The sequence below is a fragment of the Phoenix dactylifera genome, chromosome 14 (assembly GCF_009389715.1).
Source record: "Phoenix dactylifera cultivar Barhee BC4 chromosome 14, palm_55x_up_171113_PBpolish2nd_filt_p, whole genome shotgun sequence".
NCBI classification, from domain to species: Eukaryota; Viridiplantae; Streptophyta; class Magnoliopsida; order Arecales; family Arecaceae; genus Phoenix; species Phoenix dactylifera.
In genome coordinates this window covers 12581091-12642037 of record NC_052405.1, presented here as the reverse complement: position 1 = coordinate 12642037, position 60947 = coordinate 12581091, and the positions used below count along the sequence as shown (strand labels likewise).

At 40.8% G+C, this 60947-nt stretch overlaps 3 protein-coding genes and 1 long non-coding RNA gene across 4 annotated transcripts; 3 read left to right on the top strand and 1 right to left on the bottom strand.

Moving 5' to 3' along the window:
- Window positions 1–8482: 8482 nt before the first annotated feature.
- LOC103702931 (probable inactive leucine-rich repeat receptor-like protein kinase At3g03770) lies at window positions 8483–24528 on the top strand. The gene is made up of 7 exons (XM_008785572.4): window positions 8483–10459; window positions 12950–13083; window positions 21110–21350; window positions 21439–21650; window positions 21783–21829; window positions 22236–22347; window positions 24026–24528. The coding sequence occupies exons 1-7, from the start codon at window positions 9109–9111 to the stop codon at window positions 24257–24259; spliced, it is 2331 nt and encodes a 776-aa protein (XP_008783794.1). The 5' UTR covers window positions 8483–9108; the 3' UTR covers window positions 24260–24528.
- Window positions 24529–27748: 3220 nt separating this feature from the next.
- LOC103702930 lies at window positions 27749–36891 on the top strand. Its single transcript, XM_008785571.4, has 9 exons — window positions 27749–27903; window positions 28658–29445; window positions 29808–31165; window positions 31405–31696; window positions 31820–32035; window positions 34718–34891; window positions 35229–35423; window positions 35541–35654; window positions 36294–36891. The coding sequence occupies exons 2-9, from the start codon at window positions 28723–28725 to the stop codon at window positions 36606–36608; spliced, it is 3387 nt and encodes a 1128-aa protein (XP_008783793.2). The 5' UTR covers window positions 27749–27903; window positions 28658–28722; the 3' UTR covers window positions 36609–36891.
- A 9182-nt stretch (window positions 36892–46073) lies between these two features.
- Window positions 46074–57479, bottom strand: LOC103702929 (argininosuccinate synthase, chloroplastic-like). Its single transcript, XM_008785570.4, has 10 exons — window positions 57185–57479; window positions 56532–56590; window positions 56355–56436; window positions 55573–55738; window positions 55272–55320; window positions 54662–54844; window positions 50275–50349; window positions 50010–50195; window positions 49260–49348; window positions 46074–47309 (listed from the first exon to the last, which is right to left on the bottom strand). The coding sequence occupies exons 1-10, from the start codon at window positions 57252–57254 to the stop codon at window positions 46757–46759; spliced, it is 1512 nt and encodes a 503-aa protein (XP_008783792.1). The 5' UTR covers window positions 57255–57479; the 3' UTR covers window positions 46074–46756.
- LOC103702928 lies at window positions 46857–52003 on the top strand. Its single transcript, XR_001879198.3, has 4 exons — window positions 46857–47277; window positions 49625–49751; window positions 49916–50178; window positions 51498–52003. It is a non-coding gene; the product is annotated as an uncharacterized LOC103702928 (long non-coding RNA).
- Window positions 57480–60947: the final 3468 nt, after the last annotated feature.

The window sequence follows — 60947 nt, the reverse complement described above, 5'->3', positions numbered from 1 at the left end:
AAAAAAAAGAAGAAGAGAGGCAGAGAAAGCAACAAGCATCGCACTCAATTTGTGCTCAACTTCCATTTGTGAGCACCTACTTCGTAATCCTCAATCGGACCAAGTAGATTCCCCTAAAACAAGGAAGGTGCAACATAGTACACATTAGCAGCAAATTATAACTACAAGTAACATATAAACACGTTCAGACTTACAGAAAGTTCCAACTAAATCATAGATAATCCATGATTCATAAAATTCATAAACAATTGTATAGATTGAGAGATAATATGAGAACAACTCATGGAATACTTCATCCATTGGATTAAATATCATGAAGTGTTTGGAAAAAAAAAAGAAATCAAAACATATTGTTGCTATGTTCCTGGATTCTTGTGTTAGATTTTTTATTAAATAATAATTAAAAGTTTTCATACTTAAAACATATATATTATGTATATATATGTTAAGAAGGGAGTGTGGTGTGGATGGTTGGTGTGCCCGCTTGAGGTGCTTGAGGTAGGTGGTTTGAATCTCTATTCCCTCCTTTTTTAAATCTCTCATATGGAGGATTTATTTACGTGAAGGCTCGGTTCTGTGCCTGTGCTCGTCCGACCCGACGGTCTTTGCGCTCGAGCCTGTGCTCGCTCGGCCCTGCTCGTCCGAGGTTACTTGCGCCTCACAGGCCCTGCTCGTCCAAGGTTCCTTGTGCCTGTGCGACCAGAGGTTCTTTGCGCATGTGCCCTGCTCGTCCGAGTTTCCTTGCGCTCGTGCCTCTGCTCGTCCGAGGTTCCTTGCACCTGTGCGACCCAGAGCTGAGGTCGTCCAAGAGACTGAGGCCCTGCTCGTCCGAGGTTCCTTGTGCCTATGCTCGTCCGAGGTGCCGAGGCTGAGGTCGGACCACAGGTGCAATGAGCCCAGAGGAGCCGAGGTCGGACAACAGGTGCGATGAGCCAAGAGGCGCATGAGTCGTGCTTCGCACCCTTAGCACGAGGAGCCACGTCGTGCTTCGCACCCTTAGCACGAGGAGCCACGTCGCTTCCTCGATAGCACCTCTTCGCAACCGACCTCGCATCCGCTGGCCATACTCTCAGTGTTTTTTCAAACTTTCTTACCGGTTTTGACCGTTGGATCGGTTTTGGGTCGCGTCTGTCCCGAAGAAGTCTATAAATAGACCTCTTCGGATTAGACAGGAGACATATATAGTTTGAAAGCAGAAAACTACTATTCTCCCTGTTTGCTATTTTTCTTTCAATCAACGGGCTTGCTGCATACTGATTCTGGGTTCGAAAGCTTCTTTGATTCGTGCAAATCATTGAGGCAGAAGGAACAGTGCGAGAGGTTGTTGTATCTCAGGAGTAGAACGCCATCCAAGCCTAGTGCACTGTAAGGCGGCGAAATCTACTTCAAGAAAAGTGACCAACATACCACGCCTCAGCATCTCGGGTTCCATTTTTTCACTTTCTTTATTTATTTTCTGTAAGCCTATTTCTGCCTATTATTTGTTGAAGTAGAGTATTATAGATTTAAAATTTGTGGGAAAGTATATTCCCAACATCTTGTTGCCTTGCGGGCAGACTCGGTGCTTATCCTTAACATCAACAATGTGGGTCAGCCACTCATTGTTGGTACTGGTTGGTGGGGCCTGATGCAAGCTGAGTCCACCTGCAGTCCTAGAAGTTTTTTTTGAGGCAGAGCAGATCCATCATTCAGGGGCATATTTAATTTGATTTTATTATGAATCATATCGGAAGGATTACAAGCAACACCCAGGAAATGTAAAAATCAGCTGCACTTGTTGACAAATAAAATGATCATTGTCATCAGAGACCACGACGCTAAACTAGTGGCGGCCAGAGGCTAGCGGATCTTCGATGCTTCTATTATCAGTGCCGAACTTAGAGCTCCATGGAGGGCATCACTTACGTGAGACTTGTTCTGGGTACGAACCGCATCCTCTTCGAAAGGGACTCAGCTACGGTGCTTGAGTGGATTCGAAATCAATGCTGCATTGCTGGCGAGATGTCACTGTTCCACGACATGTGCAGACTATTGGAAGAGTTTAATTCCTTCCGGACTACTCATGTCTACTTGAAGGCGAACAGTGCAGCTGACTGAGTTGCCTTCTTATCACTCCAGAAGTCCATCTCGGAGAATCAAATGTCTGTTCCTTCTTCTTTTTGCCAACTCTTTTTTTCTGATTTTGTTGGCTACCCCACACCCATTGTACATGAGGCGGCGTTGTACCCAAAAAAAAATTATTATTCATAATTTAGGAAGAATAAAGAAAAGGGCACAATAGATTCCCCTAAAAGTTAAAGAAGGGTCAAATCTTGCACTGCCAAAGATCAAATGGAACATTTTCTCCAAAACAAGCTGCATTGCCCTGAGAGTTGGATCATGTCCCAAACTTTGTAACTCCTGGTGGAGCCTATCATGAGTTGGCAAAGCAGTGTCAAGTTAAAAAGGCAAGGAGATGAAGCAATCATGTGGCATGACCCACACCTGACAGTCTTTTTCATCAAAAATTCATATAAATTTCCAGCCTAACATCAAGTCCCACCACCAATTAGACCTCACAGATTGCAGACCTGTCTTGGCTCTAGAAATCTGTACAATTCCAGCTCATTTCCCCACTTGAAGCCAAAAGTTTAAGATTAAATAACTTAAATCCAGCTTATCATGTGCCTCGGTTGCTATTTTTTTTTAACTTGGATATAAGGATACGTTCAATCCTGCAGTGTTGGATAAACCTTTCACCTTCCCCATGTTCCCTGGATACTCTCATAAAATGGTCCAATATGTAGTTATTTAACTACACCATCATGTTTTTATATTTCCATTTTGGCTGGTTCACCATGAAACAATGTAGATATTGGAGGAAATAAAAGATGGCATATGCATCCATGAACCTGAATCTGGTTATCTCTCTTTCTCTTTGGCAGGACACAAAGTTAAGGAGTCCAAGATAGGACTTTGGGAACTCCATAAAGGGAATCATCCATTTGAATATTAGGGACTGCTTGGCTTTGCTTGTTTAGAGTTTGTCTCGAGTCTTAGCCCATGGCATCTGGTTTGGTAAAGTAAAGCCTCAACTTAGGACTTGTTTTCCTTACCTACCCACTGGATTTTAATTATATGATTAAATTCATAGGTTTAGTTTACTCACGAAGTGTCCTTGTGTTAGGATGACTTTTCCATAGATTAATTTAATTATTATGGCTTTTATTTAAATGCAAGTTTGGTTATAAAAATAAGTTAGCATAGGCTAGCTGGATGCCTTTCTTTTAAAACATAAATGGTTTTTATTTTGGGGGCCGCTTTCTTGCATTTTGGAAGCATAGTGAAATTTCAGTCGTTTTTTTTTTGTCCAATATCAGGTCAATGATCCTACAATTCAAAAGCAAAAGAAGAAATAGGAGAATGCATGCGTGGGATTTCTCTTTGAATTATCCAAGCAAAAAATGCTCCATATTTATGATGGCACTTCAAATTCAAACTTGCATTATCCAATGGATGCAAGGTCCCCACCTCCTGTTGTCCTCCATTGTCTCGAGATTTTTATTTTAGCAAGGGGCCAAGTGGAGGTCACCATCCACCCATCTGTATTCTTCAAGTTAGCATTTATAATTTGCTAATTAATGAGCAGCAATAACAGTACAAAATAAAAAGTGGATGATACATCATATATTTCTGTTCAAGCCTCTCAAATGTCAGGATAAAAACCTTTGCTATTCAGTCATCATTATAAAACTGAACGAAGAGGAAAAAAATAAATAAAGAAGCAGGGCAAGAAAAAGGGCATCCATGTCACCGCTGCTCCATCCTCCGATCTTTCTCGCCTTCACTACCCCCACCATCCAAATACTCATATCCTTCTCCTTCTCTTCTAGCACCATTGTCGCCACCATCAGACTAGGTTCTTGCGAAATCTAATGCCCTTCCCTTTTAATCCAACAACTCCTCTTTAAAAGTAGTGATCATAGCGAGATTTAACACAGACAATCCAATCCAATCAAATCCACCTCCGGGCTTGCCCGACAAAAATATGAAGGAATCTCTACCCTTTCATTTGCATCAACATGCAAGCTAGTGGATTAGAGGGAGAGCATGATGCTTAGGCTCTGCCAAAGTAAGGATGCTCTAGCATTGATGTCCTAATCGGTGATCGATCCAATGGCGACCTAATAATTTATTGATACGTACATACCATATTGTTGATACCTATTTTATTAATACACATCTCAAATAAAGATAATACACTATTTAAATTATTATTTTTCTAATATACAGTACAAATCCAACTAATACATAACTAAGCTTTCTTAGTATATTGATATAAACGCGAGATCTCATAAATATATATTTGTTATTTTGTCCATTCTATCTCTAACTTTGTGTACCATCTCAAAGTCTCCAGCGATGATGAGGATGATGATGATGAGAGACAAAAGCCATTAGGGGCGACACTTGAGTTGAAGTAGATTTGAGGTCTTGAGAATCGGTAGGAAGAGAAGAAAAATGATGGAGAAGAGAGATGATGACAAGGAGTTAGAATAATGGGTTATGGCTAGTTGATGGAGTTCTCAATATTGTTGGAAGTATGCCGGTGCGTCGGAAAAAGAGAGAGAAGTGGAAAGAGAGAAGGGGAGGAGCTAATCAACTTGGCTTTCTATATTTAAGTAGGTTTCTTAGAGAAAAGAGAAGGTGCTTTAAAAATTATGAGATGAGAAATATGGCATGCGAGGGGACTCTCCTTTGATCATATACTCTTACCTCGCGAGAGGATAATTCTCTCCCTAAACTGCAAGAGTTGAAAAAGATACACCTTCATCCATCGTGGCACGCATATCCATGTACTCGTTATCATGTCATGTGCATATCAGCAGTATCCATGCCTTTTGAAAGATATGGGTTTTTTCCCAAAAAGAAAAGGGTATGGACCTACGCCTTGTGAAAATGACGCATTATAGTAAGCAGTTTGCGATTATTTTTTTGTACTTATTGCTTACATCAAAATTTATAAGATATTAAATTAGGGATATCTAAGAGTTTATCATATTATTATAATTAATTTGATTATCTTAGATTCAACAAAAAAAAACAAGTTGACAAAAAATGCATGTATGAATGAGCATATAATGTACAAAAATTCACGATAACGTAGATACATAACATGAAATATGGAAGATCTATGGTTTCTTATATTAACTTTTCTTTGATTACAAGGTCATACTCAAAAATTTTCTATTTTTGTATGAAAAATTGAAATATCTCTTCCCTCACATCTCTACTCCTTTATACAATACATTTATGTCTATCATTTATTGCGGAAGCTGCCATTGCAGTAAGTTGCTGATGTATTCCCCATGGTTGCATTATAGAATTTAATTCTTTTATTTTTTACCATCTTATCTTTGATATACCCAAGACAAGTGCTAATATTAAGGCTCATAGAATCCTCATCCCTGCACTGCTCCAACTGCCCATATGGTATTGATAAATTACAATTGGAACTGCTTTTCTATATTAACAAAGTAATCTTCTAATTTCTTTAGTAAACATATCTAGTATTCTCTTCCTCTCATGTTGAAAAATGATAATATCACGGGATCCTTGTCATGCATATATGAACAATTTTTTTTATCATTTGGTCAGAAGAGATCGGTAAAACTTGTGGCATTTATTGTCAATTATCAAAAATAGAATTGGTCCATTACGAAGTTATCAATTTTTTTTTTTATGGAAGAGCCTCAAAATATAGTTTTTTTAAAAAGGAATATAGAAAAAAGAAAAAAAAAAAAGGGAAGAAGAAGAAGAAGAAGAAGAAGAAAACATAAGAGCCTGCAAATAAACATTCATGAGCTTTAGACATCACAGCCCTCCATCGATTTCCCCACCTCAGGGACATCGAAAGGAGTCCCCCCACCTACTCCGATCTGCATGGCGGGGTTGGTACTAGGGGTGGCAAAATATGACCCGACCCGCCAATCCGACCCGTGTTCGACCCGCCATAAACAGGTTTGGGTTTGGCCTAAACAGGTTCGGGTCGTAAACAGGTCGACCCGTTTAACCTGTTTATTAATTGGGTCGGATACGGGTTTTAGATGTCTGACCCGTTTAAACCGTTTAACCCGTTTAACTGTTGGGCAGGTTAAACAGGTCTAAACAGGTTAAATGGGTTAAACAGGTCTAAACAGGTTAAACAGGTCTAAACAGGTTAAACGGGTCTAAACAGGTCTAAACAGGTCGGGTTGGGCAGGTTAAACAGGTCGGGTTGGACAGATTAAACAGGTCTAAACAGGTTAAACGGGTCAGGTTGGGCAAACAGGTTAAACAGGTCGGGTCGGGTTGGGTAAACAGGTTACCTATTTATTAAACAGGTTAAACGGGTCGGGTCGGGTTACCTGTTTAATAAACAGGTCAGATTCAGGTTTGTAATTCCTGACCCGTTTAATAAACAGGTCGGGTTCAGATTTATAGTTTTCTGATCCGACCTGTATTTGATCCGATCTGTTTATGCCTGATCCGACCCGATTGCCACCCCTAGTTGGTACGAATAAAGAAGACTCCATCCCCCACTCCACGGCAACAAAGCTCCAAATGCCATGACTCAAAAGGCAAAGCCATGAATGCGCCTCGAAAACGAAGCTGAATCCCTTCATTGTGCCACGCTCCCAAAGGTAAAGTCCACCGCTTTCAATGGTGGAGGGCTCGTGGTCTTCTCCCATCCTTTTCTCTCCAGTTGACAGCATCCTTATTTATATGCATGCCCACAAACACATGCAGACAAGGACAGTCAGAAAGGACCCCACCTTGAACTAGTTAGTAATTGAGCTCTTGATAGCTAATCTACAATGTGATGAATGGTTCCCATTGGATGACACTATTAGCCTCCACACCTTGGCCTCTTGTGGATTTCAGAAGAAAATATATTATACACTTAAAGCACCCACTTTCTGAAATGATCTCTGCCTCTCCAAGGAGTGGATACAAAAGAGCATAGTTTAATCTTGTCATCACACCAGTATTCACTTGGGTTTTCACTTCTCCAAGTATTCAAAGGAACAAACATCACTGTTCTAACCATGTTTTTGATGTTGGCAATGTCTGTAGAATTGTGTTGGCCACATGCTCATGACTCCATTTGTTTCCAAGCTATTAATTTTTGTATGTGTTCTAAGACCTTGCAGTGATGGTGAGTGCAGTCGTCTTGATACTATACTCTCCACTAAGCAAGCCAACCAGTGTATAGACACAGGATTGCCCCATGATCATGGGTATAGGGAATATATGTATTTGTCAGCATGAACTAAAACTTATTTTTCCTATTATTCACTATAAACACTTCGATGCCAATGATGTGTTGGCATTTAAGGATTGATATTGATAGCATCAAAGCATCACTTAACCTCATAGGACACAAGTTCTAGTGCATTTATCATGTTAGTCTAAGTTGGAAATGACACATCTGTGATTATATATAATACATGTATTGGCTTGGATAGGTGCTAAGTTTAGGACTCCAGTTATTTTGTTTTGTTACATTTTATTACAAAAATTCTAAAAGCAATTCAATAAATTTATGCTTTAATTTGTCTTGAGTTAGGACTAAATATTATAAGCTATATTTTTTTTTTCTTCTAAATTTAGAGCTGAAAAATTAAAATTTACTAAATACATTTGTTGGTAAAAAAGAATTAATGTAAAATCAAATTAAGAACGACATATATGTTGCCATGTGTGCAATTCATAACCATGTCAGGATACTTGGCTGCTACTCTTTTGTTCATTATCTTAATCAATTAGATTGGACTCTGCCCTTTTCCAAAAAAGAAATACTAGGCTTGCCACTTTTGAGCTTCATTTCATTGAATTTTCTGGTAATATTAAACTACACAATATATAAACCAAATTAACAATGCAACTACAAAAAAAAGTAAGTACAACTTTATACATGGCTCGCTCTACACACACTACTTGAAAAATAGTTACTGATCTAACATGCACAAGAATTGAAATACCCATGCTTAATCATCTATTATAAACAAATATACACTGCTTTCAAAGGCAAATAAAAAATTAGATTAGGTACCAAACGACAATTAAAAACTTATCTGTCATAATTAACTTATTCAAAAATTGTTAAACAAATGCAAGAAACTCTCCCAGCCACATCCAAATCATCCACCACATTCCAGAGAAACACAGACTTCTGAAGTTTTTAAATCAGGGTGCCTTGCTACCTTTGCCTCCAAAAGGACAAGCGTATCAAATTAGGTGCGTTTGTTTTCTAAATCCCTAGCTGTCATAAAGTTTAGTTAAATAACGGCTAGCTTGAACTAGTCATTTTCCAAGTGGGGCCCAACGGTCATCTCCGAAGGAGCAAGGGCCAAGAGAGAGAACATCAGTGGCTTTTCCGAAAATACAAAGGAAAGCAGAGGGCACTTCGAAACCAACATGAATCCAATTCCCCCCTGCTCAGCGCTCTGGGCGTCGCCATTAATGGAAGACGGTTGCCGGTGGGTAATAGGAAAAGCCATGTGGCCACTTTAAATACGCTTGCACGGTCACCGCCTGCCCTTTCGTCCTCTTCCGCATCTTTATCGACGCCCTCTTCCCCGAATTCAAGGTTTCCTACCATGGAACGGTCCTTCGGCCTTTAAGAGGGTCCGTCGTCTGCTACCTTTCTCCTCTCCGCCATTGCTGTGATCTCGTGGAAGAACCTCGGTTTCGGGAGAAATTTGCAGTTTTTTATTGATTCCATTGTTTTTTCTTGGTGCGTGCTCGCCAGCTTCGTCGGAAAGTCGAGATTTTGATATAAAATCTCTTTTTTTGATCGCTTGGGGTGGAGTTTTAGGGTTTTGTGTTCCCTAGGCTTCGTGGGTTTCCTCCACGTGGGTTGGGAACAGAGGAGAGCTCAAGTTTGCTAAAAAGTTGAAGTCTTTCCGTGAAAAAGAAGCTCGTCGTGGCATTTGAGGCTGAAATTTGAGCGATTTTTTTGGGTTTTCTTTTGGTCGACCGTGCTTTGTTCAAAGCATTTCTTGCCTTCCAACCTTTTCCTTCTATGCTACTATTTTATTGTCAATGAATCCTCCGAGCAAACCCAGGGGAACTTCTTAGAGTTCAATGGCGCGTGCTCTCGTGTATCTTGTTGTCATATTGTCTTGTTTGTTCTTGATCCGGAGAACTGAGCAAATACAATCATCATATACTCAGCAGCTTCTGCAACTAAGGAAACAGTTGCAGTACCCCAAACAGTTGGATGCTTGGAACAACACGGATGACCTATGCTATGCCCCTTCTTCGCCGGTAGTCCATGTCGCTTGCGAAGGGCACTCGGTCACTATGCTCAAAATTGTGGGTGACAAGCTTGCCAAGCCAGGTGAGTTCGAAGGCTACTCGATCCCAGATCAAACACTATCCGAAAGCTTCTCTGTTGATTCCTTTGTCACAACTCTGACTAGGCTGACTAGCCTGAAAGTATTGATCCTGGTTTCTTTGGGGATATGGGGTCCTCTTCCTGACAAAATCCACCGTCTGAATTCACTTGAAGTGCTCGATCTGAGTTCCAACTTTCTATATGGTTCAATTCCTCCAAAGATATCAGCCATGACAAGGCTTCAAACACTGACTCTGGATGGAAATTTTTTCAATGACACAGTTCCTGATTGGTTCGACTCGTTTTCGAACCTTACAGTTTTAAGCTTGCAGGGCAATCGCTTGCAGGGGCCATTGCCAGCAACAATTGGCAGAGTCAGCACTCTCACTGAACTTGCTTTGTCAGGCAATATTATTTCAGGGAAAATCCCTGACCTAAGTGGCTTAACCAGTCTCGAGCTGTTGGATTTGAGGGATAATAAATTAGATTCTGAACTACCAGCAATGCCCAAAGGGTTGGTCACTGCTTTACTTAGCAAGAACTCATTGACCGGCAAGATCCCAGAGCAGTTTGGGGAATTGAGTAGGCTGCAGCATTTTGACCTATCATACAACTTGCTTAAAGGGACGCCGCCGGCAGAACTTTTTTCACTGCCAAACATCAGTTATTTGAACCTGGCATCTAATATGCTCACTGGATCCATTTCCAGCAGTATAACTTGTGGCAGCCAACTTGGGTATGTTGATATATCAGCAAATAGACTAACCGGTGGGTTACCTTCTTGCTTGAGCTCGAATTCAAACAGAAGAGTTGTTAAGTTCAATTGGAATTGTTTGTCTGTTGACCCTCAGCATCAGCGTAAAGATAAACATTGCCAAGAAAACCAAATCAAGGGGAAAGATACGAAGAGTAGAGACATGGGGTTGATGGTTGCGGTCATAGGAGGAATTACTCTAGTTGTGCTAGTGCTTTTGCTTGCGTTTTTGGTTTTCTGCAGAAGAAACTGCCAGCGCGCAATAGCAGAGCAACGCTTATTGCCAAAGCCAGTGCAAGAAAATTCAGCCACAGGATTGTCCTCTGAGCTTCTTGCAAATGCGAGTAAGTGTTCTAATTTTCTGAAAACTTCTCTATATTCCTTGACGGAGAACAACACTCTATACTGATATGTCTGTTATTGCTTAGAAGTTAGAAGACTCGTCCTATTAATTTTGGTATGCATCTTGACTGTTAATGCAGGGGAAAAAAATGTTATAGATGTTCGATGCATTAATTATTTCTAGTAAAATTCGTCTTCTCGGTACCAGACTTCATACCGGTGCCGCACTAACACAGTGTTGGTACAGTATGGTACGGAGTTTTTTTTGTGTACCGAGTGTTGGTACGCCACTCGGTATGCCATCCATATAGGGTACTTGCGCCGAACCGGTACAATATGCCCTGTACCGCCCAATTCGGGCCGGTACAGCATACCATGATTTCTAGTGATGATGGCATGCCGACTCTGGCTTAACATCAATTTAATATGCAGACCCTGTTTGCTGTTTCCTAGGTCTTGAGTTTGCCTCATTTCTAGAAGGTATTTGCTGCAACAAGAGCACACCTCCGATTTGACGTGAGCTATATGACTCTTCTTAATAGTTGAACTCGTAAGGAAGATGGACATCTAAAGCTCCCTTCCATTGAAAGCCTCTCCATAATTCTGACATTGTCATTTGTTGGGTGGTCTAATTTTCATAACCATTTCTTCACTCGGACACTGCATTACGCTTGTTTGGCGAATCAATTTATTATTGCTCCACTTTCTGATTTATATGTCTTTCTATTGTTTATTTTGAAAAAAACTTTATAGCATTATCATTTTCTTGTTCCTTTTTCTTCTCCTTGCTCAAGATCCATGCTTTTCTTATCATTGTTTCTCCTAGTGAACTTTCTGTTTGAGATTTTACTTTTGGCTGTTTGTGTTCCTTTGGAGACTCTGTTTCCTAAGACAATGCTACATGTTGTCATGCTCCTACATTAAGGTCATATCTCTAGGAAAATGCTCTTCTGTCTAGCCACCTAATCTTAAATGTGAACTCCACATTCGTTACACCTACCCTATTTATTGTGATGGCTATACTGCTGCATGGATTGGTAACCATCCAATATTCTCTGAGAACTCAAAGCATATCAAAATCTAGAGCCACTCTGACTTCCACTACCACCCATTCTTGTTTCCCTCTATCATGGTTGCTGTCCAACTTGCATACTTTCTCATGAAAACTTAAATGACTTCATACTTTGAATATATATCTATCAAAGTGACCAAGCTCGATACGCATTTAGAAAACAATTATTGTCCTGATTTTTTTGTTAGATATATCAGCTGATTGATCCTTTGACTTAAGCTGTAACTATTGGTTCTCAATTTTTTTCCCAAATTGTCTGCTGACTTAATCCAAATAGAAAGATACTTCATATTCCTCGGTATGAGAAAGAACAATGCACATAGAGAAAACAAGATACATTAACACAATTACAATATAATGTAGCTTATATTAACACCCCCTCCCTGCCCCCTTATTTTTTTCACACTAGACTGCTTTATGTTTCACGATTTGAAAATTCTTCCTTTTATAACATTTTTGGACTTCATTTCAATTTTTGATTCCTTTGCATACAAGTTATGTCTCAGAAGTTAGCTGCTTATATCACAACCTCTCACCTTCCCTCTTGGTCTAGACTTTTTCCAAGTCTAGAGGAGTCTTGACGGGTCTTTGCTTACCTCTACGAGGCTTTACTCTGGCTATGAGGCATAACCACCCTTCTGGGTTGCTCATGCAAGGTCCCTCTTTTACTACAAACTGAGCACTAGAAGGTTGGCCTCAGGTTGACCAGCTGTCCTAAAACTATGCTCGATTCTTTGATGGAGCTTTCTTGAGTTAGTATTCTGTACCATAAACTCCATTTTCTTTAAATAGTTGGAAAATGATTATGATGATCTTTGGAGCATATTAAATTTATACCTGAATCAATTAAACCAGTCGTACATTCTGCTCTTTTGATGCAAACCTACCTGTTGATTCTAATGAGCATAATGAAAGAAAATAATATTACCACATTAACAACCTGACCCCTGCACTATTCTTACAAACAAGGAAAAAGTGGAAAAAAAATTAACCAATTTTCTTTATGTATGTCACTACATATTGTAAGGCATCAGACAACTGCTCCAGTATACAGTTATGTAAAATGATAGTAGCCTATATATTGTCCTTGATCCTGCTCCCTCTCCGACTCAGTATGTGGGGGGGAGTCCGAGGCTACATCTTGTACATTGAAGGTTTTCATATTGTTACATCTCACCAGCAAGAAATTGAAGATCTGAAATTGTTTTAACTTAAATAAAGTATGAAGGATTTCCTTTAACATTTAGGAGGATTATAATTTAAGATATCAAGGGATAGAGTTATATCCGTATGCTTGTAAGAGAAAAGGTTGCCCTCACTTGCAAATTATGACATTCTAACAATGAATTTAATATGAACCAAAGGACATGGGTTACATTATTTGGTTAAAACTGACTGCTTCTCTCTTTTGCTTTTTCAGGGTATATTTCTCAAGCCATGAAGCTCGGAACACAAGTGTTGCCTACATATCGAGTGTTTTCTCTAGAAGAGTTAAAAGAAGCAACAAAAAATTTTGGGCATTCAGCATACATAGGCGAGGGTTCAATAGGGAAGGTGCTTATTTATGAACCTTTGAATATCTCACTGAATATGTTGATATCTCTTAGAAAGAACTATGCACATAAAGCAATTTATCATGGCATGACTGAAAACTGGGTAGATCAATAAAGGAGCTAAATAAATCTGAAGAGAAAAGAAAGAATCACTTTCGGTGTTTGTTAAAGACAAGCTTCTTTTGCATATCTGTTTTGGCCTCATATCTAGTGAACTAGAGGATCTGCAATGAAAGTATGGAAAGTTAAATGTTATCTGCTATATATAAGAAATTTAAAAACAATGATCTTTATATATTATGTTTTATGGTAATTGTACCCTAACATGTGACCAATACTCTCTATTATATACAGTTTTGGTGTAAATCTAATTGAAAAATAACTAGATTTCCAACCTTGACTTTGATACTTTCCAGAATTATTTTGCTGCATCCTTGTTCTGTTTGCTCCCGAACCATGTTTTTTTTTGTAAATTTCCTACTAGAGATTGCCGGCCAAGTTTCTATACTTCATTTTGGTGATGCTAAAATCAGGAATTTTAACAATGACATTACCTTATTGTGCTTATCAACTTTATGGAAATGTGATGTTACCTCATGGCTTTCAAAGTCCTTGTCAAACTCCTATAGTTTGTGAGATACAACTGGTTTGTAAGATATAATTGATGATTGTTCAGTTGGTAGCAAGTTACTGCTTCCCCCCTTTTGTCCTTTTGTTTTAATTAATTGCAATTTTTTTCCACTTAAAATCAAACAACTATGTCTGCCAGAAGGAACTCCACTCAACTATGTACTTGAAAGTTAACCAATGATACATGCCCATGTCATCAAGGCTAGTTAGGAAGTTCAAAGTGTTCAAATATGTTTTCTTCCTTTTTATGCCAAATTGATACGTATTTGAAAGGGGAACTCAAGAATCTCTATGATCTCTTTCTTTTCTCAAATTTGCATTCCCTTTGCATAATTATCTACTTTTAATCAACTTGACCTCCACCTGCCCCTTTCAGAATTATTTAGTTTGTGTCACGCCCCGAATTCGGATCATGACATGGCTGTGCCATTGCAAACTTAAGCATACTATAACACGCAGCCACTTCAAAACTTTTAATCAATTATGAACAATTTCATTCATGAATGTCATCAAATATTTCATCAATAAGGATTGATACAAAGCTTCTAAAAATATCAGTATTTAACATTCCATTTTTTCCATAACCTTGAAGCATGTCAAGCTCCTTGCTCCTAGTCCTATTTATGTGTAAAAACATAAATGAATTGGTGTAAGCTATTAAAACTCAGTAAGTAACTATGTACAATCTTACCAGATCAAGCATAATGTACTTCATGCCAGTGCATTAATTTGAGGAATTAGCAGCTATAGCAAAATGATCATGCATATAACATACATTCAAACCATACATAAAACAGTGGATGCCCAATCATACATGTTCATAAATATGAATACGCATCATAAAACATTCTTGCCATTATTCATGCTTTGGAGTCCGTACTTGTCATTATTCATGCTTTGAAATCCATACTTGCTGTTATTGATGCTTTGAAATCCATACTTAATCATTATTCATGCTTTAAAATCCGTACTTAATCATTATTTATGCTTTAAAATTCGTACTTGCTATTATTCATGCTTTGAAATCCGTACTTATCATTATTCATGCTTTAAAATCCATACTTGCTATTATTCATACTTTGAAATCCGTACTTGTCATTATTCATGCTTTGAAATTTGTACTCGCTATTATTCATGCTTTGGAATCCGTACTTATCATTATTCATACTTTGAAATCCGTACTCTCAGATGATAGTGCAGCTATGGTCACTATTATTACTCATTACAGGGCCGTAATCTTTACCAACTATTATTCTCCGTTGGCGGGGTCTAAACCAAGCTATTATAACCTGCTGCCGAGGGCTATATGCCAAGCTACTATAACCCGCTGGCGAGGGCCATAATCTTTGCCAACTATTATTCCCTGTTGGCAGGGTCTAAACCAAGCTATTATAATCCGCTGGCGAGGGCCGTATGCTGAGCTACTATGACCCGCTGGCGAGGGCCGTATGTCGAGCTACTATGACCCGCTGGCGAGGGCCGTACATAGTAATCTGAGAGTTCATAAAATCATGCTTTTTATGAATCTTATCTCATAGATACATTGGAAAGTGAATAATGGCATCATGATGTATAAAATTCATGATCATGCTGAAAACTTTAATTTTCGTAGAAATTTATGTACATAGCATGATAATCATGATGAATGTCATCTATTTAAAATCATGCAACATTTGCTGACACATGCTTGATCCTAATTTTGTGAAAACATAAATAATCATATACAATTTCATATCCAAATAATTTCATGTATTTGACAAAACAATAAAATTGTGTCATGGTCACTTACCTTAATTCGCTCACCAAATTTTATGTTTAGATACCAATTCTCCAATACCTAGCAATATCATTAACTTACATGTCATTTGCACATTTAATTTCTATTTATTGATAATCTTAAAATTATTTACAGCCCATCCATAGGACTCAATTTCATTTTCGGATCTATAGTCTAATTCAATTTCTGGTTCAGACCTATGAACCAATTCCATTTTTGGCTCAGGTCTAATTCTAACTTCTGGTTCGAATTTGATTCAATTTCTGATTCAGGTCCGGTTCAGCTTTTGGTTCGGGTCTGACCCAATTTCTGGTTCAGGTCTGACCCAATTTCTGGTTCAGGTCTGACCCAATTTCTGGTTCAGATCTAATCAATTTTTTGGCTCACATTTGATTCAATTACTGATTCAGGTCTGGTTCAGCTTCTGGTTCAGACCTGATTCAACCTCTGTTTCAGGTCTGATCCAGCTTCTGGTTTAGGTCTGAACCAATTCCACTTCTGGTTTAGATCGTATTTTCCTCTGGTTCAGATCTGGGCCCATTTGCATTCAGGCTCGAAGTTTAATTAAATTTTGGATCAGGCCCTTCTCCTAATTTAGTTACTGGGCCCATTTGTATCCAGGCCTAGTAACATAATTAATTAATTTATGATTAAACCCTATTAGTCCTAGTTAATTTAAAAGGAACCTAGCCTCAAACTATATTCGATTTAGTCCTTCTATTAAAATTTGCATTCTTCAGGCCCAGTTAATTTTGGGTTTAAGAATACTGAGCTCGGACCAGGGCCCAGCCCGGCCTCAGGCTTCTAAAGCCAAATTCATTTGAAGCCCACTGCCAAAACCAGGCCCATTTCAGCCCAAAGCATTATTATTATTATTATTATTATTATTATTATTATTATCTTTCTTCTTTTCTTTTTCTTTTCTTCTTTCTTCTTCCTTCCCGAACCCTCTTCTCTCTTCCTTTTCTTTCTCTTCTCCTTTCTTCTTCCCTTTCTGATCTCCTCCTCCTCTTCTCCTCTTCTCCTCTTCTCCCATTAAGCAAGGAGGTGAGCTCGGAAGGGGCTGGACCGAAGCCGGCGGCGCCTGCGGCGGCCGCAGTCCAGCCTGCAGCAGCCGCGACCTGGCTGGTCACTCTCCTCCACCAGAGGTGGAGGAGATGGAGCTCGGGGCACCCACCGAGAAGAAGGAACCGGCTGAAGCCGGTGGTGCCCGCATAGCGCGCGGCCGACGCTCGCAGTCGACCCAGTGGCGTCCACAATGTCCCGAGCCGGCGGCGTCCATGGTCGGAGGATAGAGATCCTCTTCCTCTCCTTTTCCGATTACCTTCGGCTGAGATGAAGCCGGTTCCACCCATGGAAACCGGATTTTGCTCAAGCCCCCGAGGACCCTTCTATGAATCGGAAGGTAGGTATGCATTTTAGGATTTTTAGATCTACGGTTTGATGGGAGGGGAAGCCATAATCGAGTGGAAGGGAAGGCTCTTTGGCATGGGCTGGTCATGGCCTTCGATCGACCGAGCCAATGTTGGATCACGGCCGCTCACGAGTGAGATCTTCCCCCTCCTTCCACTACATCTTATTTCTTCCCTTCTTCTTTTATTTCCATTTTGATTATTACACTAGATTTACCGAATGAAATTCGTGAACAAGGGTGATCAGAAATTTACCTAGCTCCAAGGAGCTGCGAGGCTTTTTCGGCGGGCTATTGTGTCTGCTCCGGCGGCTCAGTGCAGTGACGAACTGGAGGTGTCTCCTTCGGCGCCGCCGCTCCTGATCTGTCTCCTTTGCAAAGAAGGAAAAGAGGGTAAGAGGCAGTGAGAGGGTGGTCGATGGAGTCCTTCACTGAGGAATCCATGGGCTTTTATAGCCCCCGATCAAGCTCAGAGGGATGGTGTTCGTGGCTGTTAGGCGGTTATAACTGTCTCAACAGCTGCCGATCTCCACTGCCATTCCTTCTTTAATTTTTGACTATATGTTGCCTCTATTTGCCTTTTGGGTCTAATAAGTGCTCCAACATTTTCTTCATATACCATTTTAGTCATCATAGCTCAGGATATTTGAAAGAAAAAATGCACAGATCTGAACAAAGAAGTGGGAGAATGGGTGGCGAATGAGAATGGAAGGAGAAGAAAAAGGAGAAGAGAAAGAGGGCTAGGAATGATATGGTAAAAAGGATAAAGAAGAAAATAAAATAATTATTCTAAATCAAAATAGGTTCCATTAGAAAATAAATTGGAGAAAAAAGGAAGAGCGAATCTAGTAAAAGGAATAAGAGAAATGGTGAGGAAAGGCCATGAGTAGGAGGAAGAGGATGCAAAGGATGAAGCCAAAAATAACTAGTGATGCAAATTGGTGGCGTGCCAAACACCCAAGACAATAACTCCTAATGCTTATTATGGTCATATTTGGCCTAGGTGCACCTCAGATGATCCAGCAACAAATAATTAAACATCAAAACTATCTAATAGTAGCTAGCTCAGTATCTGAGCTAGAAAGTATCCAGCAGTACACAAACCACCATCAGAAGATTCTCATCACCATCAATAAGTTTTCTTCTAGAACTACAAGATGGACTTCAATACTGACATAGACACCCCCACTGTTCAAAATTGTTACATGGAGCACTAGTCACCATTCGAATTCTTAAAAGCAGAACCAAAAGCGAAGACGAAGACTATAGGATTTAACGATAATTTGCATATCATCAACCAAAAGGTTGACTAATCACCATTCAAAGCCTTTTAATGGTAGCTTTCTCACTTTTAGAAAGTTAATTGTTCTAGAAGCTCTCTTATTGAGTTTTCTTAGTTGAGATGACTTAGAACTTAGTCTATGAATCAACGTTCACCGAATTGATATTGGGGCTCGTACCAGTTGGCGATCAGTTTGGCATGATATAGGTCCATTCTGTGTCGTTCTGGGGCGTAATGGAATAGGGAGAAAGAGGGGGAGGGGGAGGGGGAGAGGGAGGAGGAGAGATAAGATAAGAGAGAGAGAGGGAGGGAGAGAGACAAGAGGGCAAGGAAGAAGGACAAGGAGGCGGAGAGAGGGATCAATTGTGAGAGCGCTTGAACCAGCCTCAGACGATGCTCGATAGCCGAGATTGTGGCCTGGATAGCATGAATCTAGCGGCAGATGAGACTGTGGATGATGGAGAACTTGTTGGAGGAGAAGGAAGGCCCGATGGTGATACTCACCATAGCCGTGCCTCTTCCTTTCTCTCCTCCCTTTTCTTCCTTCTTCACTAGGAGGAGCCATTGTTGGAGAAGGTAGCTGCGGGGGAGAGAGAGAAGGAGAGAGGAACAAGTGAAATCCGAACAGTGGGGGGAGGGGATGGGTGGGTTTATTAAGGGTCGAACTGTTCCGGTTGCGTACACTGCCCTTGTTCTTGACTGGTTCCGTTTAGTACAGTCTGAACCATGGTATGCAGAACCAGCCCGTACCAGACCGGTCTGTATAGCAGTGGAAAACAATTTTGGGCCCCTATGGGGCCGGAACCGAGCGGTACGGAGGGTATAACGATGCGAACCAGACCGATTCTCACCAGTATGCATTCGGGCGCTCTGTGGTATTTAAATGCCACAAAGTGGCATTTTTTCTGCCACAGAGTGGCATTTGGCATTTTTAATGCCACGGCACGCTGTGGTAGTCCACAGCACGCCGCACACACTGTGTTGCCGGTTCGGTAGGCAACCGTTACGCCTATCGGTACCGGTTCAACATAGCTTGGTCTGAATCACTTGATTCACGATAGTTCAGCTAACCTTGCTTGGAATTTTGGTCGAGTTCCAAGAGACCTCCATGAGTTTCCTTTAAGGGGCCTGGAACCTATAAATAACCCCATGTACTCTTTTCCATCATCAAAGCAATAATTATTTCTCTCGAGATGCATCTCAAATTCTTGAGTGCTGTAAGGCCGCTTGAGAGTCAACGTGTAAGGCTGCAATTCAGGAAAATGTTATGGTGAGGGGCTAGGGTTCTTCTATCGAGGCCCCTTGAAGACCAAAGGTACAAAGCCCAAGATCTAGCCAGGAAAGGAGGTGTGACGCCTTCTAGGTATCCATAGATTAGGTCTCAGTTCTTAATCCCTTAGCTTTTAGTTTATTGCTTTTATTTTTCTAGCTCATAATTTGATTTTATTAGTTAAATTTTTTGCTTCTATGTTTGCTTTGAGATTGTGTTCTATTGTGTTACTTTGATCTCATGTGAGATATGGAATCCTATAGGGTCCCTTACCTGCACCAACAGGGTCCCTTACCTGCACCAACTAGCGGTAAATGTATGGCGGGTAGGTGGGACAAGGACCATAGAACACCATGGGCATAGATTGAGCATACAACTGCAGCGGAGTCTATTCTTCATTTCCCCTCTTGAGCTAGAACACTAGTCATGCATCATATTAAGTGATTTCTAATTTCTAATTTATGTTAACTTACTCCTGTGTTATAGAATTATTAACATACTTATATTAACTTAATCTAAATTCTAAAGTTCATAAGAGTTATTAGAAAACTAATAAATGATGTATAAATATGTTTACTTGTATCAATCAACCAACAGCAAGCATGACCCATTATTCTCATTGCTTGGACACCTCTTAGCCTTGCACCTATGTATGAACTTCTGATTTTCCAGAATCTAAGTAAGAATGCACTGCTATACTTTTGTGATGCTTCCTTAGTACTTGTTAAGATTCTTATTAGATTATTTGCCAGCAAAACTAATGTCTAAGGTCTGAAACTTTGGTTCTAAGGTGTTATCAAGTATTAATTGATCTTTAGGCTTTAAAATATATGCAAGATATATGATTGACATAATTTTATGTACCAGTCTATACCAAATGTATCATATCAGACGAATAGGGAACTACCAATATTCGGAATGCTCCATGTATTGAGTATCGGTGTAGTACCAATATGGTCTGGCACACCCAATATGGAGTGGTATGCACTGGTATGGCAATCCTTGACCGAAGGCCATCCTACTGCACACCTAGTGTGGGACTAAACAAGCCTGTATAGGTCTTCAAACACTCCTCCTATTTAAGCTCTAGTTTCCTCGCTTAGGACGTCTAATTGCAAAAGCTACGTCTGGCTCATGGTCAGCCCCGAAAGGGCTTGTACTGTAGTTTTGCCTAGTCCATGTGGTCCATAGGGCTCTGACATCGTTTGTGATGATGAAGGACCTTATCCAAAAAGATTAGTTGGGGTCCTTGGCCCTCCTTAACTACCCAAGACCAGCCCATTATACACCTAATGAGTGACTGAAAATACCCTGCATAAATCCTCACAATTTTTCTTTTCAAGGTTTTATGCAACAGTTAGACCTCAAAGTGTAAGCATGGCAGTGATAAAATGTCATATTCTGTAACCAGTCACAATATTCATTTAATTTGTTTTCCATTAAAGTGTGAAATAATATTCTATGAGCTACATTATTGCCGAAGTCTTAGAGAAGTAAGAATGTCTAGTGAGGTTTTCTTCATTTGTTGTGTGAAGCTTGGGTTATCACAAATATTAATTCTGTGTGTTATAATTCCTGTTTCTGTTCCATCCCTTCATGGTGCTTGGTTTCTGCTAAATTAAATTCATATATCTGACAAGCATCTCATATTTTTCAGCTTTACAAGGGAAGATTAGAGAATGGAACCTTTGTTGCAATAAGATGTCTGGCATTTTTTAAGCGATATTCAATTAGAAACCTAAAGCTTCGACTAGATTTGCTTTCAAAACTTCGCCACCCACATTTGGTTTGCTTCCTAGGACACTGCATTGATGGAGTAACGGATGATTCCAGTGTAAACAGGGTCTTCCTTATTTATGAATATGCACCCAATGGAAATCTTCGTACTCATCTTTCTGGTAAGCCTGCTTCTTGACTTTAAAAAAATAGTGTATGTTGTCTTTATATTATGTGTAATGGCTTTGGTTCTTATACCTTGTCCTGCAGAGTGCAGTCTGGAGAGGGCTCTTAAGTGGTCAGACAGAATGGCAATTTTGATAGGCATAGCAAAGGCTGTGCATTTTCTACATACAGGAATTATTCCTGGTTGCTTCAATAATCGACTGAAGACTGATAACATTTTGCTTGATGAGCACTTGATAGCAAAAGTGAGCGATTATGGGTTGTCCATTATTTCTGAAGAAATTTACAAGCATGAGGTGTGTGTCAAAGTTCAATGCAATTAGTACTTTTGTTCTTCAGTCCATTTTTTGAAACTTTAAGCATTTCATTTCATGCATTTTTGATATTATGTTGAATAGTATTATGATGCCCTGTCTTCTGGCTGGCAGGCAAGTGTAGAAGGTCAGAAATCTATGCACAGCGAATCTTCAGTATTGTGAGTGCCTAGTCTTACATATTTTTGACTGAACACTGTCTGAGCAGTGCTACTTGTTAAGATTACCCCATATATATTAACATAAATATAACTCTGCCAGGGTTTTTATTTTTTCATCCTCATTTTTCGCAAACTTGAGATAACAATATCTATAGATATTCATATCTCTAGTACATTATGGAGACACCAAACACTATGAAATCTGTCGAACTTTGACAATCTTTTCTCTTCTCAAAGCAGTGAAATGAAGTAGATTTTATGATTTGAAAAAGGATTAGATCTTTTTTAAGACAATAAAACAGTGGGACTTTATTCTCAGAGCACTTCCATTTTTCCCTACAGCTAATCAAATTTCATTGTACTTATTCTTTTTCCAAAATTTGACTTCAGGCATTTGTCTTTGTAGGGAAATGCTAAATATGGATGATGATGTTTACTCCTTTGGCTTAATCTTACTTGAAGCACTTGTCGGACCGGCACTATGTAAAAAAGGAGTAGCATATTTCCTGAAGGAACTGGTATGCCTAACATTCTTTTGTTAATGCAAGTTGTGGTGAAAAAAAAAAAACTAATCAAGGTTAAGCACCCTGTAATTAGTATAAATGAGATCCACGATCTTTCATGAGCATATTGAATGAATGTCATGGCTTGACTTCCTGCTTATTTGGACATCTTATAAATTGATTGGAAGTACTAATCTAAGGTTCGTAGTAACACCCGAGGTTTACATTGATAGCAATGACTGATGAATAAGTTTTCAATAATTGGACCTTAAGTAGATGGTAGATGGCTTGATAATTGTGGTTGTGTTTATGAGTCTTGGCTGGTCCTCCTGGAATCTTGTCAGAATAACCGCATATTATGTAGACATGTTAACTTAATTGAAGCTTTATTGTACCATAAGTCTCTTCGATATTTGACGTCATCAAAAAAATTGTTAGACAACAAGCTGGTCAAGAAATGCTCTTGGTCTCATATGCCCCCAGACCTCCAATTTAGCACCCTTAGCGGATTAAACCACAATGAAGATATTGGCTCAGTTAACACCCTTCGTGGATTCAACCACCAGCGGAAAACCAGAGTTTGGTTAAACTTTTTAGTCATAAACAAAAGCAAATGCTGACCATTTACTTCCTATAAACAAAGTCTATATACCTATATTCTCAATGCAGTTCAAGTTGAGGCCAAAATTATTAACCAATGGGTCCACATGGTTGACATAATTGATTTGCATCTATGAACTCTTGTTTCTTTCATTCAACATTGAAGGCCCAACAGATTCTCCATAAAGCCTTCTCCTCAATTTGTTTTCTGATGGTTAATGGAGTTGCATAACATTTCAGATCCTTTCTTTGAGGTATAATTTGCCTTTGTGCTGCTGCAGCTGCTTTTCCTGATTCAAACCTGCTCAGAATTGAACTTGCATCAGCTATAAGTTTTACAAGCCAAAAAAAGTTGCATTAATTCTTTGCTACTGGCCTGTATTCTAGGTTTCTGTTTAAGATCTAAATCTATTATATATCCATTGTAATAATATAGTTAGATTCAAATTGAATACAGCCAAACTCCATTTGAAACCACCCACAAGCCTCTTTTTACTCTTCCCAATGGGTTACATGAAGAATGAGATGTTTTTCTGATTGCATATTTTCTTGTACTTCATCATATCTCCCAAAGTTTTAAGCCCTTAGTCTGAATTGTCTAATCTGCATGACTTTTACCTGGTAAAGTCTGATTAGTAGCACTTAGAAGGTCTGCTGCACCGATCCATACCTACCATACCGTACCTATACTATGGTGCCGAGGTTTGGTTCAATATATGAGTTGAATCGGTCCATACCTACCATATGGTACCCCCCTCTACCACTGCCAGCTAAAGTCTGATGAGTCTCATAACCTCCTTCTGACCAGCATCCATTACGTGGCAGATGAGCTCTTATTTTAACTCTTTTCGTCTGTTAGCATAGTTCAAAGAGCTTGCAGACCAGCTGCTTTATTTGCGCTAGGCCTAGCAGTCCAAATGAATTTTCATATAAGGTTGAAATGACTCTTCTAGGCCAATCTGGATCCTAAATCATGATTCAGTGCATGTCACAAACATGAGAGAGGCCTTTTCTTGTTTATATATGTAAATATATCTGAACTCAGTTATTCCAAGTGCAGAATTTTTCTTATAAAACTCATTTTGATTTGCAGGCAATGTCATTTAGCAAAAATGAAGAGCGAAAGCACATTCTTGATCCTATCATTCTCGGTACCTCTTCACAAGAGTCTCTTTCAATTGTGCTCTCTATAACAAACAAATGCTTGTCTCCCGAGTCTTCGACACGCCCGTCTATGGAAGATGTGCTTTGGAACCTGCTGTATGCTGCCCAGATCCAGGCAACAGCTGATGGCGATCAGAGATCAGATGTTGCTTCACAGGCATGATGAAACATTTCAAGTTTGGACCAGAATGGTCCTTCGGATTCCACAATTTGTGGAGGGTGGTCCGCTGAATTACAAGGCTTGGAAGTGTGTTTCTTCCTTCTGAGCTGTTGTAACCATTTGGAGATGACAAACAAGTCATGCTTTGTTATGTAACCAAAGTGAAGGTCCCAAACAAGGCATGCCTTGTTAATGCTTATTGCTGTAATTGTAATCCTTACATGTTTGCTCTCAGGTTGTAATAATGATCAGGTTCCTTTTCTGCTGCTACGTCTCACCCTGTGCAATTCAATGAATGGATGCATGTTGTAGGTGAATACCTTTCTTGAGAAAAATTCTAATTTGTGAATACCAATGTGAGGTTTAGGTGACAATTAACTAAACCTTAATAAATATGGTCCATGAACTGGTCCCATAATGCTCCTATGCCTACCTGCTGATTGTATTAGAATGCAACAAGTGCAAGGACATGATTGATCTAAGACGAAAGAGTATCTAATTAGTGGTTGTGATATTATCAAATATATCTAGCTACAAGGAGTTTTCGATGGATAGCTGTCATCTCATTATATGACTCAGGAGGAGGGATTGAGCTGCTGTAATCAATCAAACAATCAAGACGTTTATGCTAACAAGTAATAACATTGATATTTTTAAGTAAGGAATGCAAGGGTTGCTGAAATAGATAAAATGCATGAGTGTTGAAAGGGTAGGTTAATAGAATATGATGAGATTTCACTTCCTTCTAGCTGAGAAGTTGCACAAGCATTCCGTTTTCGTAGTAACATACATCTTTATCTCTCAACTCCCGCTAACTAGTAGCTATCATCAAGGGGTATAACATCTAACTTTGTACATTTACTATGTTTTTTTTTAAAAAAAAAATTCATTTGATGTTAAGAACTTCATGAAGAAAGAAATATGCATCATCTATAGTTTGGTAACGATCGTGATTGTAAATGATATTTCAAGTATGCTTGGGAATGAACCTCAGTCTAGAGCTTAAGAAAGTGCAAATAATGCCTCTTAAGATAATGGCATTAGATGATTTATTTGTGCGCGCGAAAGCTAAGTGAATGCGAAGCCCTTTTGACATTTCACTGGGTATTTACCGCTTGAATTAGATTGCAAAGAATGTCGAGGAGTCCTATTATTTTCATTAAAAGGGGAACACAAACACATTATTCCAAGTACATAATCTCCACTATATTTAAAGGAAATGCTTTGGTTTGGTAGTCATGATGCCTACAAATCCTTACATCATAGCTTAGATTAGAATTATCAAAACCAACAAAAGATATGATGCTGTGGCCTGTGGGTTGTTCAATTCATGACACCTCAATAGGATCCATCTGGCATTTTCTTGCATCCGATGGAAGATATGAGGTGAGATCAAAACCTCCATGACATTAACATTTCAACTGCTCCTTAAGGGCCTCCTTCACCTGCCCATAACACTTATTTAATCACTGCCCACAGTTTCCTTTCATTAGTATAATCTAGCTATATGTGACATCATGACTCTGTGGTTATTATAAGAGTGGCTTATGGAGGCCATGTCATAATTATGAGACTACTAAAATAGAATAAGAAGAGGAGAAGGTGAGCCATCATCATAGAGAAGCTAAGACATCATAAGGACCTCTCCATGCCCCCAGCCCCCCATGGGTCCCCTAAAAGTAGTACAAGAATGCTTGCAACGTGAAAAGCACTAATAACCTGAGACACAGTCTCACCTCTTTGCTTAAGACGAACCAAAGTAGTGTTCCAAATGACTACATCAAGGTTTAATAACAGCATTACTCCACATCATAATTTTTTTTTTCTGCTCTTACTAATACTCTAGAGGTCTGAACAATTCATGGAGGAATACAATTGACAGCATAAGTAATTGACTGAAATCTCCTCACATGCATGGCACGCACGAGCCTAAAACTAGTAATAATTGTAACAACTGTTATTTATCTTATATGATTTGAAATTATTTAATATCATAATTACTACAATAATAATATAAAAAAGCAATAGTGTTTTATCCAACTATTGTTGCTTTATGCAGTATTATTTTTTAGATGGTACAAATTTTTGAAGAATAATTGCCAAAAAATTTAAATTTTGAAAAAGGATACTATTTTATGTAAGGTATAAATATCTGATAATAGATAATAATGGTTATCTAATATTTTTTTAATAAAAATGTTTATCCTTTTTTTGGTATTATTCTAAATTTGTTTTGGTTAATAGAAAGATTTTTTTCTTACTGAAATATTTTTTCTGTAAAGTTAATGTTTTGATTTATGATGTTTGACAAAATAGTTTTTTTCATATTTAGCTGACCATAAAAGAAAAAGCAGTAGCACATTCCAAAATAGCTTATGTTTGATTGAATATCTATTTTTTTAAAAAAATATATAAAATATTTAATATATGCTTAATAAAGAGAGAAATCTAATCTCTTTCTATCTACAAGAGTATTTTTAGAAAAAAAATATTCTAATTTTTATCTAATAAAAATTAGTATTTCATTTTTTTATTTTTTTAAAAAATATACTGTTATAAAAAATTATTTTTTTATTTTTAAAATTTTAACTAAATAAAAATATATTTTTATTTTTTTATTGACTATATTTTTTTTACTCCTCTTTCTAAGTCTTTTATAGATGGTATAATGGTAATGGGGGGCTGCATTTATTTTAAACCTTGGACCATATCTGTGAGTTTCAGGCGTCATGACGTTGGTTGGCGCGCATCCCACCTAAGCGTTGCAGCGGAGCCTGCAGACTTTTTTCCTCATTAAGTTGGACCGTTCCATCCCCGTGGGGCCCGCCACGCTCCCACCAAGAACAGATCAAAGTTGAAGAACCCGAGAAAAATTGGCCCATCGTTTGTACGGTCTGTTTTATCACCCGTCAAATCCTTCCTTCGAAGCGTGGACGGTCGAGATTACGCCACGTACCACTCGTATTCCCATAACGCAATCGTATAAAATGAATCCCATGCGTCTCACCGCGTGTCATTTCCGTCCGATCTCCATCCAACGGCCCTACTTGTCCTCTCAGGTATGTCGGCGAATACTTCCAACGAACCAGCGTTAACTTTTTTTGTCTCCTATTCTTTGTTTTTAACTCCTCGACTAAAACTCTCTCCCCTCCTCCCTCTCTTTCTCTTTCTTTCCCCTTTTTTTTTTTTTTCTTTTCTTATTTTCTATTTTTATATGACAGATAAAAAAATATTTTAAAAAATAAAAAAATAACAAGTTTCGAAAAGCTTTAGATAATTTTCTCTCTCTCTCAGCAGAGGGTCTTTTCAGAATAATTAGTCTGTTGTTTCGTTGGCCTTTTGTTTGTTTGGACAGCTTCTTTTTTTTTTTTTATACTGTAATATAAATGTATATAGTAATATAATACTAAAAATAAATAATTAATTAATTATGTAAAGCTCTGCTTTTAACAGCCCTTCGATCTAATTAATATATAAATAGTTTTTTCTTCGCGTTCTTTCTTTACTCTTTGGAAGAAGCGGCAGCAGCTCTGCGTCTCGCCGGCTCGGAGAAATTTTTCAACGCGATGGTGAGAGCTGGGAGCGATAGAGATTGAGATTCTCTCCAATGCCTCCCGCCATCGATCGCTAGTCGAGGGTTTAATGCGGTATGAGAGCTCATTGTTTCGTTTTTTCATGGCTTTTTGATCTTTTCCTGGTTTTTGTTCGTAAAAATGGTTTTTTTTTTCTCGAGTTTTTCTTTTGGGATTGGGGATTTGGTGAGGTTTTGGTGATGGAATTATCAGAATGGGATCGTACTTGAATCTTTTTCCGGCTCGCATTCGGCATTTTCTTGTTGTTGAAGAATCATTGATTTCTTCATTGTTATAATTGGATTTGGTTTAGTTGAAGATTTTATCTGTTTTCTCTTCTAATTTATCTGAAAAATAACAGGATATAGGAAGTAATTCAGTAATTCAAGTGCAAGAGCGAGCTGGAATGCAATTAATTATTTTACTAGTTTATTCAATAATTAAGTTTTTGTTTGTATTTAAAGATCTTTGCTTCTTTCTAGCTGTTAATTAGTTAAATATTTTTTTGTTGAATTTTATGTCACTGTGATTTAATCATATTCTTTTGATCTAATATTTTGTCTCGATTTTGTTGTCGAGATTTCAGTGAGCTGAAACGTGATAGAGGTTTCACTACTATGAATTAAATTACTTCAATTATTATTTCTTCATATGGATATCGTTTTAGTAAGTTTTTGAATGAGATGAGATATGCTGCATTGTGCTCTCTATCTTGAAGAAGATTTTTCTTTTAATTGTTTCATAAATTTTTAGCTCAATCTCTTGACCAACTTACCAATTTCTAATCCCATTATAAATCTCCTCTTGTTGTCAAAATTCGAAATCTTAGAGGAGACATCTCGATCTGAACCCTTTGTCAAAGTAAATTGTGCAAAGTCATCCCCTCTATCAGCCATGGTGTTGGGTCTGAGATCCAAGAACAAGAAAGGCGCTTCGGTTCACGTAGATTATATCATCCATATCCAAGAAATAAAGCCATGGCCTCCATCCCAATCCTTGAAGTCTGTTCGCTCTGTAGTCATTCAATGGGAGAATGGGGACCACAGTTCTGGGTCCACCAACCCCGTCACCCCATCCCTTGGAGTGAGTGCTGCAGAAGGCAAGATTGAATTCAATGAGTCCTTCAAGCTCCAAATCACCTTGTTGAGAGAGGGTTCAGCCAAGGGCACGTTTCAGAAGAATGTGCTTGAATTTAACCTGTATGAGCCCAGGAGGGATAAGACGGTAAAGGGGCAGCATTTAGGGAGTGTAGTAATTGATTTGGCAGAGCATGGCATTATCAAAGAAACAGTGAGTGTTAGCATTCCAGTGAACTGCAAGAGAAGCTTTAGAAACACGGCACAGCCATTGCTTTATGTGAAGATTCAGCCATTTGGAAAGGACAACAGGAGCTCTTCATCTAGAGAAAGCCTGTCAAAGGAGGCCTCATTAGATAAGGATGGTAAGGAGTCGGTTTCAGCCTTGATGAACGAGGAGTATGCCGAGGAAGCCGAGATAGCCTCCTTCACTGATGATGATATCTCATCCCATTCGTCGCTTGCTTGCTCGTCTTCGGCCATAGAGGCAACTGCAGATTTGCCAGTTCAAACTAGCACTGCAAAACAGCAGCATCATGAGGTAATTCTCTTGAACCATAGCTGGTGGATGTATATTACAAATATTCTTGCAAAATTCTAAATCAAGCTGCTTCACAATTTTGTTAGGAAATCACTAAATTATATATTGGTTTATCATCTGCATAATTCCTAAAATACCAATTTTTTTACAGTTAATTTCAAATCAGTAAAGCTGATAAATTTTAATTTTTAATGCCTACTACCATCAGATCTGTTTAATCCAGTATAGGATCGGATCGGGAATACCATAAAAGAAGTTGATGTGCAGCATGGATGTTTTAAATTGATTAGCTTATGAATTTACTGATCTTAATTACTGTTATTCAGAAAAAAAATGTTGATTAGCTTTGTTTGGCTTCACAGAACAAATTACAGGCAGGGGATGAGCATGAGGTATGTGCTTTAGAAGCTGACTTACCTTTGCAGTCTGTACCTGCAAAAGATGAGTTGAGACCGGTAACTACAGCAATTAACCTAAATGGTCCTGTCATCAATAGGAATGAGAGGTCCCCAGAATCATTGCTGGAAGATTTGCCAAGGGACTCTCCGAGCTTGGTTAATGGCAATGCTTCTTTATCTACTCCTCAGACCACTCCAGTGCTCATACTGGAGAAGTCAGACACCTCTAGCACACCTTCTTCATCATCTCTTATGCCTGAAAGTATGGAGGAAGATATCATATCTAGAAAGGATAATGAAAGTGTCGCGAGCAATGATAAGGCTGAGGAAGTTCAAGAAAAGATGGTAGACTGCAGCGGCAAAGAAAACATTGTAGAAACCCTTGTAAAGAAAGAAAGCACTATTGTAATCACAGACAAAATTGAATCTACAGATATTGGTTTCCAGGAGAAGCTGAACCCTGTAACTAATAATGAACCGGAACAAAATGTTAACAAGGATGGGATACCTCAAGGAAGTCAAAATGGGTCCGTAGAGGTTTCAAGTAGTCATGCAGCAGATTATAGGTTTGTGGAGGCAAACACTGAAAAAAAGACAGAGAACAGATCAGAGGAGAAAACCGAGCAAGTCCAGAACGATACATTTGAAACTGTCTGCTTGACTGATAGCCCTGATAATTTCTCTATCGCATCAGTTGCAACAATGCAACAAACTCCAGTCATTCAGCAGCGCAATTATCTGCAAAGTTCTCGTAAAACGTCATTTACTTCTGATCTAACTGTTTCTAATTGGAGGGGTTTTGGTGAAAGGGGTAATGGCAACTTAACAAATGATAGGCTCAAGAGTATGAAATTATCTGTGAGATCACCTCCGGAATCAAAGGTAACCATCATATATGGATCGAATGATGAAGATGTGAAAGAAGTTGATGTTCAAGAGGATGTATGTGATGGCATGAACTCTGCTACAGATGATGGAACAGATGATCAGGAAAGTACTAGCTCAAGTTCAGATAAAGTAAGACACGTTTCTAGAATTATTAGCAATGGCTTTTCTAATAAAAAAGTTCGAGAATTGGAGCTTAGAGTTGAGTTGCTTGAAGGGGAGTTAAGGGAAGCTGCTGCTATTGAGATAGGTCTTTACTCCATTGTTGCAGAGCATGGAAGCTCTTCACATAAGGTGCATACTCCAGCTCGACGGCTTTCAAGGTTATATATTCATGCTTCAAAACAATGGTCACGAGCAAGGCAGGCAGGTGCAGCTAGAAGTGCTGTATCCGGACTAGTTGTTGCTGCAAAAGCATGTGGAAATGATGTCCCAAGGTATGTCAAATATCTTCTTTATGTAAACTCTCATAGGTTTTTCTGGTGCATAGATATATATAACAAAAGATCTGTTGTATTACTAACATAAGATTCTAAAAACTCTGACTCTGTTATGGTCGTCAGATTGATTTTACCTTGTTATCAGACAGTTTTTCATTATGCAAAGTCATGCTTATGATTCATTAGCACTTATTTTCTTCAGGTGCTTGACTTCTGGTGATGTCTTTTCAAAACAGGTTGACTTTCTGGTTGTCAAATTCAGTTGTGCTGAGAGCTATTATCACTCGAACAGTTAGGAGTTCAGACATCCCCAAGCCTTTTGGCCCCTACTCTACAGAACATAGTTCCATAACGGTGCCCAAGAGAAAATCTTCTTCATTGAAATGGGAGTCCGTACCTCGCAAGAAGGAAAAGCTCTCTATCGCTGAAGAGTTTGATGACTGGGAAGATCCAGACACATTCACATCTGCACTAGAAAAGATTGAAACCTGGATATTCTCTCGAATTGTTGAGTCTGTGTGGTGGCAGGTTCAGTTCTTTTTGCTATGACCATGTCCTCCCATTTTATTTTGTTTTTCAGTTGCAGATTTTCTGCTTTTAGTTTATATTTTGAACTTGAATGTAACATGTGTATTTTTTTGTTTCTTTCAGACTTTGACCCCACGTATGCAGTCTGCCAGTGAGGATGGTGAACTAAAGATGGGTTCAAAGAAATTCCATGGAAGGACACCGAGCAGAAGTGATCGTCAACAGGCAAACTCATCATTTGGAATTTGGAAGAAAGCTTTTAAGGATGCCTGTGAAAGACTTTGTCCTGTTAGGGCAGGAGGTCACGAGTGTGGATGCTTGCCTATGCTGGCTAGATTGGTAAGTGGTTGATCGGGCTCAATGGCTTTGGATCTTCTACAATCACCAAGTCAGAAAAATACAATTCAATAGCTTTGAGAATGGACTTCTTTTGAAAAGGATTTTATACAGGCATTAATGGTTTAAATATCTTTATAGTTTCTACATTAACTTATATATGAATTCTTAATGAAATAGCTTACAGGGTGTAAAGATTTTGTGACATATGTTTGGATGATCTGCTGTGATATTGCATACGTACTTTCTCCTCATATATATTGTATTAAAACACGAGATTGCTTCAATGGACACTCTCTGAAAACTATGAAGTACAATTATATGGTGCTAATTCCTTTTTTGCAGCTTTGCCTGGAAGCATCTAATTCTGTTCCTTTTTGTGCCAACCCTTGGTCGTACCTAGTTGTGCAAATTTTTAGCATCCAGATCTTCATGTACTTAGATTCAACAGATATTATTCTAGGCAATGTGCTGTAAAGAAGATTTAGCAACCATCCATTACGAAATGCCAGTGTTTTCTTCTCTGTTTTCCATGGGTAGATCATCAAAACTGTTGATACCATAGGTCTCTTTCACTTATAAAACACCCATTTCATCTCCAAATGATCCTTTAAAGTCTATATTGTTAAGTGAGCACGGTATTTTCTACCAACTAATTATGTCTGCAGAGTTTTATCTAGTTAAACTATTATTTGACACAAAATATACAAGGCTATGTTTAGTATTTAACATCAATACTAATTATTGGGCTTTTGTTTGCTTTTTCAGTTTTCTTTAGCTTTTCAACACTTCCTAAGTTTTGAACTTTGGTCTTCCTTCTTTTTGATATTCTCTAACTCTTACTTCAATCATGTATTGATGAGGAGCATTGATTAACTTAAGGTCTTTATTATTTGCAGTGAACATTAATTGAATTTATGTTAATTCTTTTATGTCTTAGGCTTGCCAAGTACTTGATGCTTGACAATTCTTGTGTGAAAAATTGCAGTTTAAGGCTCCTACCTTTAGATTATTCTCAAAATCCATTACAGGGCCTCCTGATTTAGCTCAACATAAAGCCCAATGCTGCTTAAGTTTGACTTCAGCATATCCTATATACTAGTCTTTATGTTATGTTTTTGTCTGCATGCTTCTTTTGTTTACTCTCCTGAGGGTAAACCTTGGTGAGTGGCTTCTTGCCTGCATAGAATTAAACAACTTAACCAGAAGGATAAGTTTTCCATCTTCCAACTGATTAGGTTTCACTCTAGGCTCCTCTTACCATAGCTGCTTTGGTCAAGAATTCAATACCTTATCTAGAGGGATGAATTGGTTAAAAGCCATCCTAAATCACTATCAAATTTTGTGGGTCATATTATTATCTGAAAAGGTGATCTTACATTGCCAGATAAGGCTTTTTAGTTTTTACCAGGGTATGTTTCCTTTTTTATTAAGACACTACAGTTTCTGCATTATTGTGGTCTCATATCTCAACATCCTTCATGGCATTTCCCTCATTTCCTTTTTGCTAATCCACTTTGTAAACCACTTGCCCTACCATCATCAGTACTATTGTTTTTGCTCAGTCCACAGTCACTTACACCATCTTAAGTAAGGTGCATGATTAATTTGTTTTGATGGATCCTTGCCTAGGATTGGCCTTCCTTGTCACTGTATAACCTTGATAGATTGCTCTCTTTTTTCTGCAACAAACATTACATGGTATTTATTGATAACTTTGATCCTCATATTAGGTAAACCTTGCCTCAGTAGGCCTTTCTTTACAGAATGTTAGGTTCGGTTTCAAGCATCAAGTCATCAACTTTTCTTGGTTCACTTGAGAGTCGAGATCCATGCAAATGATGATATGGTCACTGTCAGCTTCTTTCTGTTGATTCTCTCATGAGATTAGGTTACTTATGTTTCTTTATGTGGCTCCATTTACTGGCTCATCTCCTATCAACAGTGGCGCCCAGCATGCTCCTAGCATGATGTATCTGCATATTCACATTAGTGCTACATGACTTGCATTTCAGCAAGTCTGGCAGCAAGTAAATGTTGCTGACTAGTCTCTGCTTTCAATTAATCAGATAGTTTGATTTGATGCTAGCCTGATTTTTTAGTGATTGTGCACTTTGCCTAAATCACGTTTCAGAAGATAAACTAGGTCAGTTGCAGCCTCAATCGAGGCTGTTTTAATAGGTTGGACGACACGTGTAATGATATAGTGGATCAAGTTTGCAATCATGTATTGCTCTTCATGTTGCTTCTCCCCCAACCTATCCCTTGACATTTTCCCTGCCTAATCATCAAACAAAATCTACCCTCAATTGCTTAGGTACTTCAGATGTTTGCTGGCCTCATGCATGCCATCCTTCCCTGAGCATCATCTCATCTTATGGATGTTTGTGTATTCTTTGAGAATCATGTGGGGGATGAAGATGGAGGACTGGAAAGAGTAAATGCACCAGCCTTCTGCCCTCTGTGTTTTATTGCAGTGGCATCTATAGCATTCTTCTATCACGCACTTCCTTTTCTACAAAAAGTTTCTTTTACATGGATTTTTGTCATATACATGGTTTTGGCACAAGCATTAGATGATAGTTTGTGTATGGAGTACTGACTGGATGAGAAAACACGTTCTCCTCCTGGACCTCACCTGTTGTTTCTCAGATCCTAGCTGAGAATTCTTATTTTCTTTGACAGGTCATGGAGCAATGTGTGGCAAGACTTGATGTGGCTATGTTCAATGCTATCTTACGTGAGTCAGATGATGAGATTCCCACTGACCCGGTATCTGATCCAATTAGTGATCCTAAGGTTCTTCCTATCCCATCTGGCAAATCAAGCTTTGGTTCTGGTGCTCAACTGAAAAATGCTGTAAGTAACAATATATCACATTAATTTCTATCATATGTCTGAGAGTGCCAATTGGCTCAGTTGACAAAGTGGGTGTTATTACCAGTGACCTTCAAATCCTGTCCCTGACTAGCTAAAAGCAGTGAAAACACCATGAACACCATAAGTTACATATTGACACATAGTTTGTTCAAATCATTTCTAAGAAAAAAGAATTAAAAGGTTTGTTCATATAGTTTCCCTTTAGGAGAGCATATTAATAGAGGAACAGGATGTTTCTATGCATAAATATCATCCATTTGTTTATCCCAAAAAAACGATATGGACCTTGAGCTAAGGGTATTTTTTGTTCTGCTAGATTGGCAACTGGTCTAGATGGCTAACTGACCTGTTTGGTATGGATGTGGACGACACTCCTCAAAATGAGGACAAGCAAGATGATGATAGACTTGATTTTGCAGCATCCTTCAAGTCTTTCCATCTCCTGAATGCATTGAGTGATCTTCTAATGCTTCCAAAGGACATGCTTTTGGAAAAATCTATCAGGGAAGAGGTTTGTTTATGCATTATCATTTCCTGGTTATGCACATTTACTTTGCCCAGCCATAGGTTATTCTTGTTTGCTGATTTAATTGCTTCTATTTCATTTGTTATTTTTTACTTTTGAAAGGTTTGTCCAACATTCAGTGCATCAATGATCAAGAGGATCCTCGACAGCTTTCTACCTGATGAATTCTGCCCAGATCCAATACCAGATGCCGTGCTCAAAGCACTGGATTCTGAGGTGAGCTCAGTGCAATTCCTCTTGTTCCTTTTTTCACTCATTTTCTGGTGAACTATTAATATCAGAATCAGTAATCAGAAATCATAATTTTAATATAACCATCTGCACGCTAATCAGGGACATGCTTTAGCAAACAGAAAGTACAGATCATATGCGTACAGAACTTCCTTGTAAGCTATATAATCTTGGCTGCAACAAATCTTTGCCACTGATTTGGTCGACATGCATTATTTTCGCTATTTTATGAAAGATGTGCTCAATATGCATGAGATGTAGTTTTCTCCTTGATCACGGAACGGGGCTTCATGAAGGGCAAAGATATCTAAAATCTTTAAATAAAGGAAATGGTCAGATGAAGAAACTGCATAACTACTGAAGATGAGACATCATTTTCCACCAAAGCATTTAGCTACTAACCAGGGCACTATTTTGTGCTTGCCCTACAGTTGGTACAAATTTTGCTGTTCTGAATTTTTGATGTTCAGTTTTCATTCCATGGACATGATAGCAAACAAAAGAAAGTATGATAATAATAAACAGCTGATATGCGCATGTACTCATTTGCATGCTTATGTATGTAAATTTTAAATACTGCGGTTGTCCTTTGAGAAAGTTGTCCTGAGTTTCAACTGTTGTTAGGACCCTCTGGAGAGCGACGAGGAGAGAATAAGAAATGCCCCATGCAATGCATCTCCAATCATTTACTCTCCACCTTCAGTTGCTTCAGTGGAGAGCATTATCGGAGATGTTCAAAGTGCACCACTGCTAAGGAGGAGTGGATCATCTGTGGTTCGTAAATGCCACACAAGTGATGATGAGCTTGATGAAGTAGATTCACCTCTAGCTTCAATTCTCATTGATAAGTCATCTGCTCCGGCTGCCAAACCAAAGGAGCACAGTTATGCAAATGCTGTCAGGTACCAGCTGCTCCGTGAGGTGTGGAGAGATGATTAGCCACTATAAGTGCTATTATGCCTTCTATTTTGTTCCTTTCTTTCGATATATATAATTTCCAGGAAAAACTTCGTCATTTGTGTAATCTATATCTTGATCCATGCGAGTTGCAGTGAAATAAATATTTTGTTTTGGAGTTTTGCCTACATATCTGGTATGTTATTTTTCATGCCAGCTGCGTTCATGTATTAAGCTTTTATCTAGCGAATGGCCCACGAAGTGTCAAAGTGTATTGTTCATGTATTAAGCTTTTATCTAGCGAAAGTTCTTCCGAAGTGTCAAACTGTATTGTGCATAATGCAGTAAATTTCTATGGTTTTAAAACATCTCTCTCTAAGATGGTGGCAGGATGGGATGTGCTGGCTTCGTCATCAGATGCCCTGACTACAGAGTAGTAGTTGCTGGTGGTTGTCAGATCTTCAACATATCGGTCTTAGAGACTGAGCTGAGGGCAGCATGGGTCGGTTTGAGCCATACTCGGCATGTGTTGCGGGCTAGAGTAGTTATGTTTGAGGGTGATTCGGCTGGATTCAGAGAGGCAGCGATGGCATGGGTGGGGGGCACTCTTTGCTTCATGACATCCGGGCTATGGCTAGCGGCGGTGTGGTGTTTCAGGCTACGCACATTTACAAAAAGGCTAACGGGGCCGCGGATTGGTTGACCTCGTATGTAGCCAATCATTTTGTGAGTGTCCTGTGGGTTGAGGAGATGGAGTTGTCTAGAGCGCTTCGTGATTTGCTGTTTTTTTTGACTTTATTGAATATTCCATACTAGAACTGTATGAATCATCCGTTATAACCAAAAAAAAAAAAAAGACACACATCCCTTTGAGTTCTTTCAAATTTTCTAAAAAGTAGAAAGGTGGGTTCAAAGAAAATGTTGTACCAGAAGGAACCATCAAAAGAAAGCAAAAAAATAACCCCAAGGACTCATTTGGATCGTGTGAAGAATTTTTTCACCTGAATATTTTTTTTGAAAAGCCGATTTCTGAAAATATGATGCTTGAAAAAATAGTTTTAGCATATTTAGTTGATCATAAAAAGATGGTACATTTCAGAGTGACTAATGTTTGGTTGAGCATCTTTTTTTTAGTAAAGTTGTATAAAATATCTATTATACTCTTAATTTAAAAAAAACCTTGTTTATGAATTTTGATGGCTTAAGAATAGTTTCGAAAAAAAAAATTTAATTTCCAAGTGAAAAAGTAGCTTTTTCATGTCTCTACGGAAAAATCTTATTTCTATAAAAATGCTACTTTTCCATCTTTCTCATTTAAAAACTCCTACCAAATAAGAGATCTTTCTTCGTTTTTTCCTTGACTACACTTTTTTTTTCCTTTTCAACCAAACATAAACCACTCTATAATGTGTTTTTTTTTTTTTATGACCAATCAAACATCAAAAAAACTACTTTTTCTCGCATTAGCTTTTTAGAAAAAGATACATCGGTAAGAAATTTTTTTTTTTTATAAACCAAATGAGTCTTTACTATCTATGTAATTTTGCCAATGATTGATCGGTATTTCTGAGAAAATAAAAATTACATAAAACTAATGGCTTTTAAAAAAAAAAACATCCGAAAGATAAATTAACGGCCAGCACTCCCATTATATAAGAGCTTCTGCGACAGAACACCATATAAATCAGGACTATTATAGAGATGCCTTTATATACTTTAATGAGCAGCAGCATTAGTTATTGAAATGGATAAGATAACGCCAGGGAAAGGAGGGGTTAAATCCAGCCTATGATGCGGCTGCTTTAGCAGAACCATCTGACAGACCAAAAGTTGATTGACTTTTTAAAACGGCTCTTTAACGGCTAGTGTGAGAAACTCTGGCGATTGAGTGAGAAAATCAACGGCTACTGTTCTGGTGGTGCTCTGAGTGGTAACAGCTACTCGAGGTGGACTGCGACCATCCGACGAGGACCTCGCGGTAGTTGGGGCAGTGGAAGAAAGTATACAAGTTCCCCGGTGGTGATTGCTGAAGTGCCATCTAGGGTGGGCTCGAGACAACTGTGGGAGGTGGTGGCGGAAGGCGGAGGGAACTGCTTGCAGTCAGCTCTGTCCATGCGGCCAATGGCTCAACGAGCAGGTAAGTACCCTACTAATGCTTCTTCATCCTCCTCCGGGAAGCGGGCGGCGGGGGCCGCCAAGGCACTCGGTTTGTGGGGAGGCATCTGGGGCTCAGTGGAGACCGGGCCCCTGGGTGACTTCCCGGCCATTGGAGGCCAAGGTTGAGCTGCTTCGGCGGCGTTTCTCGAATGTGATATAACTGTCAGAGGAACCAATTCTGGCTGCACACCGAGAATGGTTGGCAGTGGTGGTCTGAAACCTCGGCCGTTGGGTGCTGGCTGAATGGGTGGCCAAAGATGTGGCCGTCGGGGGGAAATTGGCAGAGGGGTGGAAGCGGTGCTGCTCGCCGACGACCACCTTGCCTTACGATTCCGATCGACTGCGGATCGGGATCAGACCTTCTTAGAAGGGCCGTGGGTGGTGGGGGCCAGCTCTTGGCCATGGAACCGTGGAAGCCGGACTTCATGCCCGGAATCGACGCAATCAAGACTGCGGTCGTGTGGCTCTGGCTACCCCGGTTGCCTCGGGGTATTGGTTGGTCCCGACTATTCTCCAGATTGCTTCACATGTGGGCCAACCGTTGGCAGTCGATGGATCCACAGAGCTTAAAAAATCTATGGGCTATGCCCGGGTGAAGGTGGCGATCGACGCCACCGAGCCCCTCCTCCCCGGCGTCCAAATTCAAGGGGCGACGACGGTCCTTTGGCAGGACTTCGTCTATGAGGGGGTGCCGGATTTCTGCGCCCGCTGCGGAAGAATTGACCACCTGGGTACGGCGTGTGGGTACCCGGTGCCGGAGTTGATGAAGGTACCCGGTGGGGAGGGGGATGACTAGGCCCTCCAGAGCAGTGTTCCAAGGGGGAGCTCATGGGCTGGCCTTCGGTCCTTGGCTGGTGGCCCGGCGGAGCTGGCCTTTGCGACCGGAAAAAGGTCTGCCGAGGTCGTGGAAGGAGGTGTGGCACCACCTGAGTCGGCTTAGGCACCTCCTGCGGCGGCACGGCCGAGCTCGCCCGAGTCCCCACTAGACTCGAAGGCTGGTAGAAGCCGACAAAGCTCGCTCGCCAGCGGTTGCCGCCCAAGGTTCCTCCGCCATAGGTGAATAGCGAGTTTGGGCCCGGGGCACTGCTGGGAGAACACCGGGTCGACTTGGTTGTTGATCCGTCAGCCAGCCTGGTTGACTCGGCTACGGAGGCTGACAATGCCGGGTCGTCTAGGTCGCAGGCTGGCCCAGATGTTGAGATCGTGCTGGGCCAGACCAACAAGCGGCCCAGGGATCTAGGGCTGCTCGTGCGGCTAGCGTCGCGCGGGTGGTGGGTCGTGGGTTGGCCACGGCTCGCCACGCTGGCGCGCTTGGTGCGCCAGTTGGCGCCAAACGCGGCACCGAGGGAGGGAGGCACTCGAGCGAGGCACCCTGGGTGCGACTCAGGCCACAAGGGGCTCGGCCCAGTAGGCCGCGACCAAGGCTGCTGGGGCCCCTGATGAGGGCGCACCCTTTGGAAATGTCGTAAGCCCACCTGAGTCGGGCCCAATAACAAGGCCTGGTCCAGTTCAGTCTGAGCCCATGGGCTCGACAAATGCTGGGGTTTTCATGGTTCAGGGGTGGACTCCGGGGGGCGTCCAGGGTGAGGGTGGGCCTCTATTCCGCTTTGGAGCTAACCACTCTGGGGTGAGTCCTCTGCAGGGAGGGTCTCCAGGCGTAGTCTTCGGGGTTACGCAGCCTAGTGATGGGGGTGATGCGGTTGGCACTTCGGCTGCACGTTCGGGGGACCAGCTGGGCCCTCGCTCAGCAGTGGCCGAGGAGGTTATGGTGGATGAGGTTCCGGGGAGTGAGGCCCTAGCTTCTCCAGGTAGTTCTTCCTAGGGGGTGGTGAGGATAATGATCATAGCGTAGGACAAGAGGCTATTGGTAGGGTGATGGGGGATCACTCTTCGGTAGTCCAACAGGTCAAAGCGGTGGTAATGCAGGTTGTCTCGGGTACGAGTGAGAAGGGTGACAGGAGGGTGGTAGTAGGCCACGACATGGAGGTGGTCGATGAGGCTCAGGGGCAAATTGACTCCAGGGCCACACTATCAGGAGGTTGCCCATGAGGATCCTAGCATGGAATTGCAGGGGGGCAGCCAAGCCCTCATTTATATCGTCATTTAGGAGACTGGTGCAGGTCAATAGTCTAGAGATCTACATTTTGTGCGAAACGCGTCTTTCTGGAGAAAGTCTTAGCCGAATACAGCGATGCTTTGAGGCTGTCTGAGAGCTGTTCGCAATAGAGGCCCAGGGTCGATCAGGGGCATCTTGGTCTTGTGGAAACGGGGGGTGGCAACTATTGATGTATTTCGACAATGCACCCAGTAGGTGATTATGATCATTTCAGAATCTCATGCAGCTCCATGGATTCTTTGTGGGGTCTACGCGAGTACGGATTATAGGACCAGGAGAGTACTATGGGAGGAGATTGCCAGTCTGATCTCCCAGGGCTTTCCAACTGCCGTAGTGGATGATTTCAATTGTATTCTGTCCCTCAGCGAAAAGAGGGGAGGCAGGGCCTTCATTGATTCTCAGGATAAGAGGGAGTTTTAGGACTTTGTATCATGAAATGGCCTAGTGGACCATGGATACACCGGGCCGCGCTTCACACGGTGTAATAATCAGTCTGGCGGAGCGAGGATTTGGGAGCGAATCGATAGGGCTCTGGGTTCCTTAGAGTGGATCCTTCGATTCCATACCTATCAGGAGAGGCATCTTCCTCGGATTGCATCGGACCACTGTCCTTTGCTTATCTCCATGGGTTTGGGCTCCAGCCATAGATCTTCCTTTCGTTTTGAGAAGAAATGGTTGTCTTACCCCCAGTCATGGGATATTGTGAAGGTAGCTTAATCCATGCCAGTCTGGGGTGATGCAATGCAAAGAGTTTCTCGTAAGCTGGAGCTCACCAAAAGGCGGCTCCGCTGATAGAACTGTGAGGTGGTGGACAATATATTCAGGAGGTTAGAGGAGGTGGAGGCCTCTATTGCCGATCTGTAGGGTAAGGAGGATCAGAGTGGCGAGCTCTCGGCATCTAACATGGTAGGTCTGTGGGGACTTCTCGCTACTCATCACTCACTCTTACGACAACAAGAGGTCTTTTAGAGACAAAAGTCTAGAATACGGTGGGTCGGTGAAGGAGACCGAAATACTAGTTTTTTTCCACCGATCGACTGTCTTTAGAAGACATAGAGGCACGATTAGATCCTTGCGAGATGAGAGGGGTCAGTGGGTGGAGGGTGAGTCGACGGTCCGGGGGATGCTACTCGACTTCTTTAGATCTAGATGGACGGAGGTGGAGGATTCCACTAGTACTGGTCGCCTCCTAACATCGGAGGTCATTATAGGTGATGTGGAAAATGAAGCCCTAGTTCGACCGATTTTGGATACGGAGGTGCAGGAGGAGGTTTGGTCCCTAGCGGCGGACAAGACCCCAGGTCCGAATGACTTTCCTCCATTCTTTTTTCGTAAATATTGGTGCATCATTCGAAGATCAGTGATTGAAGTGGTCCAGTGTTTTTTTGGACAGGTAGAGATGGCGGAGGGATGGAAGGACATATATGTCATCTTGATCCCAAAGCGTCAGGACGCGACTGAGCCGAATCATTTCAGGCCCATTAGCCTATGCACAACACTGTATAAAATTGTGGCAAGTATTCTTGTGACAAGGGTGAAGCCAGTGCTGTCAGCTATCATTTGCCAAGAATAGAGGGCATTTGTGAGAGGTAGAAATATTTCGGATAATATCATGATTGCTCAGAAAATGATGTGGGACCTTCGGAGGGCATCGAAGAGACGAAGCTTGATGGCGATGAAGTTGAATATAGAGCGAGCATATGGCAGGATCCGATGGAGCTTCCTCAGACTTATTCTGGAGAGCTACGTCTTCCATAGGATCTGGATAAATTGGGTGATGGGATGTGTTCAGGGGCCTAGTTTCTCTATTTTGGTCAATGACACACCATCACCTTTCTTCCTTTCCACTATGGGCTTGAGGCAGGGGTGTCCACTATCCTATTTTTGTTTATTATGTGCTCGAATGTATTGTCTCGAGCCTTACGGGAGGCAGTAGCCCCTCGTGCCTTGGTAGCCTATGTTCCTGCCCTAGGAGCTAGACGTATTTCTTACCTCCTCTTCGCTGATGACTGTCTTTTAGTAGTGAGGGCTAGGGCAAGGGAGGCACGGGGCCTTAGAAGAGTGATAGCTGACTATTGTCTAATATACGGATAGCGAGTGAATCTTTTGAAGTCAGCTATTACGTTTAGCCCAAGTACGGAGCGCGGTGTCCACAGGAAGATGAGGGGGATCCTTGAGATGTCGGAGCAGGAGGGAGCTTGGAGCTATCTGGGGGTACCTATTACTGGTAGGAGGATGCGGGTCTCAGAGTGCTCTGGCCTCGTACAGCGAGTTCAGCGCAGGCTAGAGGATTGGCGGGCTACATCCCTCTCCATGATGGGCAGACTAACCCTGTTAGGTCAGTGCTGAGTTCGATGCCTATATATCTTATGGCCAACATAGTTGTACCGCAGACGGTGTTGGCTAGGATCGAACGCTCCTTCGGAGTTTTCTTTGGGGCTCTTGGGGGGGAGGGGCGTGGGGTGCATTTGGTCGCTTGGGAGAGCGTTTGCCAGCCCCTCCAGAAGGGCGGCCTCGGTGTGTAGTCTCTTCGGGCGACACGAGAGGCCATTATTGCCCGTCATGCGGTACGATTTGTACTGGAGCCTCAGGGACTCTGGAGCCAGGTTATGGTAGCTAGGTATGGTCATGTGGGATCTGCAGAGATGCTCCGGCGTAGACACACGATCTTCTTTATGTGGCGAGAGATCGAAAAATATTTACCGATTGCTATGACCAACACTAAATGGCTGATCGAGGATGGAAGGAGCATCGTTGTGGTAGGGGACACGTGGGTAGATGCATTGCCCCTGAGCTTATGGCCGACTGTGGTTAGTACAGAGGTGGGCGATGGACTGCGAGTCTTTGACCTGCTTGATCCTGGAGGTGGACAGTGGGATGGTGATAGGCTGCGGTGGATTTTCGGAGAATACCTTGTAGTGCAGGTACAGTCCCTTTCGATACTTGGGTGCGGGGGTCCGGATGTCAGGGTTTGGCAGTCTTCGTGTAGGAACAAAGTCAGGGTGGGGGATGTAGCCTGAGTTCTGCAGCAAGATCTCAAGGCAGGCCCGGACTATGCTTGGGTCTGGCGGCTCGGCCTTCACCTGCGACTGGCTCTATTTCTTTGGAAGATGATCTGGGATTGCCTACCGACGAGATCGGTACTCAGTGACCGTGGCGTGAGGATTCCCCTCCGGTGTCCGATGTGTGATGCTGACGAGACAATTGAATATGTGTTGCTATAGTGTGTGTGGGCGAGGAGGTCCTGGTCTCTAGCAGGGAATTCCACAGGATGTCTGGGGACTGAGGGATCAGTTCTTACGGGTCATCCGATGCTAGTCTACCAGACTGCCAGCCCCAATTGGACCCCGTGGCTATTAGAGCTACATGCATTGCTTATCAAATTTGGCTGGCCAGAAATGCTAGGATCTTTGGCAGACACCGTATGTCGTCAAGATATGTGGTAGAGTGTGCTTGTATACAAGCAGAGGAGCTTAGTTACGGAACCTTGTCAGGTGGACTTCTGATAGTTCAAAATATCTGGGACTTCCATTTTGCTCATGTGGCGCCTTGTTTGATGTTTTTCACCTGAGAGCCCCCACCCCTGAGATTCCTCAAGGTTAACTTTGACGGATCGGTACAGAACAGAGTATATAGAGGGGACGTTGGGTTCGTCATTAGGGACCTGAGCTCTCGTGGCTATCAGCTAGCAGAGACCTCGATCTCTAGTGCCGAGTTGAGAGCTACATGGGAGGGCCTTCGATATGCGCGGCGAGTGTTGCAGGCTCACTCCATTATTATAGAGGGCGACTCAGCCATTATTATAAGGTCGATCCAGGAGGGTCCGAGGGTGTCGGGATGGGACCATCCCCTACTCCGAGACATTTGGGCCATCGGTAGATATGGAGAGGTAGGCCTGTTAACGAGCCGAGCTGCTCGAGCTCAGCTCAGGTTTGGCTCGAGATCGGCTTGTTAATCAAATGAGCTCGAGCCCGAGTTCTAAATGGGGCCCATTTAAATCCAAGCCCGAGCAGCTCACAAGCCCAAATGGAGCTCGACTTCGGAATCCGAGTATTTCCTTGCAAGAAACTTAATCAACAAATATTTCATCCACATCTCCCCTAAAACAGAAATCGATGCCACAGTCCTCGCATCGCGCGCACTGCAGCATTAAATGCAATACAGCGCCGTGGCATTAATGCCACAACGCATCTGATAGAGAGAGGAAGTGGTAGCTCGACTGGGCAGTCAAGGAATGATGATATGGTGCCCTAAGTAGTCCATTTCCCCATGACAACTCACCTACCCAATGTATCAAACTCCTACTTAGGACATAGTACTGAGCAGAGATTGGAGTGGCTGTTGTATCTCATGCTTACCGACTTCGACCTCTCCCTCAAGTGCATTAATGGGATAGCGACGAGCAACGTAGCTTGCGACGGCGGCCGCAGCGGCCTCAAAAATATCTTTCATAGTAGCAAAAAAAAAATTTAAATACCCCCTTATGGCATTAAATGCCCAGCCGCGCGTGTTGTGGTTTGCTACAGCGATGCATTTAATGCCAAAAATACTTTTTGTAGCAGAAAAAAAATAAATACCCCCTTAAAGCATTAAATGTCGCTGTGCGCTGTGGACGCTGTGTTTTGCTACATCATCGCATTGGAAACCTAGAGCTCGAAGGCCTATTCGGAATGGGCTTATTAACGAGCCGAGCCAAGCCCGAGCCTTTGCTTTGCCAAGCAAGTCTGAGCTCGAGCGCAATACAGAGCTCGGTATCGAGCCTAAGCCCGAGCCTGAAATCTTATGAACAAGCCGAGCCCAAACCTCTCAAGCTCGAACTTGGCTCGACTCGTTAATAAGCTTATGAAGAGGCCTTCCTAGCCAAACATGTTTACAGGGAGGCTAATGGGGCCGCGGATTGAGCGGCCTCTTACGTGGCCAGTCACTCAGGCGATGTTTTGTAGACGCAGGAAAGAAAGTTATCCAAGGCTTTCCGTGATATATTATTTTCTGACTTTATTGAGTATCTCCATACTCATGTACTGTGAGGCGCCGGCCTAAAAAAAAAAAAAAAAAAAAAAAGGAAGAAAAGGGGTTGATTAAAGTTAATGGTTGGAATCCTGGTCTGAGATTCTATTTCACAAGCACATCCCTAATGGATTCCTAGGGATTTTAACACAGACAGACTTGGGCTCAGTTCATCACAATCTGGCGTGTAAGTTTGGTCCCACCCATAGCCAGTTTGCACTGACATAAAACCAGAATTCTACAATTGTAGATTTTCCAAACTAGAAGTATCAAGTTTCAGTATACACAAGTGCAGTCTCCCTGCTCACACTCCCGTCCATTCCACAATCACCGCTTGCCCTGACACACCAATGGCAGGATACCACTAAAATATCATATCGACCAGAATAAAGATGTGATGGATAAAAATAAAATAACCACTGATAGACGCAGCTTTAGGCATCTTCCGTTTACCAAGGAAATATTACCCACCTCAGCACCACCCACAAAAAAAATAATAATGTCAATCAGCAGCAGAGGTGTCAGAAATGGACACATAGCCATCAATCAACATTCTGACACAGTGCAATGATAATATTCTGACCACAAAAACGGCTCTTACCTGCTCCAGAAGAGCCCCACACCAACAAGCCACAAGAATGATTGAGGCAGTCGCCACCTTTCCATCACATCATCTCAGTTGTTGCGGCATCCATTTCCCACATCCCATGCGCAATGATACCAACCAGCCGACCCAAGAACCATACCATCAGGCCATCAGACTGTGCACAGCATCGTACAGCATTTAGAATACCCGTACCCAGATATAAAGTATAGCACATGTAGGAGAACCTTAATGAGAAAAGCCTACAAAAAATATGCTATGCTTGCACCACCAAATTCTCACAACAGCCAAGAGAAGAGGAAACTCTCAGATGCCCCTCTCAAGCATGGCCCGGACTCTGGTAGGAAGCCCATATAGCCGGATGAATCCAGCAGCATCAGCCTGGTTGTAGATCAGGCCGTTCTCGAAGGATGAGATGTCTTCTCTGTACAAGCTGCATGAGCTCCTCCTGGACGCAACGCTGACCGACCCCTTGTAGAGCTTGAGAGTCACCGACCCGGTCGTGGTCTCCGAGATCTTTTCCATGAAGGCGTCCATCGACCGGCGGAGCGGATCAAACCAGCGGCCGGCGTACACCAGCTCGGCGTACTTGAGGGCGAGCACGTCCTTCACCTGCATGGTCTCCCGGTCCAGCGTCAAGGATTCGAGCTCGCGGGCTGCGGTCCAAAGGATCGTGCCGCCGGGCGTCTCATAGACGCCGCGAGACTTCATGCCAACCAGCCGGTTCTCGACCATGTCCACGCGTCCAATCCCATGCTTACCGCCAACCTCGTTGAGCTCCGCGAGGAGGGATGCAGGGGTGAGTTCTTCTCCATTGAGGGAGACAGGTATGCCTGAATTGATCCCAATCTCCACGTATCTGCAAATCATACAGTTTGATTCTATTCAAGTTATATATTTACACACTGATGGACTACAGAGGAGTAATAGCATCTTTGAGCATTTTCTGATATAAATACACACAGCAGTCTGCTTTCTATTGTCAGGACTGAAAGAAATGCTTATATGAAACGTTTTCGCAAGCACATCATATGTAGAATATAGAAGGATATAATTAGCATATTCATTGACCCAGCAGCCATGAAACTTGTGGGTTTTTCCCAAAGGAAAGCAATGATGAATAAACTCATAGATGTACTTCCTTTTCCTCCATCTCTGCTGCATGACAAGGAGGTAGACCGTGCATCTGCTTAGAAAGCAGGGTAATTATCAAACCAGAAGGTCCTTGCACTGCTCAGCCCTATATCCATTTGATTTGTACATCAGCACAGGACCATATAACTCTTTTGTAACAGAAGGATGAGAAATCAACCATCATCGGTTTAGGAAGAAAAAGGAGGAAAAGAAGCAAAGAATGGCAGGTTTTAAGGTAAGAAATCAAGACTAATCCAGAGAAGTCCCTCATCATCTGATGCCACAAAGGTCAATAACACAATCACAAAGACTTGTGATGCGACAAATGGATGCCAGCCGGCTCCACGGGCTGGGATGCCGTCTTATGCACCTCGACACGTGTGCCACATGTTCTGAGACACGTGCCAAACTTCTGTGATCCGAACACACATCTAGATACGCATCTCCATCTAGGCACTCTGGTGGGTCCATACACCTAGATGTACATCTCTAGGTGATTTAAGTGGATTTTACGTGGCTGCCCAGGTGGTAACCTCACAAACTGAAGCACTGCCTAGAGTATAGGCATCTATATCGATATTTAATATGCCTGACATGAATAACATTTACTATAACAGTAGGTTCTATGAGCTCATGAGCTGTATCGCTTCTACAAGCTGCCCAAGTAAGCAAGATGTGAAGGAGTAGCAAAGCAGCCTTCTCCCACGGGAGAGTATGTGCCACCAAATTTTAGAAAGCTTTACAACCAACTCCAGGTTCGCCTCAAATCCTATCCAAGACAACTCGATGCAAGAGATGAACATTTAATGAAACCTAAAGGACGACTTTGGAAAGAGATTTGATACGAAAGCAACTGCATTTAACTAAGTGGTGACAAGACACTAAAAAGCTCAATTGGCTTACAACACTACATGTCACGGCTAGTGTATACTTATAATAAAACCTTAAAAAAGAAGTTATACACCCCAATTTTAAATATACACACACACACATACATACATACACATGTACATGTACATGTACATACATACACACACACATGTACATGTACATACATACATACATACATACATATATATATATATATATATATATATATATATATATATAGAGAGAGAGAGAGAGAGAGAGAGAGAGAGAGAGAGAGAGAGAGCTTTTACTATTTTGTGAATAGTCGAAGCAGTCCAACTTGAGCAGTAGCCAAGTAGCAAACTGGATATGAGGGCAATTGTTTCATTTTTCTTCCTCCCCATTAAACAACATAAGCAAGATGAATGGATATATGAAATATGACCATGAAATGCTCCTTTTCTTATTTAAGATAGAGTTGATTAATCACCGACGACTCAAACTACAATCAACCTCCTATGATGACTAGGTGCTTCATCTAAGTGGATAGTGGGTCTACACAGGTCTGCCTAGAAACTTAGGAAGACCATGCAAGAGGCCATAATTGAATGGTAATAGAAATATTTTCAGAAAAATTGGATCATTTGCACATACCGCCAATTTCACCTGCAGTTTTTACATTAAAAAGTCGACCTGGAGATTACCAAATTCCAGAAACTAAATGCTACTAGATGTATAACAAAATAATTTCAGGCCTTTACGATAACTGAGGTACGAGATTAGCAGTCAACTGAGAGATTCATCTAAGCAAGATGAGGTCACTTACTCAGGTTGATTAGGTGCATCTTCTGGGTCAACAGTCATCATGTACATATCCTTCTTTGGCTCATTTGCAGGGTCCTCCAGAATGTCTCCCTTCAAAATTAAATAACAGATTGTCATACTTTCATGTTTTCATCAATAGCTGCATTTTGCAATAATCAAAAAATTAGGGTAGAGGAAAAAAATCATATACACTATCAGCATACAATTAGGTAGTCCTAGAAAAAAACAGTTTTATGCCTCCTATTCACCATTCCTTTTGTCTAGAGAACTTCCAAGTTCGCATAAGAACAATTTATTCAATGAAACTCATGAAGGATAAAAGTGTAACAAATTGCCCAGCTGACACCAAGTTATTTACATCTGCAGGGAGGAGACAGTGGTTAGGGAGGAAATTGCTTTCACAAGATAAACCGCAGCACATCTGCAAAACAGCATCTGGTTCTGGTGTATGGTCTGTGTTGTTCCCATGAATGACAGCATTTTGGAGGGGAAGGTACCATATACATGAAAAAAAAATTCTCTACAGAAAAATGTAGTGTTCGTTCTAAATTTAAGTTATTTGTTACTTCCATTTTCCAAGTATTTTATAGCTTATAAAAACTGAAAGATAAAAAATGAAAATAGATGCCTGACAAAAAGAAAATTTTCTCTGAATAGGTGCATAAGCAACAGAAATGCTTAGACACGGAATAGCAGCATCAAGATAATCATAGACTGGTCCTCCAGTGACTCAGTGAAAAAGTCAAGATACCTCATGGCTAAGGTGCCATAGATTACGATCTCTGCTGTAAATTGATTTCCTTGAAACAGGAACAGGAACATTGTGTTTCTTGGCATACTCGATAGCATCTTCTCGACCTGTGATCTCCCATTCCCTCCATGGTGCCACAACTTTGAGTTCAGGATTCAGAGCAAAGAAGGTAAGTTCAAACCGAACCTGCAGCCAAAGATATGGCACAAATGATGATTAAAAGAGCAAAGATGTAGAAAGCATTCCTCAAAGTAAAAAAGCACACCTGATCATTTCCTTTTCCTGTGCATCCATGCGAGACTGCATCTGCACCAACTTCTTTAGCAACATCAACCATTGCCTGCCATCCAAAATCAGATCCATGAAACAGACTTCTCTTCCTTTCAATATTATATTTTCTTAGTTAGCTTTAAGATTATTAAAGAATCATGCAGAAGTTAATGTGGCGAGCAAAAACTACATAACCTTTCAGCAAGCATGTTCCTGAATATTTGGGCAAAAGGAAATCCATAATCAATAAATATTAAAAGGCTTTAGCCAATGTCTGTAAGGATGCACAGATGCTGCACTACATATTTATTCATGTACTTCATTTCAGAGACCTAAACAAATAGTGCCCCTTATTCCTATCAACTAGCATCCTATTTCTGCAGATAACAAGTTTAAGCCATGAATTGGCACAGATTTTCAACATTGCTAGAACCATGTCAGCCTAATGCATTCAAGTCACCACGATTTAGTTCCCATCAAGAAATGCAGCATGCTTAACAACCAAAATTTTACTAATCTTCATGCTCAAGATAGGCTCATGTTCCTTTTCTACTACTATCAAAACCAATTTCACCAAAATTACAGTAGATGCCTGAATATTCAAGTTCTTTAATTTTCTCCTACAAAATTTTTTGGTGCCTACACAAAACCACCTTAAAAAATGGGATCTCTAACCTTTTTCTAGCCAGAGAAGTCCATCCCATGATGAACCTGCATAAGTGGGTACTGTCAACAAATGGAGACATAAAAGTCTTGCTAAGTGAATTATCAGCCAGAGGCAGTTAAAAAAGGACAACACTTTAAATTTGTCTGCAGTATTTACAAATAACCAAGACCATAAACACACACACACACACACACACACACACACACACACACACACACACTACATAATACTCGAACATCAACATGAACAAAACAACTTTAGCCGATATGTGTTGGAATACAGAACTATAGGACTACCTTTCAGAACTCATTAAGAATGTCTAAGGGCGAGCTGAAACATGTACATGTCCATTGAATGTGAATAGAAGACTATGCAACAAGACCTGCAAACATGAAATCACCTAATCCCTTTCTTTCTGCCATACAACATATTATCTTTCCATCACACACTCATTTTATCATTGGAGAAACTGCTCTACAATGGTTTCACCTTTTAGTTCAGAAATGGAACAAAAAGAACAATGATTAACTTCTTTTCTTGTTTACCTTTAGGCAAGTGTATTGACTCAAGTTTTGGCCACATCATTGCAGTCAGCAAGCTCTGTGCTATCATCTCGTCTTAGGTATGCAACATATTCATCATTATAATACATGGTTCTAACATCCCTACTATTTAATGTCTTTTGCAATGAAATCTCTTAATCAACTGTCAGCTTCGCTTTATTACTTGCTTCCCAAATTACTGTAGTATGCATACAGCTGCATTATTATCATCTATGACCTTCATATATTACATGAGACTATGAGAGGGACAGAGGCACGAAGGCTACTGTATGAATTTTATTGTCCCCACTACTGAATTTACTGAACTGTCGAAAGTCATCCATGGTTGCTCCTCAAGTTTTATGGCAATCTCCATTTCTTGTATTCCTGGGCCCATCAAAAGCTTGAGAAGATGCCTCGATATTGTTTGGAATCTTGAATTATGAAAATTTTCAGTGCTCAGTGATGGTTTCCATATCTTTTCTGCGATTACAAGCTGTGAAAAAGGTTGACTAGATACAGGTTTGGATGATTTTGCTCTCTCTCTCTCTCTCTCTCTCTCTCTCTCTCTCTCTCTCTCTCTCTCTCTCTCTGTGTGTGTGTGTGTGTGTGTGTGTATGTGTGCGGGCGCACCTGAGACTCTATTGGCTTTTTCATTTGTAGCTGTAGGATGGCTCATCTACCAACTTCTGCATAGGTATCATACTTAACCTAACCTGCTTGTGTTTTCCTTTTAATTTTTCATATGCATCACTAACTTAGCCTTCATTGACTAATAAGTACCTTTCTACTACTCATTTAGTTATATTTGACTTTTGAGTGGTCTTTACTCTTTCAGAACCTAGAGGCATACTTCTTGTAATGTTGCACCTGCTTGTACTGGCATTTATAGATGCATCCTTCCATAACATTGTATCTCCTACTTAAGGATTAAACTATGAGCCCGTATCAAACCCTATCTTACAACGAATACCATGCTGGTAACTTTTAAGAAGAGTACAAGGGAGCACTCTTGCCTTTACTTTGTATAATCCATGTTGACTGGTATCACTATATATAGACCTGCTTCAGTGTGTACAACACAGATAAGCAGTTAATAAGCAGCAGCAATATCCTTCCATTTCTGTACTTGTGCCTTGGAACGTTCGAAGCTTGTCTACTCTCATCCACCCTTTTCTGCCTTTTTAAGGATCTGAAGGCTTGCTTAGGCTTCATTTGGCACCACTTCCACTTTTTTTTATTTCTTATTTTTGTTTCTAATTATTTCTATCTTGTCTTCAATATTCTAAAAACAAAATAAATGTATTTGAGAACTAGGATAGGTGGAAGCCAGGGCAAATATCAAAGTGAGGGCAGGAAGGACCCCAAATCTCTCAAATCAACACAAGAGACTTTACCAATTCAGCCGGTCGAGACCTTGGAAAATAAAAAGTATTAAGTAAGTACAATTTTTTTCATTTTTAAAATCAGATAAAACAATAAGGCATTATTAATGGTGGCTGCATTGTTTGATCACAATGATACTAGTGAAAATGATAGGGGCAAGTGGTGGTGGATGATAGTGGGGGTGCTGTGAGGTTGGTAGTGGCAGCACTGGAGGAATGTGGTGATGTTTGTGATAGCTACAAATGGTGGAAATAATAGTGGAGAGGTGCTGGTGATGGCCTCAAGGGGTAGTGAACATGGAGGTAGTGAGTGGTGGTGACAGTGGGTTATAGTGATTAGCATTGGGTGGACGGGTTGAGGCATTTTATGCAGTAAAGGTACGAGGTAGGATTGTGATAACCTACGATGTTATTGATGTTTTCCAAATTTTCTAAGTGCAAAAGTTTCACTTACAAAATGTCCAGAGCAAGACTTGCTCAAATTTTGGGAAATGGGCTACTTGACGGACATTGGCTGGGTCTCACACTAGAGGTCCTGCTGCCAAACTTTGTCCCATCTGTTTATGCTATCAAAACCTGTGCTGTTTGGATGAGGATGTCGGGATTGCCTTATGAAATACCTAGACAAAGCTGTAGCTAGTGATTGCTGAATTGACCCAAAGCTGTAGCCCATATCAGACCGAACAGATGCCAAGTCAAAATGGTTCAAGGTTCGCTTTAGTGAGGTTATAAAACCTTATAAAACCAGCATGTTTGATTATAAAAATGGCTCACTGTAGTTATAAAAATGGGTTGGTTATATAAAAATGGCTCACTGTAGTTTTCCTGGCAGCCGTCGTCTACCAGGTATGCGTTCATCTCCGCTCTCTCTCCCCCCCAACCAAAAAAAGGAAAAAACATTCATGATATCATCCTGTCGTAGCCCCTTATCGTGGCGATCAAATTCTATCAACCTACAACCCAGGTTGAACGGATTTGACCATGGTCAAGATAGCAGGTTGGCTGACCTCGTATCATACAGGCCTAACAGCAGAAAACCACTTAGTAGACCATGTCAGTTCTAAAGAAAGCTATAATATATGATCTCGTGGCTCTCTTATCTGACTTTTAAAATGGACATCCCAAAACACAGAATTTGACTCTGGCAGGACATGTTTAAGAAAAGTATTCTGAGCTGTCTTTTTTTTTTACATAACAAGAAATGAAAAGTAATAACATCTTACTTCTACCAAAGAAAAATGATGTAAATAACAAAGTTATCAAACTACTGCTTCTATTAAGATTCTATATATATATATATATATATATATATATATATATATATATATATATATATATATATATATAACTCTAAATTTTACAATGAACTTGCACGTAAAAATACATAATATTGTTCAGAATTTTTAGCTAAGTTCACCCGTAAGATAGCTATGGTGCAAATAACAAAGACTATCAATGCAATGACATGTAATCAGTTAGGGAAAGACCTGTTTGGAAAAAAAATGAAAAAAAAAAGAGATGCAATTTATCTCAGCTTCAGAAACAGGTTTAATGATGCATTCCTTACAGGTTCTTGAATTAAAAATCATATTTGTTGCAGAATTAAATCCATCAAATATAATGAAATATAATGAGAATCTTGTCCCTAAGATCATATACAAACATTAAAACAATAAGTTATTAATTATTACCCAAAATCTCCAGATAGTCACATACAAATTCTCTATAATCAATAACTAATTCAACTGAAAATGAAGCATAAATACTATATATACATATGAACATCACCTTAGCAATAACAGGGCGAGCCATTGAGGTCCCAAGCAAATACTTCCTTTCGTAGGTAGCCCCAGCTCTCAAACAGGGGAATATGTAATCTCTAACAAATTCCTCTTTTAGATCTTTTACAAGAAGTTGACTTGCACCACTGGCTTTGGCTTTTCTTTCCAAGCCATCGATTTCCATGACACCCTATTAAAAAAAGAAGGGAATGTTCGATAAATGAGCTGAAATGAATACCTGTAGGGAATTTGTGATCAACTAAACAGTAAAAGTTTCGGTCCAACAAGTAGGATGGTTTGATGAAGAACTATGGAAGCTCTAAGATTGTTAAATAATGACTGTAAATGGAATCTTTATAACCAATACTAAATGAAATTCGAGTATTTAGGTGTGTTTGTGCCCTATACAAAATAGTTAAATAAATGTTCATGAGCAAAAAGTCACCTGATTTATGGTACTATTTTACAAGAATTATATAGGATCAGCATGCTTGAGGGTAAAACATGTCAAATAAAAAGAACTAAATAATGAAATGGCATCAAAGTACAGGATTTGTTAAGAAATCAATACTCTCTAGTTTATTTACAGCAAACTGACAATTCAATCAGTCACTTACTTGACCAACATCCGCAGTGAAGCACACAACTTCACATCCGTAGTTCTCCCTACAATTCATAGATGACAAAGAATGAGATGATGGGAAATGCAAATCAAAGTAAACAGATAAGGCAAGCATTCATTGTTCTCCAACTCAAAAGTACAACACTGGCAAATGCGTTTGTATGAAATGCTAAATTATTGGTACACCATACACTGCAAGTACTTCTACCTAAGAATATTTACAGCACATAAGGAATTAAGATTATTAAAATGACAAATAGAAGAAAATCACATTCTATGCAAGGCATGAGCTATACCTTAGCCATGGGACAATTACTGATGTATCCAAGCCACCGCTGTAAGCCAAAACCACTTTATTCATCTTCCCACGCAACCCGCTACCATTATGACTGCCATAGATATCAGTTTTTCCTGAAAATATGGCATCTGTCCCTTTTTCGCCAGCCAGTACACACTGAATAGCTGAATATTAAAGATGGAAAAGGAAATTAGAACATATAATACCAACAGCAGAACAGATCACTAAAGCAACCAACCTAACAACATTTCTCAAATACAACCTGAAGCAAAGAGTTTAGATGAATTTAAATGTATTTCGATTAAGTTGAGAGCAGGCATGTAAAAAGCTTCTTTTTTTCTGATGCAGAAATTAGTTTCCAAATCTGTTTCCTCTTCTTTTGAGTAACCACTGGTCAATAGACTTATCCAACATAAGATGAGAGAGAGAGAGAGCATTTCAAAAGCACAGTTTTCATATTCCCTGTATGTTCCCCTAATAATGAACAAGATGTCAGATTTAATAATCTCTGACCCATCTTACCATTTCAAAGGTATTTTGCATGAAAACTATGCTGAAAAAGTTTCTAAGCACATGGCTCAAACTCCAAAGTTTTGAAAACTTTCAGTTTCAACCAGAAGCAATCAATAACCAACGTTCATTTTGTTCCGACAATCAAGTGCTTGTTTGTGCATGCATCTGAAACTTAGGTGCATATGCAATGGACAGAAAATGAATTCCAAAATTACATAATTTTTCACTAAAACTGAAACAAATTACAAGCAATTCCTCTTCGCATACCTTGGTTCCGATAAACACATGTTTGTTGTGAATTCTGGTGAATGATCACATTACCACAGAACCCACTTGACCTTGCACCCACCTAATAAAATATCAACACAGTCAGCCTATGACACAGAGAATATAAAATGTCAAAAGGAAGCAAGTCAAATTAGAAAAATTCAACGGCTTCGGTACCTCCCGGTGGAAGTTGGACTTCTTAAAGCAGCATAAGTTATCCCGGTAAGTGGGTGTTCCTTCGAGAACAGAAAACTTTGGTTAACAAGGGATCATAAGCAAAACAAAGCCAGGCATGCATTTGTTGTATAAAATGAGCATAATTCATCATTCCCCTCCTAAATGAATATGAAGAGAGAAACGCGAAAACAATGACAAAATCCATCATGTGAGGTTAAACCGCAAATTCTTTCCCCATAAATTTAAATTCCCATCATTTCTCCACATAATTTGTTTTCATATGTTCAAATATTTTGGAAAACCAGCTACTGATGGAAAACAAACAGATTTCCTCCAAAAAATCTTCAAATTAAAATTTTAAACTTCAGTTTCAGTAGCCGACTAAAGCTCTCGTGGGGCGATTAGGAGACACATGAGAAGACTCAGATCCAATGGAGAAATATTATTTACAGAAAAACCTAAAACAAAGGCAGCGAATCAGGAAATCAATATCGAATGACAGGTTGAGAAAAAAGGAAAGAAGAAATCGGTCGCCAAAATCAACACGAAAACTCGATTAAGATACCATTTGTCTACCCCTGAAAGCCGATAAAGCTACAAAGAACCAAGGAAACAAAGAGAAATCGAAGAAAGGAGCAAAGAATGCGAGTCACCACAAGTCCTCGATCCATGGACCGAAATCTTTGGAGAAGAATAGGCCCCAATCGCCTGCAGCTGAGCCATTCAAAGATCTCCTCCAATGCACCACCACCTCCGACCACGTCTGACGGATCAAAAGCAAACCAGATCTAGGGCTTCGACGAACCCAAAAAGCTTCGATCTTCCCCCGCCTCTCGCTCTCGCTCTCGCTCTCGCTCGCCCGCCCAGCTGAAAATGGCGAGAACCAGGGGGTAAGGCGACGCGCGTTCGCGGTTCGGCCGACTCTCCTTCCACTTGCATCGCCTTTTCACCGTCCACTGCCTAATCAACGGTCAAAGATTTGAAAAAAAGTGTTGGCCGCTCTATCCCTATTCGGTCAGCTCTTGACACGTGGCCAATCTGACGGATGTCAGAAGCCTTAGGTTTTATGCCCCCTCTCGTTGGGGTTTTTGGCAAACCTTGGCGCCCTTCAGGAGCCGCCGCACGTGATGGTGACCTTCCACGAAAGGCCGCTCGTACGCTTCCCGCGTCGATCCGCAAAATGCCCTCGACCACATCTAGGGTATCGAGTCGGATTGGATCCTAGGTAACACTGATCCGATCCAATTTTTGTTCGGGTCCCAATTTTGGATCCGGATCCGATCCGATTGAAGATCGGGTCGGATCCGGGTCCGATCGGATCTAATATTTTTGTGTTTTTAGGAAAAAAAATTTGGGCAAATCTAATTTGGTCATATCATAATTATGAGGTGCTGGGTGACCGATGACTTGAAAGACTTGCAATTGAGCTCCACACAGAACAGATGACCCATGGCTTACTAACTAAGTCGGTCTACAAGCCAAATTTCATGTCACACTATTTTTTATCTATACGACTGATTGGACGGAACTCGGTGTCTCCCAGCTCCCCTCTCACGAGGACAAAAAAAATCCCAGACCTTCTTCCAAAATCCAATTCCATTACAGAAAACTGGCACATGACCCATATTCAGTTGCAGTGTTCCCTCACTTTCTCCCTTCAAAAGTTAAAAGAAACAAAAACCAAAAAACAGAAGGAAAAAAAAAAAAGGCAGCTACCGAGACACCAGAGGTATCAACAGTGTAATAGATCGAGAGAGAATCCTGATGGGCCGACGTTCCTTTGGATTCTGTGAACCTATGCTTGTTGCTAACTTGCTATCCTGACCAACAGTACCACAACCCACCCAAAAAAAAAAAGAAAAAAAAAAGAAAAGAAAAGAAAAGAAAAGACTCCCTTTTGCTTTTCATCTCTGTCTCTTCTTCGGGTCCATTCGGGTCGGATCCATTTGGTAAACCCAGACCCGACTCAGAAAATAATTCGGATCCAATTTCAGGACCTGATCCGGACCCGCGGGTCTTAAAATTCGGGTCGGGTCGGGTCGGGTCACAGGTCGACCCGACCCATTTGCAGCCTTAACCACATCTGGCTTTATCACGATTAGCTCATTATTGCGTAAATTTTCCATTTTACCCCTACACGAACGGGAAGGGATACGGGTACTAATTTCTAGGGGTATGGAATCCGGGTAAGTGTAATATTTTTAGTGGAGAATCTGAGGGCACGCGCCTTGGAGGGGACCGGACGCGAGGGGATCTACACACCGCTCGAAGCGCTGTCCTTAGGAATGCCGGTCCTACCATCGGATTGGGATCGGAAAGCTCCAAAATGGAACTTTTCCCAAAATATTGTTTTTAGTTTTTTGAAAAAGCTAAAATAATTTTTCAAAATTTTTACCAAATACTTTTTTCATCCAAAAGTGCTTTTTGAGAGTCAGAAAGTATTTTTTGGCCTCTAAAAACTCTTCCAAATGAGCCTTAGTATGATTAAAACTCAAAGAAAGCAGATGCTCTTTGATCAAACCCCCCATCCCTAAAATGTCAAGGATTCTACTATTGAAACCAAAAGTTGATGGCTAGAACTCTTTAATTGAATCGATTAGTATCATTGGGACTCGAAACGAAGCCAAAAGCCTTTTGGAATCAAACTGTGCCCCCTACCTAAAGTGGCAAAGATCGTACTATTTAAACTAATGTTCAATGGTTAGATCTCTCCAATTCAATAGCGAAGTTGTTGCCCAGTAGATACAACCCAAGAGGGGGGGTGAATTGGGTCTTTTAAAACTTTTATACTACTTCTAAAACTTTTCAATTAATTATGCTAAGTTGTATAGATGCACAGTGGAATTTAAACTTAGCAACAGTTTGATTTATTGAATGAGACTTGATTAAGTAAATTAAATATGCTTGCAACTAAAGGATGCGCAGATAAGAGTTAAGCAAGCAATTTATCTAAGTAAGTAAGTGAGCAAGTTAGACAATGACAAAAAGCATCACAAACACAACAAACATATAGTGGTTCGGTGCACCCCAGCACCTACATCCACTCCCCAAGACCTCTTGGGAATTTCACTATAATCCTCCAGATTACAGCCGGTTGTTTTCCAAGCTCACAACCAAACTTGTTGTTTTACGAGCTCACAACGAACTCGGTCGGTTTTCCCAGGCTCACCGACTAGAACCAACCCGATTGTTTTCCCGGGATCACAATCGAACCCTTACACGTTGGTTTTACACTCGGCTCACCAACCAACCTCAACACCGTTGGTTTTCCTTTGGCTCACCAACAAACCTTAACCTCTTGATTCAATCCCTTGATTGAATCAAGTTACAAGATATTAGACTAAGAATTTAAAGCAAGTACAAGCTTCTTAACTAAGCAAATATATCCAATATAAACAAATGGAGTAAAGAGAAGCTCTCAAACGAATTTTGAAGATGAAGGAACTCGGCTTCTTCTTTACTTGACCCTCTTCTGATTTGGCACGAGGTAGAGGATGATTGAGGCAGCACACGGATGGAGAGGAAGCTTTGGGATTCACTTGGATGCTCTTCTTCTCTCTATTTCACTTTGGATGGCCCTTTTGTGCTTATGGGAGATTTCCCTTGTAATCTCTTTGAGATCTCTTCTCTAAATGTTCTTTCCCACTTCCATACCTTCTCCCCTAGCTCTCCTCTTGTTTTTATAGCTTTAGATGGCGTGAAAACAAGAATCTAGCCGTTAGAGACAAAAATAGAGCCGTTGGACACAGTCTGCACTTCCTGACAATATGACCGTTGGTGGGTTGGAGTCGACTCGCGCGATCAGGAGTCGACTCGGCTGTAGCGGGAGTCGACTCAAGCTTTCCGGAGTCGACTCGGCAACTGTTCCAAATTTGAATTAAAGTTGCCTTCACGACTGGGAGTCGACTCGTCTTGACCTGGAGTCGACTCGCCAACTTCTGGAGCTGACTTGGCAATTTTGGAGTCGGCTCATCCACTGAAGTCCGTGGATCTAATTTTGAATTTTGTCCACTCGAGTCGACTCGACTGTCCTGGGAGTCGACTCGAATCTCAGAGCCCGAACTCCCGATCCTCTGTCTTTTGGCTCGTCCAGTCTTGGAGTCGACTCGAATTTCCTCGGAGTCGACTCGGCTCTCAGTTTCCGAAACTTGGTCTTCTGCCTTTTGATGTGAAGCTGTCTTGGAGTCGACTCGAGATGTCTGGGAGTCGACTCGAATCTCAGAGGCAGTAACTTGATCTTCTGTCTGTTGATGATCGCGGAGTCTCGGAGTCGACTCGCGTACTGCGGGAGTCGACTCGAATCTCAGAGTCCCAAAAATGCTCTCTGACTTTTTCTTTGTGTTCCGCTGAGAGTCGACTCATGCTTTCTTTGGAGTCGACCTGCCAACCATTGGAGTCGACTCGCGTTCCACAGGA

Bases quoted from the DNA above. Each gene is read 5' to 3' on its own strand.
- LOC103702931 (XM_008785572.4), top strand. From the start codon at position 9,109: ATGGCGCGTGCTCTCGTGTATCTTGTTGTCATATTGTCTTGTTTGTTC. The intron at 10,460-12,949 runs GTAAGTGTTCTA...TTGCTTTTTCAG, and splicing joins TGAGCTTCTTGCAAATGCGA to GGTATATTTCTCAAGCCATG. The intron at 21,830-22,235 runs GTGAGTGCCTAG...TTGTCTTTGTAG, and splicing joins CACAGCGAATCTTCAGTATT to GGAAATGCTAAATATGGATG.
- LOC103702930 (XM_008785571.4), top strand. From the start codon at position 28,723: ATGGTGTTGGGTCTGAGATCCAAGAACAAGAAAGGCGCTTCGGTTCAC. The intron at 29,446-29,807 runs GTAATTCTCTTG...TTGGCTTCACAG, and splicing joins CAAAACAGCAGCATCATGAG to AACAAATTACAGGCAGGGGA. The intron at 31,697-31,819 runs GTTCAGTTCTTT...TGTTTCTTTCAG, and splicing joins TTGAGTCTGTGTGGTGGCAG to ACTTTGACCCCACGTATGCA.
- LOC103702929 (XM_008785570.4), bottom strand. From the start codon at position 57,254: ATGGCTCAGCTGCAGGCGATTGGGGCCTATTCTTCTCCAAAGATTTCG. The intron at 56,437-56,531 runs GTACCGAAGCCG...ATATTTTATTAG, and splicing joins AGTCCAACTTCCACCGGGAG to GTGGGTGCAAGGTCAAGTGG. The intron at 50,350-54,661 runs GTGATGTTCATA...TTTGGATGGCAG, and splicing joins CTCGCCCTGTTATTGCTAAG to GCAATGGTTGATGTTGCTAA.